We start from the raw sequence: 62,704 nt of genomic DNA, 5'->3' as shown, positions 1-62,704 counted from the left end.
CAAACATTAATGTTAATTAACACTGACAATCCAGACTGATTTAGAGCCCCATTATAATCCCAATTTCCAGACTAAGGTACAGGAGAGCATGGAGCTTCAGCTTCATAAAGCCTCATCTTTCTCATCCCGGGAGTAAGGGTGCCCCTACAGACTTTCTAAAATCTTCTAGTGTGAGAGCTGCCAACCAGTGCTGGGAAAACCTGGAAGAAACACAGTCTCATCAATAACATACAGTAATAAAGGACTGTGGGTTAATCATAAGAGAATTCTTGTTGGTTTGATGTAAAAGAGCTTCTCCTTTGGCTGCAGGGTAAGGTTCTGACTCATTTGAAATACACGTTGTAACATTTCTCTCTGGTTCATGAAGCTAATATACAGCTACTGTAAAGCACAAGGAAGATATCTGAAAGCCTCTCAGTTCGTCTTTAAAACACAAAGGGGAAAACCACTATCCTGGGACCTAGCCGAATGACCATAAATGAAGCATTTAGAGTTGCCGTTTAAGGGGCGAGTGTATAGATGTCAGTCATTTCTACTTGACTAGGTTAGACGACTTGGCAATCTGACATTTATCCACATGGAATAAATGCTTAACTGAAGTTCTCCTGGAAAAAAATTACATACACCTTTGCCAGTAAAAGGAAATTAGCTTCAGCAGCAGCTGCTTTCCAGAGTAAACCCAGGGAGAAGATAACTTAACCAGGAAGCTCTAGTTTGTCAAAGGAAATGTGGGTGACTGGACATTACTACAAATCGTTCAGCTCCTTCCCACTGGATTAGCCTATTTACCTAAATACAATTTAATTCAATTTTAATATATATCTACATGCATAGTGTGCATTCACCTTTTTGTTATTTAATTATGATGAGCGCTAAGGATGTTTATAGTTGTTTTTAGACTCACGTAAGTGAATTTAATACTCATGAAAGAGAAATGTCCCTAGCTTAAGGCAGGCACAGAATAGGAGGCTCTGTTCATGTTTTCTCATATGATTTTACCAGTGCATTTCATGCCTTTCCTGTAATACACTTGCTATTCCAGGCATAAACCATTCATGGTGAATTGTGTCAAATTTATGCTGGCTTTGTCTGACTTTTGTGAAGGTAAACAACATGAGAGCACCAAACTAAGGTTCATTTCTAAAACAGGATTTGAACACTGGGATTCAGAAATCAATGGGTAATGGGTTAACTCACTGAGTCACCAGGCCCCTGAAATGCTTGCACTCCTTATAAAAACACTTTTCATTTTGTCAAATGGAACTACAGAACAACCTAAAGGATATTTTTTTTTCATATGGACAGAAAAGCAAAATAATTCCATTTGTGCAATGACGCTAACTGTTCATATTTAAAAATTAACTACAGGTGATAACGTTTAACACACACATTTTTAAAATCTGATTTACAGGTGTGAGGAATCTCACAAGGAAGCTTTACCTTGGAAGCACATTTTTAGGAGAAACCTAAAATTACTAGAATTGAAAGAGATTTTAAAAATAAAAAGACCAGAGAGTATTGTTTACTTTGTGTATTTGACAGCATTTTGTGTGCAATTCCACTATTTCTCTTGTATAGGTAGTCAGTCAGTCAGCATCTCTGTCATTAGACACAGTGATTGGGGGAGAGAAAATCCATTTTTAAAGAAGAAGAAAATATATTGGTAAAAAAATAGCTAGCAGGGACTCAGAGACAGGTATACACTGGAAGGTATTCTTAATTAATTTTTTTAAATTGCCTAGACTAAGTTGGTCCATGTCTTTCTAAGGCTCCAAGTCTTTTTCTAACCCAGTGCTGTAATGCCCAGATACTATTGCATAAAGAATATATAAATAAATTAAATCATGGGGCATTTGCAATTCCATCTGAGGACCTCAGAGTATTGTGAAAACTAATTAATGCTTCTGAAACACTTTCTGAGTTGGGTAGCATCCCTGTTTTACAGATGGGGAAACTGAGGCACAATTCTTTAAATGACACACTCAGGTCAAACAACAAGTCCGTGACAGGGCAAAGAAGAGAACCCAGATTCTGTTTGTATTCTCAGCACCAGATTTCTCTGCCCCCTAAAACAATGCTGATCCCAGAGTCAAAATCAGAGCAAAATGATGAGTGAAAATGTGAATGAAAAATGTCAGTAACGGGATTAAAAAACAACATGCTTACATGCTAAAAGCTTGTGTCAGGGTTCAACTTGGAGAAAATGGCAAATGCGTACATATTTACCCATGGCATTAATGAAAGTTGGCATCATTTAGAGTGCAGGTAAAAGGATTATCACATTAAACCCATAATAATCTTATTACAGAAACTCAAAGTATACAATATAAATTCATTCTCTCTGCTAATTCAGATAATTCAGATATAGTCTGCAATGACAGATGACGAATGTTACCAAAACCAACCACAGGCCATAATGAATTAGACATGAGGGAACCAAACCTTTATACTTTGGTCCCAGTTCTGCTCCTCTGCTAAACCCTATTGACTTCTGTGGAAATAGGATTGGGCTGTCTCTGTACAGCAGAGAAGGCACTCAACTAGCTTGTAAACGACTGCTCACATTTTCATGGTCCTTAAGAGAGACATTCTGTTGATTAGGAGCAAGCAAACAGCTGTACAATTTCTATCCATTCGTTGCCGATTTTTAATACCAAAAGTTCTGTTTTAAACACCTTAAGAAAAGGGTATTCTTTCAGAGCAGCTGGGATCACCCAGTTTATTGGGCTGCAAAATGAAGGGTATTTATACCTGCTAAGGCCTTGGCACACAATAAAATCAGTGTATCTATTCATAGACATATGGTATGAGCACAAGCACTGTACAGAATTTCCAGTGTGGTTCCCTAATGATCCAACCCTGACCTAATGGGAATAGCCTCTAAGAGGTTCACAGGTATTTCAGTCCTCACAGGTTATTTTTGAGCTAATGCACTTCTGGAACAGGAAACCTGTTGCTTCCCTCATCTCAAACTGCCCAGAGTGGTTTTGGGGTTAACAGCTTCTTGGCTTGAATGGACTCATCTTCAGCTGCCCCAAGAGTCAGCCCTTGAGTTTAGACTCTTATTCTTTTTCTTATAGGAACCACTACTGGAATGGCTCCAAACTGCTGCGGATGCTGATGCTTGAAGTGCCTCCTGGACAAAGGTGGAGCGTACAGGCTGAGGGACTGCAAGGTTGCCTTCGCATCAGTCTGTTTGGCAAAAAGGGCCATGCCATCAAAAGGGAGGTCCTGGATTGACTGCTGGACTTCTGAAGGAAGGCTCAAGGACTGCAACCACGACGCCCTTCTCATCGACACCACTGATGCCATTGTTCTGGCTGCAGGGTCCGCTGCATCAGAGGCTGCTTGCAGGGATGCCCTAGCTACTGTCCTCCCTTCCTCCAAGATAGCTCCAAATTCCTGCTTGGAGGGGTGCGACAACGAGTCCAGGAACTTCTCTAGCGACTGCCAGATATTGAAGTGATACCTGCCTAGCAACGCCTGTTGGTTCGCTACCCATAGTTGTAGGCTAGCAGTGGAATACATTTTCCATCCAAACAAGTCCAGCCTCTTCGCTTCCTTATTTTTAGGCGTAGAGCTCGCTTTTCCCTGCCTGTCTCTTTCGTTGGCTGCTGTGACCACCAACAATCACAGGGTGATGGCAGGGCAGGGTGGGTGTAAAAGTACTCAAACACCTTTGCCAGAACAAATTTCCTTTCTGCCTTCTTTGACGTGGGGGGGAAGGAGGTTGGGGTCTGCCATAGAGCTTTGGCCAATTTAACTACACTTTCATGGACAAGAAGGGCCACTCTACTAGGTTGACCTTTTTAAAAGGTCCTGATGGCACCTGAAGTTATCCAGTGATGCTTCTGATGAGGAGCCTGCTGCTGCTTCATCTGGAGATGAAGAGGAAGAAGCTTGCAGCTGGGGTGGAGGAGGATCCATCGCTCTGGTTGGGGTAATGTCCCCCGGACTCAAGGTGGGTGACTGTCCCTGATCCGGTGCTGAGCTGTGAGGAACAGAGGACATCAACACCGAGGCCCCTTTCCCGGAACCAGTCTATGGAAAACCAGGGGGAAAACCCCACCAGTAAGGCCATGGTCCCATCCACTGTCCTCACAGCCACGTCCCCATCGGTGGCAAAGTCGAGAAGCCCAGTGCTGGGGCAGGGGTCTGCCTCATTTGGACCACTTCACTGGCTCTCCAGGAAGAGAAGCCGCTATCTGACGGCCAAGCCGGTGCCAACTCTGAATATCTCACGGCGCTGTATGGGGAGTCATGGCACTCCGTTGCCAGTGAATGGCACAGTGATCCCAAGCGCTGGGTATGACGGGACCCACTCTTGTCCTTAGGCTTTTTGTAAAGACTGGTAGAGCAGGGAAGAGATCCGGGGAAATGCGCTGGGATTCTGGTGACCTGCGCCATTCTGAGGTCGGGTACTGATGCTCTGACGCTCAGTGCCGGTCTTCTGGGGATCGGCGGCGCGAGGACAGTCTATCACTGCCTTGCACTGAAGAGCGTGGTCTCCTATCTAGGGACCAGCTGTGCGCTGGTGAACAGCACGTGGGAGATGGGGACTGTCAGGTGGATCTGTCAGTCGGTTTGCCCCTTGACATGTTACCCGCCAGCGACGGTGCCGAGTCTTGGTGTGGTCCGCCATCTCTTGGCATTGGTGGCACCATCATTGCCAGGAGGTCTTTCGTTGATTGAAAGGCCTCTGGGGTCAATGGCACCACCAAGTGAAGAGGGCCTTTGCAAGTATCTGAAGTTGGCAGGGGGTCCAGTGCTGGAGTTGAAACTCACTGTGGCGAGGGACCTTTTGGAGGTGGAGGGAGTTGGCGGCCCGGCGTGGGTCTTACCTGGTCTCCTAAAGCCTTCTTTGCTTTGTCCACCAGCAAGCGCCCTCGCTCGGTGTGCAGCTTCTTAGACCTCTTCGTTGGCACTGGAGATGGTGACCAGTGCCAAGAGGCTGAAGAAGGTGCCGGGGGTGCACTCCATGCTGAGTCTACCGTACTCGGTGCCAAGTCTAGTCTACCTGGCTTCGACAAGGGCCTGAGTGCCTACTCCATAAGAATGGCCTTAAGTCAAATGTCCCGGTCTTTCTTTGTCTGTGGGTGAAAACCTTTGCAGATCTTGCACCGCTCACGGATATGCGCTTCCCTTAGGCACTTCAGGCAACTTTGATGTGGGTCGCTCCTGGGCATACGCTTCTTACAAACGCAGGGCTTAAAACCTGGGGAACGGGGCATGCCCCAACCCTGGGACTCTAACTACTACAAACTATCAAACTATAATTAACTAACTACAACAGTAACTATATACATGAGAGTAAAACCACTGGGCTCAAGAAAGACTTGTAAAGCAAGAGACATTCCAGCACCACCACTAGTGGTAAGAAGGAACTGAGAGGCAGGGAGGGCTGGCAGCACCTATATGCAGGTGCATATGTGCACTGCTGCAGGGGGCACTACAGCTGGCTTCTATGGGTACCACTGAGGGAAAAAAAGTTTCCGGCACTGGTGCAGGTGACGTGAACACACACCTAAATTGGGAATGGCCATGAGCAAGCACTCGAACAAGAACAAAAGTGCTATACCCACATGTACTACTTGGAAGTAGGGCTTGGAACATCTGCATGGCTGGACTGTGTCCAGCCACTGCGGGGTACAGAGAGGAGTAGACTTAGCACACTGCTTCCAACCCCATGTGGGTTTGTGGGCATATGCGTACTGTCTGGCCCATCCTATGTTCCAACATATATGCCTCATTCACCCCTCCCCACCATCTGCTTCTCTGTAGTAGAGCCCCACCACAGAGATCTTAGTGTTGCTTGGCGGTGTTGATGTGGAGTTCCCTATTCGGACTGGCCTAAGCACAGGAAAATCAGATCATCAGTGTCATGTCTATAATTTAACACTGTTAAGATCTGATTTCAATTGCTGGACAATTTACCAGTGATTTTCACCAGAGACTTTCAGAAAATTGCATTAAGCAAACTGAGTGTTGCTTTATTGCGTCAGAAATGAGGATATGGGCAGGCTGCCATGCACCTAGATGCAGAAATGAAGTACTCACTGTAGTGATGCAACAACAAAACAACACTGGGGGCACCTATTACATCACAAATACACCTTGTACTCAGCTAACAGTTCATCAAAGACTCAACAAGTAACAGCAAAAAAAAATGTAAGTACATCAGAAGCAGGATGCCTGCTAAACAGCCAATGGTTGATCAAGATGCTAAAGGAGCACTCAAGGAAGATAAGGCTATTGCGGAGAAACTAAATGAATTCTTTGCATTGGTCCTCATGGCTGAGGACATGAGGAAGATACCCACACCTGAACCATTCTTTTTAGGTGACAAATCGAGGAACTGTCTCAGACTGAGGTGTCATTAGAGGAGGTTTTGGAACAAATTGGTAAATTAAACAGTATTAAGTCACCAGGACCAGATGGTATCCACCCAAGAGTTCTGAAGGAATGCAAATGTGAAATTGCAGCACTACTAACTGTCATATGTAACCTATCATTTAAATCAGCTGCTGTGCCAGATGACTGGAGGATAGTTAATGTGACACCAATTTTTAAAGAAGGCCTCAGGATCCTGGCAATTACAGGCAAGTAAGCGTAACTTCAATACCAGGCAAACTGGTTGAAACTATAGTAAAGAACAGAATTATCAGACATATAGATGAATACGATTTGTTGGGGAAGAGTCAACATGGTTTTTGTAAAGGAAAATCATGCCTCACCAGTCTACTAGAATTCTTCGAGGGGGTCAACAAGCGTGTGGACAAGGGTGATCCAGTGGATATAGTGTACTTAGATTTTCAGAAAGCCTTTGCAAGGTCCCTCACCAAAATCTCTTAAGCAAAGTAAGTAGTCACGGGCTAAGAGGAAAAATCCTCTCCTTGACCAGTATCTGGTTAAAAGATAGGAAACAAAGGGTAGGAATAAATGGTCAGTTTTCAGCATGGAGAGAGATAAATAGTGGTATCCCTCTGGGGTCTATATCGGGACCAGTTCTGTTCGACATATTCATAAGTGATCTGGAAAACGGGTAAACAGTGAGATGGCAAAATCTGCAAATGAAACAAAAGTACTCAAGATAGTTAAGTTCAAAGTAGACTGCGAAGAGTTACAAAACTGAGTGACTGGGCAACAAAATGGCAGATTAAATTCAATGTTGATAAATGCAAAGTAATGCACATTGGAAAATATATTCCCAACTATCCATATAAACAATGGGGTCTAAATTTGCTGTTAGTTCTCAAGAAAGAGAACTTGGAGTCATTGTGGATAGTTCTCTGAAAACATCCAATGTGCAGCGGCAGTCAAAAAAGCTAACAGAACATTGGGAATCATTAGGAAAGGGATAGATAATGACAGAAAATATATTGCCTCTTTATAAATCCATGGTACGCCCACATCTTGAGTACTGCATGCAGATCTGGTCGCCCCATTTCAAAAAAGATATATTGGAAAAAAGATATATTGGAATTGGAAAAGGTACAGAAAAGGGCAACTAAAATGATTAGGGGTATGGAAAATTACTCCCATATGAGGAGAGATTAATAAAGACTGGGACCTTTCAACTTGGAAAAGAGCCCACTAAGGGGGGATATGATAGAGGTCTATAAAATTATGACTGGTGTGTAGAAAGGAAGTGTTATTTACTCCTTCTCATAACACAAAAACTAGGGATCACCAAATGAAATTAATAGGCAGCATGTTTAAAATAAACAAAAGGAAGTATCTCTTCACACAACGCAGTAAATCTGTGGAATTCCTTGCCAGAGTATGTTGTGAAGGTCAAGACTATAACAGGGTTCAAAAAAGAACTAGGTAAGTTCATGGAGGATAGGTTGATCAATGGGTATTAGCCAGGATAGGCAGGGATTGCTGTTTGCCAGAGGCTGGGAACGGCCGATGGGATGGAACACTTGATGATTACCTGTTCTTTTCCTTCCCTCTGAAGCACCTGGTATTGGCCATTGTTGGAAGAGAGGATTCTGGGCTAGATGGACCATTGGTCTGACCTAGTATGGCCATTCTTATGTTCTTATCACTTGAAGTAAACTGCCATTACTCTCTTCCCAGCATAAAAGTAGGTCAGTGTATGTATGCACATCTAGTGGTCGACCAGGTAGAAGAAAAGACTAGGTATCTCAGTGAATTAGTGCACTGAGCTTCTCTCATGTAGGGCACATCTACTTGGAGCCATGTTAGCAATGTCACCTTGCCTTCCCTTCTTATAATTAAGGAACTGGAAATGGGCACAGAAGAAACCTATGGAAATGAATGGCAATGTGAGTTCGCTGGAAAAAGAAAAAAAAATTCCTTTTGGTGAGCTGTAACCCCCAAACCTATGAAACTCTAAACATGCAATTTGTTGGAATGAGAAGGCGACAAGAACAATACCACAATCATTTCCTTCATTCCTCTCACCAAGTTTGAACCATTTTAATTTTTTCACTGCTACTTTCATATGTAAAATCAGAGCAAATATGGATTCATGTGTACCTTAATATCTCAGGGAGGTTAAAGTAGCTCAGAGTGTCACTGAGAATAGGTACCAAATTCTCAGTGAAATCCTGGCCCCATTGAAGTTAATGGGAGTTTTTGCTACTGAGTTCAAAGGGGCCAGAAATTGCACCCGCTGGCTTACAACTCAAACACCCCTATTGACTTCTAAGAGTGGAACCAACCAGGAGAATGGAAGATACCAGAGGCATGAGTGTGATCCCAGTTAAGGGTACATCTACCTGGCAGCTGGGAGGTGTAGTTCTCAGCTTGGGTAGACATACATGTGCTAGCTCTGCTCCAGATAGCACACTAAAAGTAGCAGTGTAGCCGCAGTGACATGGGCAACTGCTCGGGCTAGCCTCCACGTACAATCCCACCCAATCCACTGGGCATGTACTCAGGTGGCTATACTATGTCCAGTGAGGTCAGATAACAATAGCAGTGAAGCTGAAGTAGCCTGGGCTGTACACCCCACCTGGAATCCTGGGTAGGTGCTCCAGTGACTATCCTGTGAAGTCATCCCTTCTGCTGCAGGTTCACCTGCTATTGTAACTAGAGCTTGCTATATCAAAGCTAGCTCAGGTATGTCTACACATGCTGCAGGCAATCTCTGAGTGCAGTGCACACATAGTCTAGGACTCTTGGAGTCCCAATAAACATCATGGGCAATGGTCACTTTATCTTTTTTCCAAACAGCATCATTTTTGTTGAAATGCAAAAAGAGGTAACATTGAATAACATCTGGAACAGTGGGAACTACATTTACAAACACATTTCAGACTATTAGTCTCTTTTCTGTATATTATCGAAGTCTTTTCTTCTTAGATATTATTTTAGGACATGAGGTCATGCTCTTCATGCCTTTAATTTTAACATCTTAAGCTATATTTAAAAAAAACAAAAAACAAAAACAAACCCCGAAGGGATGAGAGTTAGTCCGTACTTGGCTGAGCACCCAGGATTCCTAGGTCTGACCATCAGTCTCAGTACAAAACTAAGAACCAAATTCTACTCTCAGGTATGCACACATTACTCCCATTGAGTTGCGCTCCCTTTGACTCCATTTCAACTCAAAGTTTTAACGTCATATATTCCTTTAGGTCCAGATCCTGCACTTGCATCTGCAGAGCCTCCATCACCTAGAGGACTCCTGTGACGTTCATGTCAACGCAGGCTGTAGCGGCAAGATTAGGGCCTTAGAGTGGAGAGAAAAATGTAAAGCTTACATGTACAGAAATCAAAGGAAGCAATTCAAGAGAATGGCACTTGCAGACATATATCAGCTGGGTTTCCAGTGTTGTGGGAAATGAGACAAATCTTTGCTTATTTATTACTGAATAATGATTAAAAGTAGTGAAAAAAGTAACAATAAACATTGACCATCACAAAAAGTCTAGGTGGAACCAGGAAGACGGTAACTGCAGTTGTGGACTTATAGAGTTTGTCTACAGAGCAATTAGATACCCAGGGCTGACTCGTGCCAGTCAGCTCAGACTTGTGGGACTCAGTCTGTGGGGGCTGTTTCATTGCTGTGTAGACTTCCGGGCTCAGGCTGCAGCCTGAGCTCTGGGATCCTCCCACTCTGCAGGGTCCTAGAACCCGAGAAGGGCCAGCTGCGGGTGTTTAGTTGCTGTGTAGACCTACACACAGAGACCCTGCTGGGGGCTCTCTGTGGTATTTCATGCTGATGCCACAAAGATTAGAAAGATCCCCACGCCCTATGTCAGTGACTCACACTGACCCAAGCTGTGTTAAAAAAATCATTGCCCTTATACAGCCCTCTTTTCCAACTATCACAAACACCTGGGCTGACTCTAACAGATCCCACTGGTAAATTTTAGGATAGTGGCAGCACAGTTGTGTATGTGTGGGAAGAGGGAGAGGAGTAATGATTGGAAGATTTGTCTGATGGAGAAAGGAGCTGAGGGTAAACGAGACATTGCATAATGTCTGAAAAATGTGCAGAACATTTTCTGTATGTCCAAGTGATAACTTAAGCCATATAGAAAGTTTGCTTGGTTTGGGAAACTGGCTTCTGTGTGAACAATTCACAACAGTTTTAAGTAGAGCCGAGAAAACAACAGCCATGTTGAGACTTGAAGACAGATCTGAAATCTATAAGGATATATGGACTGTTTTACAGATTTTTCTGAAGGTATCAGATCCGATCTATGCAGTGAATGGAATGACTTAATTCATTTTCCCTTCGTGATGACTCCCCCATTTGGTATAAGGGTCTAGCTGAATGGCATCTCCCTTTTTTCCCTTTGGTCTCTTTGATTAGGGGGCTGGTTCTAATTTAAACTAAGGCCACTTTTGTACCGCTCACTTTAAAGGGGCCTGAAAATGGGCACATGTTGCATTTATACCCACTTTACACCATTCTAGCAATGAAAAGTGGTCCTAAAGCAGCCTTAGGGCTTGTCTACATGGCACAGTGAAGAGCACTAACATGCTATGCTCTAAGTGCTCCGTGCTGGTGGACTCTACAAGGTACCTAGTTCATGTAAACATAGCCCTGTGTGGCACAGGGACTACATCAACACGAACTTGGTACTTTTTAGAGTATGTCACTCCGGTCTACACAGGGCAGTTAGAGTGCAATACATGACAGCGCTCTACAAATCACATCCCTCCAGTACATTTTGCCAGCACCATGTAGACAAACCCTACGAGATGAGAATCAACACCTCAAGTCTACATGTGATTTTTTAATCTCCTTTGTTCATGCTCTCTTTTAATCACTAGTCCCATTTTGATGATTGTCTGCTCACCTGCTAAATTAATTGACTATTTTACCAATTGAGGTATACTTAAATATAAACACATACATGCTGTCTCCAGCTTTTACTGATTTCTTGATAGGAGTCACATAGCGCACTCTGTGACAGCTCTGGAAACACAAACTCTGCCCACTGGATTTCTATATTACTCTCTATGTCTGATCCCATTTCAATAAACAGATGGCCAGATTGTGTCTAGTACTTAAATGGGTTTGCAGGGAGCACAATGCATAAAGGCCAAGCAAAATTGAAATTCTTCCCTGTTCTCCTGAGGTGCAAAACCCCCATAGAGGGAGTGAAGGGAAAAGAGGACTAAGACCCTGTATCCATTCTAACTAGATATGGTTGAAGCTCAGAATTTCTGCTTCACAGGAAATTTTGTCGACATAAATAAGATTTCATAAAAAATGTAGGTTTTGTCAAAACTGCATTTCTCGTGGAAAACTGGCTTGACAAAATTTTTCTGACTAGAGCAAAATGAAGCAGAGTTGCAATGTGTGTTCTACATATGTATGCCATGCCACTTGGGGGCATTCTTCTTTTCTGCAGCAGAATGATGCCTTGAGCTCTGCCAGATGCAATGCTGTCGTGCCTTTTTTCACCAAGTAATGTATCTAGATCGCATAACTGAACCCCAAGTAGCTGAAGAGTCAACAGTTAATGATCAGTAATATTACATGAGAGTTAATAATTAATCAACAGTATATTGGAAAATAAAAACAACCTCAACAACTATTTCTGCCCCTCTTTTAAATTTGCTCAGTGTAAAATGCAGAAATAAGCAAATTTTCATTGACCAGACAATCGCATGCTATTTTTAAGCACTTTTATTTCTCTATCATGTTACCAGACGCTCAGACATCCTGTTATTGGACAAATATATAATCCAACCTACGTAGAGAGCAATATGCATAGTTGTGAAGAACAGTGTTGGGTGACAATCTATTTTGCTGCTCTCCAAGAGACTTCAATACGGTTATTGTACATGAGTAATGTGAGCAGAACTTGGCTCACTATGAGAAACTGAAATTAAAAGATAAATGTTATACATTTTCTGGATTTTATAACATGTTATTATGCACTTGAGGCTATTCTTCTGAGATATTCACCTGTGTATTTTTAGTTTCATGGCCAGATACATTTAAAGAAAAAAACATCACTATCAAGGACGCAAGTGGTGAAATTCAGAGAGCGCCATCCATCAATATTAGATGTTGTGAATGAAGAGCTAATGAACATCACACCATTCTTTAAATTATTGGGGTAAATATTCTAGTAAACAAAGAAAAAAAATCTATGTATCAGAGACAATTATGATTTATTTATTTAGCAAAATGTACAGGAAGAAATGCTTTTATTTTCCTTAAAAACACAGTGATATACACCAGTTCTATAGTCTCTCCATTCTGAAAATCTCCCAAACACCTACGATTTTTAAAAAATCAGTTTAATAAATGCAATAAGGGTGTCAAACTCATTATCAGAAGCCACTTTATTCCCTATATCAATGATTGCCAAATTAATGATCCGTGTGCCTCCAATGATCTGCAGAACACTAGCTTGTGGTTTGTGGAGAACTGGCTGATCGTGTGGTCCTGGCTCTTCTTTGTTTTCCATCTACATAATCGCTCTGAGAGCTAAAAAAAAATAATACCTCAAATACTTTCTTAATACAGCTTTTCCACAAAAGCAATTGCTGGTGTCGCCACAGGGTGGTGACGATGGCTTTTTTTTTGCAACTGCAAATAGAAGGAAAGGTGATCTCAGAGTCAGTTTCCCCATTGAGATGTGCTGCACATATGAAAATGTTTGAGAAACCTTATCTGTAAAATCAAAAGCAGATTATATCAGGCAGGGGTTATCCTCCACTTTTCATCTGATTTGGCAACTGGGAAGGGGATTTTTCATAATGATATTCCCCTATGCTTAAAATCTGCTCCTTACTTGCCTCTGACCCTTACTTGTTAATCCACAAAACTGCTTTTCTCTCAGTCAGTCCTAACATTGACTACTGCTTCCCACAGCACTAGTTTCTCAAGACAGAGAAGAGATGACGTGATATAAGGATTCTGAAATAATGTTATCAGACTGCTTCAATACTAAACTATTCCCAGGGTTGGCAGAGATGAATGAAGTGCGCTGTTTAGGTCTTTCCTGTGCACTTTAACTTTGAATATCCCTATTTTAAGATTATGTCTATAGGCATTACAGCTGGTTGGAAATTTTTAACACCGTTTTTTCCACTTAAAAATGCTGATTCATCAAACCATAAATTGTTTGTGAAACATGGTTGGTTTCTACAAATCTCCCTCAAAAGTTCAACAAATCTCAACTAGAAAAAAAATTGGAAAAAAAACACTTTGAAATTGTCAAAATATCCTGTTTTCACATTTTAAAATTTTAGGGGCAGGGATTTCTGGTTCATGGACATTTTCAAGGAACCTTTTGTACCAGTTCAGGACAGGAAATGTTTTTGGTATCTCAAACTTTTTCATGGGGCAGGAAAACCATTTCCTGCCCAGCTCTAGTTGACATCTTTAACAGCCTGAAAATAATACTATGCAAACCCACTTCTGTATAAAACCAAGGATCTTAGGAAACAAATAACCCCTTAAAAAGAGGGTTCTTTTTTTTTCTGGTAGAAATTAATTAGAGCTTCACATACTGTGCTCTGATGAACGAAGCATATCCTTCAGATGTCAAATGCAACCAAAGCACAGATGAAGAGTACTTAGGTCTCTCAAAAATGCATTACCTTCCCCTCTCCCCTCCTTGTGTGAAATCAGTCTTTCCGCAGCTGTTTCCTGGAATGTTTCAGAAAAGGAAGAAACAAACTATGGCCCTATTAGGGTAAATGCTTTTTGCATAGACACATCTGACCATTAACTGGTCGAACTGTACATGATCTTTTGCTAACATTGTGACTGGGAACAAGAAGAATACAGCCACAATAAGATAAAGCTGTCAATTAAAAGTATTGCATAAAGGCATCTTTGGCTATGTAGGCTCTTGGTCTTTTGGAAACAGGTCAGCTGCATTGCCAGCATGACAAAGAAAATTGCAATGTTTAAAATTAGGAAGAGGCGGATATAAGAAGCCGATATTGATGGGTCACTGCTTCGAACAGTGCTCACCATTTGTTGCAGGCCAGACTGGCCTTTGATTGACGCACCATTTTTGTGCTTCACATAAGTAATATCTGCAAAATCTAAAAGGTCTTTCATTTCCTCGTCTTCATCTACAGGTAACTCCTTTTGTGCCAGAGTCTGGGCCTTTTGTCGAACTTTTCTCTCATTTACTTCAATTTGTGCAAAAATGTCAGGAACGGCATCGACAAACTTGTAGCCTTTGGCTACCTTTCTGTTTTTCTTTGCCCTGCCTTGCTGCTGCTGCTGCTGCTGGGAGATAGCAAATAACCGATCAATGGCTTCTTCTGTTTGTCTCTTATCTGAAAATCTCAGCAGGCGTTCAGCAGTCTTTCTAAAGCTATCTGTGTTCCGCACCCGGGACAAGATCTGTTTCTCAAGCTGCTGGAAGACAGGTTTGAAATGCTGAAGATTCTGCTCCACAACCTCAACATAATCCTTCACCTCTGACACAGCAGAGTTCCTTATGGTGGAGGCTTGATCAAATAGAATTTTTTGGCGGTCTGCAATAACCTGTGCAAAGAGAGAATGGCCTCCATCCTCCCCAGTCCATAGGTAGACGGCATAGGCATGCACACTGGTTGCTATGTAGACATCCAGTTGCTGAGAATCACCATGGACATTGAAGCTCTGGACATCTATGGAAGGTCCTATGAAGAGGTAAACTGCTCTGGTAATTGGTTTCCGCAGGTGGGTTGTAACATTCACGTAGTTTGTTCCATTGTATGGGTAGCCCCGGGGATACATTTTTGAGGCAACAGTAGCCTTCTCACTGTAGCCAGAGTCATCCATCCAGTACGTCTTATACATCCCATCATGATGCCTAATAAAAGCCCCGTGCACATCATCAGTAACAGTCTCTTCAAAAGGCACATCCACATTGTGAAAGAAGCTGGTGGCTGCCTTCAGGGGACTGTCATCTTCAAGATGAATTAGGTCCACAAGCAACAGAAGCTGGGGATGCAGAAGTAAAAGGTTTCTTTGGAAGTTTTTCAACTTCAGTTTCGGGTTGTAAGCACCCACTCCTTCTCCCCGGATAAAAACCACCCCGCTTCTCTCCATAGCGGCGACTACTCTCCCCTGGCAATCTGCAGCCAGATCATGTTTGTATTTCAACCACTTTGATGAACAGTCCTCTGTAACCTGCCCTTCCCATGGGGAGAAGCAGCTCTTTGACACAGCTGGGGAAAACATCAACACATTATTAAAGAAGGTATACTTTGGCCCATACAGTGCTTCTGTGATGAAAGGTACACCATTGGGAGCAAAGGTAAAGGAGTTTTGATCTGGGTGCTCGTGGCCAGCATTAAAGTTCCTCCACCCTTTGATCCACTCTTTGTACTTATTCTTATGAACAATATCATATATTGCACGTCCTCCCAGTTTTCCCGATTTAAAGGAGAGGAAGGGCCTGTTGATTTCAGCTGGCAATGCACTTCCATACGTGACAACTCCCCAGTCCTCAAAATAATGCAGCTTTGGAATGCCATAGTCTGGCGGAGGTACAGCGTGCAAGCTTGCATCATACCTGCCAAAAGACAAAGAACATGGTTTTGCACTTAGACATTACAATTAGAATTGATTATTTTATTTATTTTGATTTTTCAGCACCTGTCCAAAACTCAAGGTATTTTGCAATATTTAAAAGAAAGAATTGTCCAACAATATAAAATCCTCAGTACACTTGCTAAGGGAACTAATCATACAAGGATAAAGATACTCATCATGGTAATCCCACACACATAGATATCCAATTAGCAGGTAATTTGGCAATGTATATCAAATTAGCAGTTGTATGGTTGTTACAAGATAGCAGACGAAAGAACCTCCTCCAAATTATAAAGTGAAAGCTAGACTCTGTAAGGTCTGCTATTAAGGCCAGCTGTAATTTCTGTGCTATAACAGACTTTGCTTATGTCATACAGCTAAATAGCTGTTAGGGGAATCTGGATCCTTCCCACACAGTCAGATGTCACCTTAAGGCACGAACATGGTTCTTGTTCTGACTATCATTCTGGCTGTCAGATTGGCAACCTTGCTGTGTTTCTATAATGTAACATTTTTACAAGGATAGGTTGTTGGCCTATCACTCAACCCCTCAGCCTGGAGGACAAGTGGACTGCTTTTCATCTGGTCCCTACCCTTTGATCAGTCTGGCCCTATCATTACCCTAAGGTAACAGGTGAAGATGATGGGACAGAGTGGGAAGCAGCCCATGGAATAGCGGCAGCAACTATTAAAGGAAGCAGCACGTGGCTGCTATCTGTCGGGTTCCTGAGTTGGGACCCAGAGTAGTGGACGGACCTGGGTCTCCCCACTGGCCACTGGAAAAATGGCCAAAGTGCCGAGAAGGGGCAAGCTTAGTTTTGGAGCCCAAGCAAAGGACTGGAATTTAAAGAGGCCCAGAGACAGGGCTGAAGACCCTGAAGAGGGTCAACCATTTGTCGAACTTTGTTATCCTGGGAAGGGGATTGGACTTCAAGGAGTGACTTGGCTGGAGAGCTGAGGCGATAAGAGCCATTAAAGGTGAAGAGTCTCCAGGGAGAAAGCCTTGAGAGCACTGCTCTATACCAGGGCAGACACAGATTTAAAGCTAGCCCAGAAGCAGCTGAGAACTGAGCCCAGAGGCAGGGCTGCAGAAATTGACAATGGCACAGTGACAGGCCCTGTTGGAACTTTTTCACCTTGGAAGGAGTTCATCTGTTTTAGACTATGCGTGACTTAGCTGAAGGGCTGAGCCACTGAAGACCTGCCTGACGAGGGCAATGGCGAAAAGGCGGAAATGCAAAAAGAGAGACAGAGAGTGCAGGTTTGCACCCAAAGGCCAGAAGGTGCTCATCAGAGGTCAGTGTCCCCCTTCATATATTGTCTACTCAGTTAAAAGAAACTCAATTCCTATTTTGCACAAGATGTAGTTTGCAGACTCCCCAGGTACTAGAGGATATGGGGAGTCTGAACTCTCCAAAAGGATTAGAAATAAATTTAAAATGAATTATAATCCCACAGTTTTTTAAAAATGATACTTTTATCCTCTGCCTAGGCTCAAGACAAACTTGTAAAGACAGTAGGTATATAAATGGAAGTAATATATTTACATTTAAAGAGAAATCTTCATACCTAAATAAGGTTAATTTATTAATAATTTAATTTCCTTATATTTAATATGAGCACCCATATACTATTTCAGACTTTATTTAAAGAAATAAAACAAATAAAACCAGCATCAAGCTCCCATTAAGAACTCCACCCCTAACATAACCAGATGAAAAGGTCTTTCCCCACCAGAATACTTCTCTCTAATTAATGGCCATCCCCATTAGGTCCTGACACAAAGACAGGCCTTGGAATATATCTGGTAGGTCAACAACTCTGAGTGATTTTGACCAAGGATGGAAGCTTGTTCCACAGCAAATGGCCTCTCATGGAGAATGCTCTACAACCACCCCCTTTCGCTATTAAATCCAGGAGACTTCAACGCAAGCTGCAATGGGAGCTCTATGGCGCAGGAAGAGAGGAGGTCTGTCAAGTAGACAAGTTACAGAACATTTAGGGCTTATTTCTGTGACTCAAATCCACTAAAGCATCTCACACCTGAATGTTAAGATATCTTCCCAGGGAACTCTTTTAACTACAGACTTGCCAGGAGTCCTTGAGGGCATGAAAAAGAGAAAGAGAGTGTACAGGTGCTGTAGAACAAAGATCTATATATTAAATATATAACCAGCACAGCACTCAGAAGGATATTTGGGGGGTCAACAAGCCATGAATTTTCTCAATGTACATACCGTAAATACAAAAACATATGCAAATAAACATGTTGAGTCCCTGGGGGGAAAAAATTGATGCCAAATTAAATCTTGGATATGTACAAATACTATTGACCAGCAGGAATCGGCTGTGAATATTAAAGGCCCTAAAAGATTTTCATTTCTCACCTGCAATGGAATGATCTAGTCTTACAAATTATGGCTGAGATGTAAGTTATGTGTAAAACCTGACTCAAGTCCTGTTCCAGAATTTTTTCCCTCTGTTTTAACATTGCTTACATGTTAGAATATAAATAATTTTTTAAGACTCTATGTTTCTTTCTTTCTTTAAGCATTTAAATTTACTGCATTTAAAAGAAGAAAGTGGGTTTTAAATGAGTTTGTAATTAACTATCAAAGTATACAACAAGCCATACATGAATGACTTTTTTGTTAAAGAACACATGTGGGAACTTTGATATAAGAATTTCACTCCCTTTGAAAATTATTGTCTACTACAATGCAATCTAAAGCATTGCCAATAAATGGATGGAGAACACGTGAAAACTAGTTCTGTACAAAACCTCTGTTGCACGTGTCTCTCTATTATATGGCTTGAAGAAGTTCTAAGTCCCTTTTAGGCTAGACAGTTCAGGTTGCACAAGACCAGCATAACATCCATTTGTACAGTTCATTCCAAATTGGAAGTTAATGGCTTATCATTAATGCCAGGCAGCTGCCATGTTTCTTTGAAGCCCACTCATTCTGTTTCATACCAGAGAAATTCAGTGTGAAGAGTGCACCACCGCTGCCCTTTGGATGGAGTCCCGGGGCCTTCCACCACTCGATTCCTTCTGATCTGCTCTGCCAGCCAATTCCCGCTGCCGTTGCGCATGACAAATTTGTCTAGAAACACCAACTGGCTCTCTGGCCCATAGAACCAGTTATAGTTGGAGTCTGCAATTGCCACAGTTCTCTGAAATCCTTGGGGAAAAGTTAAAAGGAACACAAGAACAAGCAAATAAATGTACAAAGACATGTATTGTGAAGTAAGGCTAATGAAGCCAACCATTACAAATAGGCTTACCGTTTAAAGTATTTATAGACATACTCTTAAATGACCCATAGTCAGGTTATACGGAAGCTATTTCCCATTGCTGTAGCATACTTTAATACTCATCTTTCTTCTTAAACTAATGACAGCCTAAGTGCTACAGGAATGTCAAGAAGAAAGGCCCTAGGCACCTGCCTTTCTCACTTTAATCTCTCACAAAGGATAGTTCAAAGATAGTTCAGATTAAAGATTTTGTTTTTCTTATGTCAGTCCATGCCCTTTAAAGGAAAAACGGCACACAGAAGCTCCTCAAGGTAAAATGAAACCATTTCTGCTATACCGTGAAACAACTAAAACAAGTGGGCTTTGTTGTTTAAGTATCTTTTTGAAGCAGATGCCTCAGGTATCATGTGGAGTCCGTGTGACTCATTATTCTAATATGAGTGTGTTCTGGCATGTCAAAGGTATTCTTGCCTCCCAGATGGTGTTTAGAATATAGGGCCATATCTTCAACTGGTTTAAACCAGCATAGCTATGCCCATTTATGCCTGCAGAGACCAGGCCCATAAAATCCATCCAAGTTAGGATTTTGTATTTTCACCCATAGTTTGAGGTTAAACTTGTATTCTACGGCAGAGTGAACTGATTGGGACACAGAAAGAACCCAATGCAAGTATTCATTAGAAACTTAAGTCCAACTGGAACAAAAATAGTTTCTGAAGGTTGACAACGTTTGGTTGCATTTTTTACAATTAATTTTCATATTTATATCTCTGCACTTTGATTCCAGCTGGGAGTTCAAAACAAAAGTGCTGAAATATAGTGAGAAAATCTTCTATGGGATTTCCAGCCTGATCAAAGGAGGAAGTACTAGAAAGTTTGCAACTGTGATGCCTCTTATAAGATTTCCAGACTAATTTTACTAACTTGAGAAGTTACAATAACTCAGAATATGTTCAGAGCAGGAACAGAATTTTTGACTATTTATCCAGTCTCAGCCAAACCTCGAACTTGTCAGGTTCTCCCCACATTACTATATTTCCCATTTTCCCCTTTTAAATCTTCTCTCAGTTCACACTCCTGTGGCTGCTTTGCAAAATATTTCACGAGTACTTCCATTTTATGTCTCCACACATTCAAGCTGTTTACATGTCATGACTCTTATATCTCCACAACATCTAATATAGCTGACCCCTCCTTTCCATCCAGGTAGCTAAAATGCATGTCCATTCCTCAGTCCTGTCCCAATTTCATTACCGTAATTTTATTCTCATTTAATCCTTCTGTTGGCTTCCACTCGCCTTCCACATTAAACAGCATCTCACTCTCTCTGTGCAACTTTACACTTACCTATGTTTGTGCTCTCACTTAGTCCACTCTCATTTTACTCTGCCCCAGATTCTCACTTCACCACTGCCTTTGTATCCTTCTTCCATTCTTGCCTTCATGCTTTTTTCCCCCCATGCTGCACCTTATTTCTAGAACATCTTCTTTTTGCAGTCCACAAGGATCCAACTCTCCCTATTTAAATCCCTTAAAATTCCCTGAAGTCCCAAATGTTATTGCATTTATATGAATGATGCTGTCATATACCTATCAAAATACAACAACTCTTCATTGCTATGCTCTAGTCTCCCTCTGGGTCATCAAGAGTATCTCTATTTAGATTCGAAACTCCTTGGGGGCAGGGACCCTTCCTCCTCTGTTTGATACAGTGGTAAACATAGAACGTAACAGTGACTAAAACAGGAGGTAGTATGGCCTAGTGCACAGAGCACAAAGTGGATTGGGACTCAAGAGACCTTGTTTCTACTCCCAGGTCTGCCACTACCCTGTGGGGTGACCTTGGGCATGTCACTTTGCATCTCTGTTCCTCAGTTTCCCCATCTCTAAAATGGAGATAATGATATTGACCTCCCTTTGCAAAGCTCTTTGGTAGCTACTAAATTAAAAGCTATAATTATTAGTTATTATTTACTGAACATAGTCATTGCCCACTGTGCTGTATGAAACAAAAGAAGACATGATCCACCCAAAAGTGTATCATAGGTCCCATATTTTGGATGTTAAAAATGGTAATACAATTTACCACTAGAATACATGGAATACATCAAAGATAGAAACTCATGGTCATACTATGTATACCAGTATACTAATCTACAATGAATAGAAAACAAAGAACTTGACAGAACGTAGAAAGCAAATGATGTATGACTTAATAGGGGTCCAAAAGACAGTTACTGTTTTGTCCATCAGTCCTAGTGATTTTCTTTTCCTGTACCTTTCCACAGAAAAATAAACTTCTCTTTCATGTGTCTGAGGGACCTCTCTCCCATTTAACGTCCCCAAAATTTCAGCCAGCAGGGGTAGCTCTCCTTTCTTCTATCTAACTCAGATAGTAGTTTTATGCCACAATGACACAAATAGGTATTTTTCTGTCTAATCTTAGGTACTCACATTGGAAAAATTTAGCCCATGTCTCCTTGGACTGCACTGAGAACCTCACCAATAGAGCTAGTTAATATTTTTCACATGAAAAATATTTTAATCAAAATAGCTTTTTCTTTAAATGAAACTTCTTGGGAAAAAATGGATGTTATCAAAGCTTTTTCAATTTTTGTGAAAATGTCTATAACATTTTTATCAATATTTTTATGCAAACTATCAATTTTTTCCATTCCCAAAAACCTCAGTTTTCAGTGTAATGAGTTTTGGTATGAGAAAAATTTCAGTAACAATTTTGAAAATGATTCTGATAAAATGTCAAGAAACAACATCAAGACAAAATTCACAAAAAAACAGAAAATGGGTCCAATTCAAACCCTGAAAAATAGAAGTAACTTTGAATTGTCATACTTTTTCCTAAAATAATTTTCTTATTTTTTGACTAATTCTAAGGGCCAGCACTTAATAAACAACAACAATAGTGTCATATTCATGCTATACAAAATTCAGCTATACAAAATTCTACTTTAACTGTGAAACTCATAACTGATTTAGAAATTAGCAGATGTCCCTTCATCGCTCCAAGCTACCTACCTGGCAGAACAGTTCTATACATAAATGCAAAGTGCTGTTTAAGCCAGGGGTGGTTGAAGTGGTTGATATCAAAGTGCCTTTGGACGAGAAACATGTACTGAAAGAGAGATCTGGTGGTGTAGCTGCCATAAGCCACTCCTTCGTAGAGGGATCCATCTGTAACTTCTCTCAGCAGGACTATAGACTTTTCCATGATTGACAGCACTTGCTTAGTCCACAAATACGCTTCCTGAAGATAGCCTGAAAGAGAAAGAGGTGGATAAAGTTGACACAACTTCATAACATACTATGCCTCCGGAAGATGATTTTTTAAAACAGTGGTGCTCCAAAGTGTGACTTATGCAGTCCTAAAATATGACCTAAGTCTGCCATCTCCTTGCAGTTGTACAGTGAGAATAAAACTGATTGCATGTAGATTTTTATTTCTGATGAACAAAGTAGTTCAAGCTTAACTTAGTGAAGAAAATCTGCCAGCACCTATTTGTTATTAACCAGGGACAAATAAATAAAGCACACCTTGTACTTTAAAAGAAAGATGTCCCTAGTATGCTCAACACACTCACATAGTGAGAATCCTCACTTGCCACATGGGATTGTGCATTTGAAATTAAAACAGAATGCAAACAAATGTATTATCTCCACCAGAGGGCTCCAATAAGGGAATTATCTGAGTCATTCATTTTTTAGCAATATGATTGCCACAAGTGAAACATTCACAAAGCACACACACTGAGGGGTGGGTGCCTTATAGATGCAAACGACAATTAACAGTAAGAACATTTAATCAAAAAGTTTAAACTTAACATGCAATTAAATGATATTACATAGTCAAAGATGTTCCACACTATGTCCGTTTTTAGAATACTGTACTATCTAAACATGTACAGATTTCTGCTCAAGAAAAGATTATCAGAGGTCTTAACATTCTGGTCCCTTTGGGCTTGCTCTGTATAGATCAACAAATAGGGAGAAGTTGCAAGAAGCCCCCACCCAGTGCCCTCTGCCCATGAGTTAGCCAAAATGTGCACCCAGGTACAAATAACGAGAGACTAGTAGTGCCAGCAGTAGACTCTCCAAAGAGAGCAAGGTATGTGGACATAGGCCCGCCACTCATTTCTGTGTCATCTAGCAGAGATCTGCTGATGCAGGCAGCTGGCACATGCTAAAAAAAGGGGCATTCGTGATTGCTGCTGTGAGAGCTCCCCTCAATGACCTTATAGAAACTGTGCCATCCTAACACACATTATAGCGATGCCCAATACTCTTACTACAGGCTGGGACATAAAAGCCACAATAAACATTTTTGGTTCTTAATACTTCTTTAGCATTTCCAACTTGTATCCTTACTTTTGAGCTAAAATGTCACACAAGAGAGAATTATCTGTCTCATGGTTCAGTAGCGGCGGTGCATTTATCACCCTGAAACATACAGTAAGTGGCTATTACGTGGTTTACAGCTATCCCACACCATCAATCTATTACACATCAGTGTATAACAAGGAACAAGTAGGATATCTAAGATCATCTTTAGCTGAATGAGAAGAGGGAATTAATTAGTGCTTTCCTTTAGAGCACATTACATACCAGCCTATTGGTTATGCAAATATTTTTAAAAAATATCCGAGTCTTTATTTTAACTCAGAAGATCATAATTTATCAAATACTTAAGTCTGCCTCTGGAATTGGGTTCAGTTCTCAGCTCTGCCACAATCATCATGTGTAACCTTGGGCAAGCCACTTAATCTCTCTGTGTACCAGTCCCTCCCATCTGTACAATGAGATAATAATGCTTCCTTTGTCTATTGGGACTGTAAGCTGTTTGGAGCAGGGCTCAACACAGCATGTTGGTACGACTAGCACAATGAGATCATGATCTTCACTGGGATCTCTAGATACAACTGTAATACTCTTAACATATGGCATGTTATTCATATTGTGATAAAGCTATAATATTAAAATAATTAGTTTTGTAAAATTATATGTCCTACCTCACCTATTTGTTTGCTCTATCATATGCTAAAAGAGAAATATATTTTATATAGCATTATATTGCTAGAAAGACAATCTAAAACTATGCTACAATACATTTTTTTTTAACTGTTGGAAACTTCCAGATATAATTTATAGAAATCAAAATTCTCCCTGAATGCTGATTTCATTCACTCTCAAGAACAGATTTATTCTGCTCATTTTAACTCAAAATTAATATCTGTTTCATGTTACCAATCCCTAAGGGAATTGGAAGATACTAAAGGTAGATAAAGGTAGCCATAGCCACACATCAAATGTTCAACCTAAACTGCAAATTCTGATGGATTCATGATGCCAGCCTTGATGGATGCAAACCACAGTTACTGGTCTTTATTCTCAGAGAAAGTGGAGACCACTCTCAGCTGCCAGCTTTGTGCCACATTGAGGGAGAAAGAGGAAGGATGAAATTATGAGGAATGGGTGAACATTTAGGGATTCCACTTAAATAAACCCAAATTCTGGACTCTATATGGCAGGGAGAAAAAAATCTTTCGGTATATTATTATTGCTACTATTTGTAGGGAGGGCAAGATACCCCAATCAGTGATCACTTGTAGGCACTGTACAAACACTTAACAAAAAGATGGCTCCCAACCCAAGAAGTTTCTAATCTACGCACTTGGCCTTAATTAGAAAGACTTGAAGAGCCTACACTTGAATGCTTGGGATGGTCACATTATGTACAATTTGTTTAATACCTAGAAGTGGTGCCGTGGCAATTACTGATCTTCACCTTTATAACAATCTGTACAATTTATATCTTGTATAACTGATATACATACACACACACACACACACACTACATATATATATATAATGACACACTGTATATATACATATATATATATATATACATATAAAATGACAACCTCCTGACAACAAGAGGAGTTATATGTTATATGCAACCAAAAAAAAAAAAAAGAAAAGATGAATATAGCTATGCTTTAGTTGATAAATACATCTGCACAACTTTACACATGGCTGCATTAGCGGTTGAGTGCTAACATGTACAACACAGGATCCATACTTGTATCAATTCCTGAAACTTTATTCATACCTTACAAACATGACTGACACTCTAAAAAGAGTGTACTTATTGATTATTAGCACATACCTTGATTCATCAGAACCAGACTTCCTGTGAGTAGGGCCATGCAGTTGGTAGGCTGATGGTTATGTAGGTACTGGAAACCCCATCCACGCCTGTATGATGTTTCATACATATATTCTGAGGCATTGGCAATCACCTCAAGAAATCTTTCCTGTTCCATCTTGCTAAGGTAATTGTACAAGAAGTCATAAGCCGTGGCAAAAGCAACCAAAGAGTGAGCAAGAGGGACCTCATCCCATGGAGCATCCTTCACTAACCTGTCAAAGAAGAAAGAGGTCAATTAATTGATTGGGCTCCACAGATTTTCACCATGTTTTGATGTGCAAGTGACTCAATATCTTTGAAATTAGGTATCTAATGCAAAGAGTTTAACAGCCTTCCAACAGGAAATAACCTAACTAGTTTTAAGATGAAGCTTGGTACATTTATGAACAGGATTATAGGACAGGGTTGTCTGAAATAGCAGGGGATGGGACTCAACAACACATGACGTATGTTCCTAACACATAGCATGTTCTATCTATTAACTTTCTCTGGACCATTTCACTTGCTTCTAAATAGACAGAGTAGTCATGCTTAAAAGCTCATCATAGATAAATGAATTCCTTTTCTTTAGATAAATGGATATCTTTACCTCAGTATCTGCAATATTCTAGGTTTTGCCTACAGGAGTAGGTGTGTGGAAAATTAGGTCATATTACACATTTTGAGGTGATATCCATTTATCTGAAGTAAAACTGGTAAGTTTCAAGGATGACCTTTAACCTGAAAGTGATATCATAAACTTAATATTCTTCTCAATGTTTGTTACAACCTTTTATTTTTAAATGAATTTAATGCTGGTGAAAAGTATCTGAGTGGTGGCCACGGAGTCTGGAGTCTTCTGTGGTAGCCCAGTATATCTTCCCACAACAAATATTACATGGGCAGCAACAGTGCAAATTCCTCTACACTGACCTGCTGTGATGGGGAATACAATCTCCACACTGGAGAGAAAGGGGTTAAGGAGCTGCTCTGGCCCTTGGTGGTCTCGTCTCTCTCCACCTGCAAAGCCTGCAAAGGCTGGAGTCGGAGATTTAAAAGGTAAGCAGAGTAGCTCACTAGCAGGCAGCCAGTGGAGGTAAACTGACTTGCACTCTCAGCTCCTGGGAAGCAACTCCACAGGAGTTCTTGCGGCCTGAGGCCTGGTTATGGTGGCCTAACTATGCCTGCAAAGAAGAGATCACTGACTCTCTGAGGGTCAGGAACTTTATCTTTATGTTCAACCCTTTACTTTACCCTGTAGGAAGAGAGGGGACTGGTGGGCCGTGATCCATGGAAGGAGCTGCACTGCACCCCAGGGTGCTGGATATAGCTGCCTACCATTGGGCTCTGATTTGGAGCCTGGTGGATGGGGTGGGCCTGGGCTTCCCTAGCACCACCTAAATAGGAATAACTACAGGAATCTATCCCTCATCAGGGAGCTTGGTTGGGGGAAGACCCTGAAGATAGAAAGGTCCAGACCATGAGACCCTGACAAGGGGGAAGCTCTGAATCCCTTATTTGGCCCGGAAGACCTCCTTGGTACTGGACTCTTTTATATATACCCCAAAAAGGGTGGACTTGAAAACGTGACCTGGCCGGAGTCACTGAAAGGACAGACCACTGCAGAGTGGAGCAATAGTGGAAAAGGGGAATGCTGGGGAGGAAGTCAACCTGCCACACACCTGCCCGACCACTGGGCAGCACTGGCAGTGAATGTTCCCCTTCATACCTGCCAATATTCCTCATCCCTGACCCGGCAGGTCTAGAAGTCTCCATGCTCAGTCAGTTCTTGGACTCTGTTAAGACTGCCAAGAAGGGTGCCAACAGTGAATGAGGTTTTTGCAATATGGACACCTTGTCCACTACTCAGTAGACTCAGACCACTATCTTATTTCATGCAGGTCATCAAACAGCCATGGAATTGCGCTATGCCAGACTAAGGAAGGCAGAATGTGGCTTACAGATATGAAAGCAGATTTACACATTCAGAATAATCAAAAATACAAAATTAAAAAAAATACAAGAAGTAGCTGGAAGACAGTGCTCTTATTCAAAAATCTGATCGACAATATCTGCTTGTGTCACCAATAATAATTGTGCTACGTCTAACAAAGGAGTAAATTGAAACAGGGAAAAACTGGCAGGGCAAAGGATTCTCTAGCAATAGGATCATGTACATTTCAGACTTGTTTTGCAGATCACAGGGTCTGAAGGAGCATATCCTGAATATCAACATTGGGATGAGAAATAAGCAACTGCTTGCAGAGCTTTCAATGCTCTTTCACCTTTACTCATTTACCATACAACGTAGTTTTTATTTATAAAAATACATTTTATACACAAGGGAGTGAAACCTGGCCTCACTAAAGCTAATGGGAGTTTTACCATTGACTTCAGTAGGGCTGGGATTTCAACCTGAAATAGCAGAGTAAACAGATATGCTAGAGAGCATAAAGAAGACCATACATGCATTCATTTATTAACACTGTGGAGTCATTAAGAGCTGACATACTGAGTCAGACCATGGTCCATCTTGCCCACTATCTGTCTCCAACAGTGGCATAGGGGGAATTGTACAGAACAGGGCAATAATGGAGTGATCCATCTCTGTCTTCCACTCCTGGCTTCTGGTAGTCAGAGGTTTAGGGTTGACATGAGCATGGGTTGCATCACTGACCATCTTAGCTAACAGCCATTGACGAACCTATCCTCCATGAACTTATCCAATCCTTTTTTGAACCAAATTATACTTTTGGCCATCAAAACATTCCATGACAATTGGTTCTATAGATTATTTGTGCATTGTGTGAAAAAAGTACTTCCTCTTGTTTGTATCGAATTTGCTGCCTATTAATTTCATTGGGTGACTCTGATTCATTGGGTGACTCACTACTCTATTCACTTTTTCCAAACACATGATTTTATAGACCTCTATCTATCATTTCCCCCCTTAGTCATCTCTTTTCTAAACTGACAACACTAATCTTTTTAGTCTCACCTTGTATGGAAGCCACTCCAAACCCTTGACATCTTTGTTGCCCTTCTCTGAAACTTTTCCTGTTCCATTATATCTGTTTTGAGATGGGGTGACCAGAACTGGACACAGTACTCAAGGTGAGAGCACATCATGGATTTATATAATGGCATTATATTTTCTGTCTTATTTTCTATCCCTTTCCAAAAATATAAAGATAGACAACTAAAGGTGTGATGGAGCTCACTATCTTTTTAAGACATTGGGGAAAAACTTGTCTATAGCGTAGGGTACCTTTACTGTTATCCTTTCTCAAATCCTTATGTTTACATTCTGTTCTTCAACACCTCTGTCATTTTCTGCCAAATCAAACTCTAAATCCAGTAGTCAGAGCTCGTTGCCAGGTACAACAAAGTTTCTTATTGGAGTTTTTAGTTGCTCATTGTGGAAGAGCTATAGCCCTGACAGCCAAAGGTTTTACACATTTTCCCTAGAAACGCATTATTTCCATTTGACAACAGCAAACATTTCCAGATAAATGAAATGAGAAGCTAACTGACTTAGGTGAACAAGTCTGCACACATCCAGGGTGTTTTTTTTACTGTCTCCTTAAAGCCACGAACTTGGAAACTTTGGTTAATACATTATATGTCAAGTCTAGCTCAGTCCCCACATTCCTTACTATTTCTGCTTTTACATCTTTCATTTGCATTAAAAAGACTCTGATCCGTGTGCTCTTATTAATTAAGATGTTGATTTCTTTGTGGTTCAAATGTTACATTCTGCCTGACTTACAACTCCTTGAAATACCACTGACTTTGATGGAAGTGCATGACATCCAATTCAGGATAGAATTTAGACCCATTAATTCATTTCAACTGCAGAATGCTTTTAAGAAAAAATAAATTTACATCAACAAATCCTGGGAGCTCAGAATGGAGAGTTCACCCCTTAATTCTCCTCTGTCAAACAGAAGGTTTGGGCTTTTAGACACTGTCTACACTAGAAAATGTTATACCAATTTTCCAGCAATAGTGCCCAACTGTATACAGAATCCCAGAGTTTTCACCTCTGTGTCATGAACCCCTGATCAATGAACAGATCCTTGAACATGGATCTGGAGACCCCTGATTTTTAAATCATGTTCCCCTTGGTTCTCATTAGACCTTTCCACATTCAAAGCTCAGGTGATGTTCAGGAGGCAGAGGTGCCACTGTAAGTGCTTTATCCTGGAACAGCTTAAATGTGGCAAGGGCCAACTGGTGCTCTACAGTAAACTAACTGCAATGGAACCATTTTACAGTTAAGTGCAAAGCACAACTTCACTGTCAGTGGAAGCGTCTTTATAAACTGTCACAGCTTGCATTCTGGAATGGATTGAAACAATTTGGAAATCTTTCACCTTACTTCCTCATAAATGGAATAGTACTGTTAGAGTTCACTGTAAATGGATTTCTACTATGGTAATTTTAGGTTTGAATCAGATGCAAAAACTCTACTAAGTCAAATATTAAAACATTTTGAGTAAATGTGAGTTAACTGCAGATATGGTATTTAATAAAAAAAGGGATTTCATCTACTCAGGAGGGGGTTAATTTGCTCCCTTTTCAGTGAATTTAACTTGACCTTTTGATATATAAAAGTCCATAGCTTTCTTTCTGTGTCAGAAACCTCCTCTAGATTCTGCAACTGAAGTAGACAACATTGACATAAGTGGTCCAAGACAAACTTCACACCAGAATAGTACCTGCCCAATCTTAAACTAAATTATTCTGCAATACTAAATAGTAACCTGCCCGACAAAAAGATTGAATCACTAGCTTCTCTCCAACAGAAAATATCAAATCAAAGATGAAGACTCACAAAAGTTCAAACTCAACACACAGCTCTGCTTAACAGTCACAGAAAAGAGCCAATGTCTATACTTATGATGAAGCTTGTACTTCATGAGCCAGAGTTTTAACTGGGTAAATAAGCATAGCTCCATTAACTTAATTAACTTCAATGGAGCTATTCTAATTTGCACCACCTGAGGAACTGGCCCACAGACTCTAACTTAGAAAGCAAGGTAGAAAAGCAGCACAGGAAATTTAAACCTGCCCATATACTCGTGAAACCTCAACAAATATGTGACTCAAAGTTAGTCAAATTGAAACCTGAAAAATCTGTTTGCCAGGTGGTGCATTTCTTAAATTACAGCTGCAACTCCTCCAGCCCCAGTGTCCAACTCCTAAAGAAATGCACCACGAGAGTTGCTGCCGACATACTGTAAGAATGAATGCACAAATATATGTGGTGAATTATCTGGACAGCAGGGTTCATGATGTACTCATTTAAAAGTGAATTTGTGTCTGACTTTTTGGAGTGGGGGAGAAGAAGGGTTACTTTTAGCTAGAGATATTCAAAGAGGTCAGGATCCCACTCTAAGTAGTCAACCTTAAAAACAGAATAATGGAGGCAACGAAACTAGGATGATGATGTCCATTCCAGGGAACTGCATTGGACACAGTAGAAGGGTTGTATTGTAAAAGGCTAGCAAATTGCTCCCTGTCATCTCCCTTACTCTCTAATCACTTCATTGCTGTCTCTCGTACATGGCATGGCGACAGATGAACATTCACCCCTTTGATGTGTCGAGGTTTCAGTAGCATGTCAGAGAATGTCATCACATGTTATTGCCTGCGGGGAAAAAATAATCCAAAAGTGTTATTGGGATTCTTGTTGAATTCCCATTCTCATGAGTGGTGTGGTGTACATAGGCAGCTACAAGTGTAGACATAGCCTTGGTTACCTACATAAATGAAGTCAGTCCTTGATGGACAAACGTCTGCGTGATGATAACTGCAATCCTTGCTGCACGTCACAGCAGAGAAAAAGGTTAAACCTTACATGGTTCTGAACTTCCCTCTGACTCAGAGAGTGACTCTTCTAGGTCAGATCTGGAAAACACACTGGTGGTTAAGAATGAAGAAAGTTGTAACTGTTTGCCTGCGCTGCACCTGTTCAATGGATAAACAGATTTTAGTTTCTTAGGCTGACAATCTGCCACCTAGCACTAAAATATTAAAGAAGAAATGTTGGATGTATTTATATCTTCAGAGAGAGGTTAAAAATATCTCTGAGAGGTGCACTGGATAATGGACAACTCTTTCATCTGGTTAAGAATAAAAAGTAACAGCAAGCAGAATGAATCACTTAGTGACCATAATCTTAACAACTGAGTATTTGGCTGAACAGAGCCATTCACAGTTTTTGCTTGGGAGAAAGCGTAACAGAAAAACTCATAGAACAAAGAGGCATCTCTTAGAACTACTCTCACTGCTCCAGAATCTGCCATGCAATTAGGACTTACTTTACACTTCCTAAAGAAAGGAGAATAGACATTTTCTAGAGATGGTCACAGAAGGAAAACATGAAGGAGATCACTCAAACTCTAAAACTTGCTCTAAGGAATTACCACCATTATAGTAAATGCTTGGAAAACTTTGGATAAGGCAAGATATATGTATCCAAAATATACTAGACTCCACACAAGTAGGAAGGATTACTTGAATTTGTTGAACAGACACAGGCACAGTTTAAATTCATAGGCCCTGAATGCATCCCTATAAATAGAGGCAAATGAAAAAAATATACTTATGGTTTACATATGATAAATGATACTGTAGTACAAAAATTTATATAATTTAGAAGAGGCACCTACTGGTGGGAGCTTGTCAAACTTTACAGGAAGAAGGAATTTATAATATAGTTCAATTATCTAACATATTTTTAGTTTATAACAAATCTTTGTTGTATTATTTTAAATGATGAGTAGTTAACACAATCAACTTTGGGATTTAGCTCCTACCTGTAAAACTGCAGGGAAATACTGATCATCTTATATAAGTAGTGTTGCATTTTAGATGTTTTTCAAGATTCTGACCTGGTACAAGATGGTATCCATTTTGGATTTGACACCTTCTAGGAATCAATAAGCCTAAAGGTAAAAAGTTAGAGCCCATTCCTGCAGTCCCCTTGTGAGTACTGACGTAAACGGGACCATCGGTTATTTCCATAGAGCACAATTTAATTACCTGGGGTTCCATAGGAATAAATAGAGGTTGGCTCTTTAAGAGAAGAAGTGAAGATGAACACCATATCCACTTAAAACATTAGAGGAAGTTTTAGATAGGCATGACTTAATTAGAATATGGCTAGGACACTAGCATTAATATTCTTACTCTTGTGAAAAGTCTCATGAGATCTTAAGTGACCATGAATAGTCAAGATCGCTGCTTCATTCCTTGACAGCATTTCCAGTGCCCTATAACGTCATTATGGGGCATTAGTTCAATATTGACTCAAGGACAAAGTGTGCCAGCTAATGATTTAGCGACACTGCTTTTTCTTTATTATGCTACCAACTTTCTTTCATATTTAGTTGGCTTCTTTTCCAATAAGCCACAAATTCTCTTTTCAGAAACTGTTTTCTCTAGTCTCTGCATCACTTTCTCTAATCTGTAATGAGGTCTAAATTTAGCAGCACTAAGGAATATTAGCAGAGAAAAAGTAGATTAAAAATAATTCCTAACTTGAATTGCTGTGGAATTAATTTTATGCGAGTCAAGTATTTGATGCATTTGCTCTAATTTAGAATTACTCATTCTTTCACATTCACATATAGCTATCTCATTGATGTAACTAGGTAAGGCACTATCAGAGGAAACTTTTAGAAAAGATTTAAGAATAAGAAAAGAATAATCCTCATGCAGCACTCCTCTGTTTTTGTAATTCGGTCTTCACAAGATAGTCTCATAGTATCTTATTGTCAACATCATTCTTCTGAAAACGAAGACAAAACATCATGGGTATTATCAAGACATTGTGTTGTCTCCAGAAGTTCCCAAGGACTTGTGTGACTCTGGAAGTATCTGGGGAATGCTCTGACAGTACAAGAAGGGAAAGAGGAATAGGGATTGGAAATAAGGGTTGGAGCAATAAGAACAGAGATATAGATTCAGTAGCAAAGGTGCCTGGCCAGGTTTATTGTAGACAAAGCACAGTCCTGGTATTCCACAGACTCTACAGAACCACTAACACATATATGCTTGTTACAATGGACCAGCTCAAAGGACAGCAGGATTTTCCATCCCCCCTCAGGCCAGCCAAAGACACTCCCTTTGAAACCTTCTTTTATACACTGATACAAACAAGTTACATGGTGCCCCTCTGACCTGGTTAGTTGCCACCCTCTGACGTGGCTAATTACCACCCTTGTACATGTCAGTTCGATCAAAACATCTCTATCCATCCTATTGTCATTCTGACCTTATCTAAAAGAGGGGCCAGCATGTTCCTGTTACCTTTGGGGAAAGTGTTTGTACCATACCTAGTATCGGGGCGTTCTGTACCACCTTTCTGGAATGCGCTTGCATGCATATCTTGTGCCTACCTAGCAATTCTTTAGGAAGGTGTGTGTTTTTTCAATACCAGCACTGTTCTTGCCACTTTTCTGTGAACTTGCATGCAGGTTCACAGCCTGACTTCTGCTAATTTTGCTTTATAACAGCAGGGCTCAACTACTTTAACTTGGGCCTCAGGCTTCAGACCTGGCCTGTTATACTAGGCCTCAAGTCTCAGCCTCTCACTTTTTACTACACCTCTTTCATTACAAAATAAGCACTGACAATTTGGTTATAATGTCGCTCTCTGTGTGGGGCCTCCTCCAGGCCCCTCTCATTCTTCTTCCTAACAGAACTGTGCTCCTTCTTCTCTTGCCATTAAAACCACTTTCATGCCACTCAATCCTCCTCTTTTCCTTTCATATCTATACATGCAGGGAGTTTCCAGATTTTTGTCTTTTATTAGAAAAATGGTGGTACTAATTAGTATTAATCATGATCCTTCTGTGTTTATGTTATAAAGCTTGTTTTACTAGTGTTGAATGCCATAACAAAGTACGGTACCATGAAGAAACAGATATTATATATATTTTATTATTTTAACAGACTTTCTGGTATTTTGCAGCCAATGTTTATACCAGACATGCCACAAAACGAGCTGGACTGTAAACTCTCAATATCAATTTAACCATTCTTTCACAGTGAGTCAAACTGAGCTGTATGTTGCAAAGATATGAAGAAACTCATTGGCTTTATGATAAAATTTCCTTTTAAAAAATTCCAGATTCTGTACTGACCAGTAGCTGGGCATTGATGGAAAGAGTGTAGTGGGCTCCAGAACTTTGAACAAGGCATCCCGAAAGACTAATGGGTTGCTGGTTAACAAGGGATACCTAGAGGTTTGGAGATTTGCTATACCATAATTTCTTGTTAGTCATTGCTTCATTCGTTACTGTTTCATTGGAAAGTTCGCACTTGCTTGACTACAATTCTCTCACATATAAGGTCCATCAAGTAAGACTTATCTTCAGATTTTACTCTCTGCTAAGCAATACGATGACAAAATGTTTGCATTAACAAAATGGCCTGTGGACAGTGAAAAACATATTGTGAACTCTGCTACATAGATTTTGCCTTTGAGAATTGCCAATTTCACTGTAATAAGGTCAGAAAATTTGTGAATATACAATTTGGGAATTGGATTTCACAGTTTTAAAGCTGGCTGGGTTAAAAAGAAATGCTTTAAAAATTCTTTATCCAAAATATAAAACCTGATGAGACTTATGTCTATGTGATGTGGGCCTCTAATTACATCACTCATTTCTGGAACAGACTCAGCAAGCATATGGAAATAATCGCTGTTACAGATCCCATCAGCCAAAAATGCACTCTTGCTAGGGAAAATTCTCGAGGCTAATGACAGATAAAATGCCAGGGAGCTAATCTATAACCTCCACAATTATCCTTTTTTCTGTAAGAAGCTGCCCAAACAACATACTAGTCTATGGCTTAAATAAAAGGACAAACTTTCCCTGAGATTTCAGACAAATTTCTCATGTCAAATCCCAGGAAAACCAAACAAATGGGGTATCTTCATCTCCTTAAAGTCCCAGTGCAAGAATTTTTAAAATGTATCCTTTGATTAACTGTTGGAAGACTAGCTTTCTGTCGTGCTGTCTCTTTCTTCCTTACTAGATTCGAAAGGATCATCTTCTTCCATATTATTTCTTTAATGATTGATTATGCTTCTCCATTAATAGTTCTTTGATTACTTTTAAAATAATCTTCATCGAGGTAGCAGTCAGTAATATGCTACCAACATTTGATGATGTGACAAACAGCATACAGATACAGATAAACTTTATGTTTAGCCCTTATAAATGGGAACGGAATTAAGGTTTTTCTTTACTACATATTATAAATTAATTACTGTAATAAAAAGATATAAAATTAGACACTTAAGTTTTCTGTCATTCATATAACAGCATCATACTTTACCATAACTATACTATGAAAAAATTAAACTATATTCAGAAAGAGCCTCATTCACACAAGAATGAAATTTTAAAATGACAAGTGAAGTTTTACTCTCAGGGCACTCCATCATGCCCTGGAATAACTGCCTGTGGCACTTAGAATCACTTATTTTATTTAAATATGGCCAGTGTTACTAAAACTCCTGTTTTGGTTTTATGGTAGATCTTAAACACGTAAGTGAAGTGATCTTCACTTACATTTTTAAAAATTAAAGGTGTTAACTTTTAGAACCAATGTCATCTTAGCAGAAATCAAAGAGAAACACGGGTAAAACAGCAGAAGGAATCAAGCTGCTAACAACAAAACTTTGAGAAAGCCAGATTTGAAACATTCCAATCTATTGAGATTAATCCTGTCAATGAGAGAATGGCATTTTCAATGAAACAATGTATATACCCTCACAATTATTAAATTAGCGAGGTTGTTCTAATATCAACAAGAAAGATATTTGTCTTCCATTATTTCAGGCAAATTAGGTATATTCACTGTATACTAGCAGAGAGAGTGAAAGCTGGGACATCTTGAATAGCCCAAGAGCCAAGTTCTCTCCCTCGAATGCAAAGCCTGAGGAAAAGGGCTTTGTGCAGCAAATTGCTATAGAAGTCAGGGAATGGAATCTTTTCCCAAGGTTAAAAGTCAAAATGGGTGATTTTTAATTGTTGATCCATGAATTTGGGGACCTAATTATCCTGCCACTACCTTTATCCCAAAGTTTCCTTGGTGGTGTCTGGATAGAACCACTGTCCCATGGCACTGCTCCCACAATGCCCAGCCATTGCAGAATCTCTGCATCCTACTCCCCACTCACACCACTCCTAGACCATCATGATACGGTTTGTTTGTTTATTTAAGCACCTCACTTCATGGTGCAGTGGTACCACAGCAGTTCTGCTGCCTTTCAAGTCCTGGGATACCCAGGTGGGAGGACTGGGCTCACAGTCAAACTAAATCTCTCCTGAGACTACCTAAAATACTAACCAGAAGCAACAGAACTTTCCTTGAGTCTGTAAAGAGACCCAGAGGATATCTCCAATGTGACAGACTCTTAATGACTCCTTATAAATAATAAAAATGACTTGCTATACACACTGAAAGGGTTTAGGACAGGGTAGGCCAATGATATCTTTTGATAAAGAACAGTCACTGTTTTTTATTAAAAAGCAATCTATGAAGAATTTTTCCTGCATATGCAAATTCTAGCAAAATGAATTTATATATAATTTACCTCCTTTTCTATCCCACCTCTCCTATAGGTTTTATCTGGGCTTGGAAGGATTATATTTTTAATCAGTACAAATGACCTCTGCATCTGATGAAGTGAGCTGAGTCTCACGAAAGTTATGCCTACAAAAATTAAATTTGTTAGTCTTTAAAGTGCCACAGAACTCTCGTTGTTTTTGCTGTATACAGACTAACACGGCTACCCCTCTGGAAGTGATAAAGTGGAAACACTGACCACAAAACACATTGCTATTGAAGCACAAGGAGACAAATATTAACTCTGCGCAGTGCATGAAAACAAAATAGGGTTTAAGAACCAATGTAAATCCATTATATTTTCCCTCTAAAAGTTAAACCATGGTTTAAAGGGACATTTACTATTAAAATCCAGGAAAATCAACAACCGCTCTTCACTGAAGAGGTTGCATATTGAGTGCAGGATGGCTATCAGAGACCGAGAAGCAGGGTTGGCTTATAAAGAAAAAGGATTTTCCAGTTCAGACAGCTTAAAAAGAAAATAGAATGATTTAGTCCTCCCCTCTTTCCCCCTTGGGGAAAAAGAGCAAACACAAAGGTACACACAAAAAGTACCATAAACAACAGCATAACCGACTTAGCTCCCAATAACATGAGGTACATTAGCTCACTCAGCCCAAGACCAAGACCTTCCCTGGCAAGCTCTTTCTCCTGCAGTTTCTGGAGTTTTGTTTCTTTTAATCCTGTTTCCTGTGCCCCAGGTTCGCATTTGCTAACCTGCTGTACCTTTGCCTTCAGCATGGTTTGGCTAATTTGGCTCTCCCAGCCATTAGAAGCAACCGCCAACACTAGCTGTTACAAAGGGGTATGCATTTGCCTATTTGTTCTTTACCTAGCCTGGAATGAACAAATGCTGCGGATATTAATAAAAAGAAAACAAATAACAGAAGAATGCACTACCTTTCACATTACATTCATAACCCAGTTGCTCAGACATAAATATCACTCAAAATACAAAAACCTAGAACAGGAAAGAGAAATCAATTTCAAAGGGAAAATAAGACAAGGCAAACAAACAAACAAAAACCAAGCAGAAACACATGATCTTGTCATGATGCCTCATTAATTAAAAATCTGATATGTACAAGATAGGTTCAAGAACATTATATCAAATGGGTGCTACAAATCAGGACTGAAGTGCTTTGACAAATTAGACATTTCATGCAATATTTAATCAAGAAAGCAAATGCCACACTGTCAGTCACCATTAGAATTATTGATAATTGACAATGCCCAATGAAGATTTAAGAGTGGCTAGTTCACCCTTTCTAATAGAGGACACTTTAATTCTCAGTATTACTTGCTATCAAACTGAATATACAGACAACTGAATTATGATTTGGGATATTCAGAACAGGCAAGCATATCAAGTTAAATATAAAAGTTGGCACTTTCGTTCGAACGTACTCTCACACATTCACTCATTCAATTGCAATCAGAATTTATGCAATAAGAACAAAAAGACAAAAATCTACCAACTAGGCTGAGCCGCCATTCTTTCCATGTAATCCTTGGCCATGTTTAGGGCTTCGATACTCTCAGGGTAGAGCACACAGAACATTGCCAGGGCACCCAGATTGTTGCCATAAATTTCATTCCACCGAGCACTGAACTCCTTGGGATCCCAGGGAGGAAGGTATTCCAGGGGACTGGACAGCATGGTCTGAACTGCCTCTGTCAGACGAGCTGCAATGTGCTGATGCGTAGTGGCAGCCTTGATCCGCAAATCCTCCACCTCTCCTTTCGAAAAGAAAAGCATGGGGTAGCTGTCGTAGTTGGCATTGACAAAAGGAATCACAGCGCTTGGGTTCTCATCGGTGCTGGAAGCCAAAGCGAAGCAAATCACATGTATGAAAAACACACTGGGAGCGCCCCGTGTGTGAGTCCTCATTGTGGCATCAGATCTCCAAGTCTCAATGGCTGCCAAACCATCTTTGAAATAGCCTAGACGTGACAAACAAGAGTGAAAAGGGGCCATTAGAAACAATTCATTGGACAACAATTGCCATCACAACATATTGTATAAGAAATTTGACTCAGTCTGACATTATAAGAAAACGTGTGTGCTGTACAGCTGGCTTTTAAATCGTTTTTACATGGATACTTCAGACAAACCCTCTTCTGAGCAACTGACTTTAAAATCAGGGAAGCTGCATTTTTGGGAAGAAAGGCCCTTCACTCAGATTCCAGAACGAGGAGGATGGTATGATACACAGATGGATACAAAACTCTTGACTTCCAAAGACTCAGAATAGTTATGATTGTGCTTAATAAAAAACATAATTGATTGTGCTAGCTAATGGGGGGGAGGAAAAGAGAAGCAGAGATTAACAGCAGCCAAGAGTATGTGCTGGATTGGCTGATGTTACCAGCTGTGGAGTAAAGGTTTTGGAATGCTAGAGGTTTGTGCTGGGGTCATTTTGTACTGTGTACAAGGCCTCTGGTTCTGACACGTCTATGTTTAAAAAAGAAAAAAGCAAGCAACCAGCAGAGTCCTGGAAAAGTACATGAAATAATTGGCCGTAGGGTGTGTGGATTTTTCTCCTTATTATTTTAAAGGGCCTTGCATTTTGTACATGAAGATTTACTACCAGTCACTAAAGAAGTTGAAAGCTGAACAAAAGCACATTTTCCTAAATACATGATTGTCTTAAAATGTGTTTAAATGACAAATCTATACAGAGGTTAAATGTAAGTGTTTAAATATAGGTAGTTACTTTTTAAAAATTACTAACTCTCTAGCCCTGGGTCTCAGACAAAACAAGGTTAGGATCCCTTGAGGAAAGTCAGGGAATTCCTAGAATTCTTAAGAGGGGAAAGGTTATAGAAAGCAGACCCAGAAGAGACAGTTTTATGTAAATAATGAACAGTAGTTTTCAATTATTGAAAAGAGATGTAGGCAGAGGGAAACCAGCAACCAAAATCAAAGATAAAATGATTTTGCCAAGGAAAACATGGTTCATAGATTCAGAAAGGAAAATCTTAAGAGGTTAAAGTACACAGTTACCCCCTAAATCCCCACTCAACCCCACATACACAGAGAGGCCAAGATTTTCAGAACTGAAGTTAGGCTGTTATGTCCATATTTAAGCACCAAGGCCCTGATTCAACAAGTAGTCACAATGGGACTACTTCTGTGCTTAAAGTTACACGTGTACCTAAGTGCTTTGTTGGACAGGGGCCCTAAATAAGTGGGAGCTGTTGGGTACTGGGCATTTTTAAAAAATCAGGTTGTGATTCAGATGTCCAAATATGAACTTAGGAGCCTAACTTCAGGCACCCAGTTTTTAAGTTTTGGCCATGCTGTGTGTCTTCTTTCACATGTGCCACCAGGATAAAAATAATATAAGCATTCTAGTTCAGACACCAGTTCCCAGCACAATAATTTCTTAACACTGAGTGATGGGAGAAAAAAATGAATAGAGCATTTATTAGTACTTTGTTACATTGCATGAATAAGTTCTGTGTCTTTTAGACAAAATAATTATGATAGAACAATTGTGGAGATTGCTGGGGACAATTTTTATTATTTTTAGTATCTCTCTCACTGACACAGCTTTATCCAACTACACTTAAGACTAATCTTATCAACTAGTTGTAAACAATGAAATCCTGCAATAGAATATTCTGACAGGAAGGAGTTAAGAACCAATCAAACCAGTACATCATGTTTCGATATGTTTCAAACATTATGTGGGTTTCCCAATAGTTCTGAAGAATTGTTTCCATAACAAAAGCCATAGCTTTCCAAAAGTCCTTTTAATCCTTTAGATCTGGAAAAAAAGATTAAACAAAAGATAAACCAGAAAGGATTTCTGAAGAACAGCTACAATTCCTGATCCTCGAATAGAAGGAAAAATGATAAATGTTTTCTTCATGACCATACGTCACAAGAAATCTCCATGCCCACAGAAGAAGCAAGACGCAGTCGCTTCAATAGGCAAAATCTTCATTCCTTTTTCTGGTTCCAGTTCAGGAAAGTACTTTACACCACCAATGGAACGTAAGCATTTCCTGAATCAGAGCCTCTCTGAACAAACAACACAGAAAATACGGGAGCATTTCCAGGGGTCTATGCAAGGTAGATCACAACTTCCTAGTACACTACCATTCCATTGACATCAAATTACACCAGTGATGCATCAAATAAACAAGTCATATATGAAAAGAAATATCTTCTTTTCTGCCCTTCATAAATTCCTCAAATATGGACCTGAAATATAAATGCTGAATGAACCTTTTTTCTCTCTCATACATTTACAGTAACCATCATACAAGACTGACTGATCTGAAGATAGGCTGCTGTAGGAATAAACCTCACTTTTCATTATATTAAAAAATCAAGATCTTGAAGAAAGTCAGCTGATACTGGTTAAAACAGTATTTCAAAATCATTCCTGTTTGTATTTCATATATCCAGGAGCAAAATGATAAATGATCATAAGGATATTTTTAAGCTGCAGAGAAGCCATAAAAAAGGCCCAAAATCATGTCCCCTTTTCCATTAGTATCTATGGGTCCTGAACCAGCAGAAGTTATATATGGGAGAAGGCAGATCACAAGGTGTTCATATTGCCTTCCTCTAAAGCTATTCTCTATGGAAGCACCATCCACAGCAGTATAGAGAGAGTCAATAGGGTAGGACCCTGCCATGCCCACAGGACCAGTGTCTCTGCGGATCCACTGGTCAAACTATGCTGCATACAATACAGCCGGGAGGAACACAACTACTTTACTTGGGCTCTACAACATGGGTAGAGGGCTGGACTATTCCTCACCAACCACCACAGAGGATCCCTGCCTAAAACCCACTTATTTGGGTTTTGTGAAGAAAGGGAGGATTTTGGTCTAAGTGATTAAACAGTCAAAAGACAAGACAGAAACTTTGCATCTTAGCAGGGTTCCTCATTTGTGAATCCTTGGAAACCAATCAGATACCTTAAGGATCATGGATATAGCAGGTGACCAGCTTGGCTTAACAGAGAAATCTTCAGTGAGCTTAAACACAAAAAGGAAGCTTACAAGAAGTGGAAGCTAAGTCAGATGACTAGGGAGGATTATAAAAATACTGCTCGAGCATGCCGAGTGAGGTGCTGAGGGAGTTGACTGATGTGATTGTAGAGCCATTGGCCATTATCTTTGAAAACTCAAGGCAACTGGGGGAGGTCCCAGACAACTGGAAAAAGGCAAATATAGTGCCCATAAAAAGGGAAGGAGGAGGACTGGGGAACTACAGGCCAGTCAGCCTCACCTCAATCCCTGGTAAAATCATGGAGAAGGTCCTCAATGAATCCATTTTGAGGCATTTGGAAGAGAGGAAGGTGATCAGGAACAGTCAGCATGGATTCATCCAGGGCAAGTCATGCCTGACCAACCTGATTGCTTTCTGTGATGAGATGACTGGCTCTGTGGATATAGGGAAAACAGTGGACGTGACATATCTTGACTTTAGCAAAGCGTTTGATATGGTCTCCCACAGTATTCTTGCCAGCAAGTTAAAGAAGTATGGGTTAGATGTACAATAAGGTGGATAGAAAGCTGGCCAGATCATCAGGCTCAATGGGTAGTGATCAATGACTCGATGTCTAGTTGGCAGTGAGTAACAAGCAGAGTGCCCCAAGGCTCAGTCCTGGGACCAGTTTTGTTCAACATCTTCATTAATGATCTGGAGGATAGCATGGATTGTACCCTCAGCAAGTTTGCAGATGATACTAAGCTGAGGAGAGAGGTAGATATGCTGGAGGGTAGGAATAGGATACAGAGTGACCTAGACAAATTGAAGGATTGTGCCAAAAGAAATCTGATGAGGTTCAACAAGGACAAGTGCAGAGTCCTGCACTTAGTATGGAAGAATCCCGTGCACAGCTATAGACTGGAGACCGACGAGCTAGGCAGCAGTTCTGCAGAAAAGGACCTGGGGGTTACGGTGGACAAGAAGCTGGATATGAGTCAGCAGTGTGCCCTGGTTGCCAAGAAGGCTAATAGCATATTAGTTAGTAGGAGCGTTGCCAGCATATCGAGGGAATTGATTATTCCCCCCTCTTCAGCACTGGTATGGTCTCATTTGGAGTATTGTGTCCAGTTTTGGGCCCCCCACTACAGGAAGGATGTGGACAAATGGGAGAGAGTCCAGTGGAGGGCAACAAAAATGATTAGGAGCTGGAGCACATGACTTATGAGGAGAGGCTGAGGGAACAGGGCTTATTTAGTCTGCAGAAGAGAAGAGTAGGGGGTGGGGATTTGATAGCGGCCTTCAACTACCTGGTGGGGGTTCCAAAGAGGATGGAGGTAGGCTGTTCTTATTGGTGGCAGATGACAGAACCAGGAGCAATGGTCTCAAGTTGCAGTGAGGGAGGGAGGTCTAAGTTGGATATTAGGAAAAAACTTTTTCACTAGGAGGATGGTGAAGCACTGGAATGGGTTACCTAAGGAGGTGGTGGAATCGCCATCTGTTAGGGCGCGCAAGACTTTGTAACGCGAAATCAGTATAGTTTGACAAGAGCAAGGCCCTAAAAGCAATGCTAAGCCAGAAAAGCTAAAGTTAAGACCTCTCAGGAGCAGAGCCCAGACGCTGCCCTCTGCCCGACCTTAGGCCAAAGGAGGAAGTGCCTTGGGGTCTGGAGCATCCTGAGACGACCACAGACATTTGCTAATGCCTGATAAGCTAAAAGGTTCCTATTTTAGTAATAATAAAGGAGAAGTAAAACTATGGCTGAGTTCTTTTTGAAGTAAACAACTAACGTCACCTTATTCCAGAAGGTCCCTAGCTAACTACAAATAGACTAATAGCAACTAAGTGTTAAGGCCCAATCCCTACTGGGATTGAGATATACGTCATGTATTACTGGGTAAGGCTTGCTGCAAGGTGAGGGGGAAAAGGGTATATCAATCCCCCGAGAGCCTTCCCAAGCTGAGACTCTCCGTGGATCCGTGGAGGCGCTAGCGGATGCCTCGGGCAGGCGGTTCCCGTACGTCACCCGCTTATCAGAACGAAGTATGGGTCTCCCTCGTTCTTGGTGATAAGCGTCCTTGCACACGCTTAAATAAGGCTAGCTTTCTTACATCAATGGGCCCCCAGGAGTATATTGCTGTAGGTATCCTCTTGGCAGGTCTCTTCCTTGCTTAAGGTTCATTTCTCTGTTCACTAACTGCAGCTGCTGCTGCGGTTGCTCAGCTTATGATAGTAATAAGTCCTGTGCCTATAAGTTGCTACTTTATATCCTTGTGGTTAATTGTACTTTCATTGTACTTTCCACCCTAAGACTTGTGCCGGAGCTGCAGTTCCTGTATGGTACAGGACTCCCGCTCCTGTCTGTCTTTCTTATGCTATCTCATCTGTAATAAATAAGCATTTTGACATCCTTTTGCCAGTGTGCTCCATTCCACCACCGAGATAAAAATACCGAACACTACACCATCCTTAGAGGTTTTTAACGCCCGGCTTGACAAAGCCCTGGCTGGGAAGATTTAGTTGAGGTTGGTGCTGCTTTGAGCAGTGGGTTGGACTAGATGACTCCTGAGATCCCTTCCAACCCTAATCTTCTATGATTCTATGATCATGAAATGTGAAAAGCTGCAATAATAAACTCATAAATAAATCTATATATCTATAAATAATGATGAGAAGCTTCAGATGATGCAGCCCTATACATATGGGGCAGCCGTGACAGATTGTGGCTCACGCTCAGAAGGAAGGTCAGAGAGCAGCACAATCACTGTCCTCTCTCAGAGGTTCTGTCAGAGGGAGCAGCTTTCATTTAAGGCTTCGGCAGAGGCTCTCCGAGAGATACTCTCCAGCCGTTGGATAAGATTAGCACACTGGATGTGGCTCACCTTTTAAGATATGCACACTGTCAATCTCTTATCTCCAGTTTAGGGTTGAGATTCCCAAAGCAGGAACACAAGGTTAGGCCAAAATTGGGGCCTGCTTCACTTCCCCTTTCACTTTGGAAGGAGGTATGTGGCTGCAGCGCCATAAAACCACTAATTATTTCCCATTTTTTTAAGTATGAATTTTTCTCATCCAGGTGCAATATAGGCACTCCTCTGAGAAGAAGTTATAATAATGAAAGATGGCATTGGGAACATAGAACAAGACAGGCAGTCGTGAGCTCTAAGTTTTATTCCTGTGTCGGCCACAGACCTTCTTTCATCATCAGACCTTTGGCAAATCACCTAACCACTCTGGCCATGATTCAGCAAAGCACTTAAGCCCATGCTGAACCAAATCCATCCTTGTTCAGCAAAGCACTAAAATGCATGGTTAAGTCGCAGTGAAATCAATGGGATGTAAGCAAGCACATGATCAGTTCATGCTTTGCCGAATAGGGATGGACTCAACCACTTGCTTTGAGTGCTTTGCTAAATTGGGGCTTCTGTGCTTAGGAACACAGTTAAAATGCACTTCAGATCCATTCTAGCTGAAAGAGTCAAGAAATTTTAGAATTTTCTCTATCTGTCTAATGGGAATAATTTTGCCCCACCTCACATGGTTGTTTAGAGGCTGTTATCAGATGCAAGGTTATGTAAGGCAAAGAATAGAACATGGCCCCAAATAGTAACAATTACACTAATAAATGCATAATATTTTAGATTCACTACAACTGGATTAATTTATTATTTACAGTAAAATTCAATTACTGTAGTAGAATTCATTTATTTTGAAAATTAACTTCTATAATGCTGAATGACCCTTAACAGGACAGTCAACTGATTTCAATTCTTTGTATATTACTCTCTAATGTATCTGTGTTTCTAATATACTGAGAATTACAGAAATAAATCAAATTCTTTTGCAAACAAGTAAGAAATCGGATTATTTGGACTGCTGGGATAATTCCAAATTTGTTCAGATAATTGGCAGCTCATACACTCAGTTATCAATGGTAACAGAATCAATACGTTGACATGCTGCCAGCTTGTTAGAAAGGTTAGGATACAGGGGAGCTAGATAATTGGAATCCTATCATACACTATTATTTAAATTAAGATTTCCCTTAATCTTGTCTCAAAATGTGAAACCACACAGCCGCCAGATGCAACTTGGAAGCTAAGCTTTAGGAAGCAACTCAACATTTTTGGGAAAGAATTTTCTTTGGCCGATTAATTGGAAACTTGGCTGATATAGCCAAGTATAAAAAGAGGGGAAGTGTGCTACAAGCCTTTCTGGGCAACAAAAAGGTTAATACCATTTTCTCAGTAGTTTGAAAGGACAATTTTAATTGGATCACCTCCAGAACACTTAACATTGGTGTTTTTAAATCCACTTACACTTAGTCTATTCAAAGCTTCATCAATAAACAAACACAAATTCAAGTTAGGAGACGTCTTTATCTTGGAAAAATAGCATAACAATCATATCAATGATGGGTGAAAAAAAGTTTTCGAGATCTCATCCTGCCAGTAAAGGGAAACCTAAACTTTCCTGTGAATCAAAATCAGTGGATGGATGTTCAGCTGTAGCCAAAATGTGTCATAAAATTTGCTGGCCCTTATCGAGCTGAATATTGCTGTGTGCAAATTGTGAGTCCTCCAAAAAAAGTTAGCTTGATACACTATGTAAAGTAAAACAAGAGATACATTTTACTCCGGGTAGAAGTGCATGCAAAGAAAATTCCAGCACTGAGTTCCACAAGATGGGGGCGGGGAGGGGGAAGGGAGAAGCGGGCATGGAAACGTATAAGGCTCCCTGCCTATACGTCACCTCAATTATGGTAAAAACCCTTTAAATCAGGGGTTCTCAACCGGTGGTACGCGTACCACCAGTGGTACGCGGAAGACGGCTCAGTGGTACGCGAGGGAAAGCACGCTGCCGATTCCGCCACCGAATCCCCCCCTTGCCGCCGCCGAAAAACCCTGCTGCCGCCGAACCCCCCCCCCACTTCCGCCGCCGAGAAACCGTGCCGCCGCCGAATCTCTTCCCCCGTTGCCGCACAAAAAACTCACTGCCGCCGAATTAAACTCCCCCCTGCAGCGAAACCCATTTTCCGCCGCAGAGAAGCCGTGCCGCCACCGAAAGTCCCATCCTGTCTGCCGCCGAAAACTGGGAAACGGCGGCAGGGTTTCGGCGGAGGGCATCGATCTCTCCACACAACCTCGCAATCTTACCGAGTCCTACTCGGGCCAGGTACAGTCAGGTGAAGCGGTACTTGACCCGACTGTACCTGACCCGAGTGGTACTCTGTAAAAAAAGGTTGAGAACCGCTGCTTTAAATAATATGGCCTTCTAGATCTCTCAGTGAGTCTTTACAAAATAGAAAATATTTGGAGCATCATGGATCTTACTTTGGGGACACTTCACTAAACTTCAGTGGAAGTTTGGCTGGCACAACAACTGCAGAATAAAGCTCTACGTGTCCAAAAACAGAAGCTGCTGATTACCCTGCTAGCACCTTCAACTCCAGTGAGGCTCGTTTCTTATATGAACAGATGTGCATGATGGATACCAAAAACTCAGAAGAGGGATACAATTGAAACAGTTCCAATTCCTGTCTTCTGCTGAGAGAAATAAAGGGAAGCCCAAAAAGTCCCATTTTGATGTACCTGAAAGCTACAAATTAATCTTTAAGGATATGGATCTATCTAGCGTAATATTATAGCCCCACCACCATAGTATCTGAAAGCCTCACAATCTTTTAATGTATCATTACCCCTTTTTTTGACCCAAGTGGCTACTCAAAGTTCAGGGCTTTAGGGATGTTTCAGATGGAAGCAGAAATTGATGATGGAGTCTGGTATTTTCTTTGAAGCAATCTTGTTTATTTACAAGGAATGATAAAGTCCTGCTTCTCTAAATGCAGGAGGAATCAAACATGGGATGGCTTCATTGTGTACAGCTCCAAACCTCTTTAGCCAGCACCAGATCCAAAAGCTTGTTCTCTAACGTCTAGCTTACAGGCTTCTGTGTGGATTTCTTCAGGATGTCTCTGTTGCTCGCTGGTTTTGTGTTCTGCCTTACCTCTCTCTCCTACACCCCTTACTCAAAATAATACTCAGCAAAATCCCTCCATCCACACAGTCCCAAACTCCTGGGCAGGTTCACATAACCTTTTTGTCTTAGCTGGGAGCTTGCGATTAACTTATCCTCACAGTTACATTAATTGGGTGTGTGTACACACCCATCAGTCTCAACAAGGTTTTAACTTACCCCCTCACTAACTTTAACCCAGCTCATAATTAATCTTTATTAATGATCTGGAGGATGGGGTAGATTGCATCCTCAGCAAGTTTGCGGACGACACTAAGCTGGGGGGAGTGCTAGATACCCCGGAGGGTAGGGATAGGATACAGAGTGACCTAAACAAACTGGAGGATTGGGCCAAAAGAAATCTAATGAGGTTCAACAAGGACAAGTGCAGAGTCCTCCACTTAGGAAGGAAGAATCCCATGCACAGCTATAGACTGGGGACCGACGAGCTGGGCAGCAGCTCTGCAGAAAAGGACCTGGGGGTAACGGTGGATAAAAAGCTGGATATGAGTCAGCAGTGTGCCCTGGTTGTCAAGAAGGCTAATGGAATATTGGGCTGCATTAGGAGGGGCATTGCCAGCAGGTCACGGGAAGTGATTATTCCCCTCTATTCGGCATTGGTGAGGCCGCATTTAGAATACTGTGTCCAGTTTTGGGCCCCCCACTACAAAAAAGATGTGGACAATTTGGAGAGAGTGCAGCGGAGGGCAACCAAAATGATTAGGGGGCTGGAGCACAGGACTTATGAGGAGAGGCTGAGGGAACTGGGCTTGTTTAGTCTGCAAAAGAGAAGAGTGAGGGGGGATTTGATAGCAGCTTTTAACTACTGAGGTCCCTTCCAACTCTATGATTCTATGATTCTATGATAACAGTATTTATCCTCACAACATTCTGTCAGTTAGGGAAGTGCTATCATTTTACAGATGGGGATGTGAAACACAGAGGTTAAGTCACTTGCCAAAGGTCACAAAGGAAACCTGTGGTAGATCAGGGCATGAACTGAGGTCTCCCAAGTCCCATATATTTTCCAAGTTTTTTCTCCTACACCAAACAGCTTCTATATTCCAAGAAAGACCATGTCCATAGAAGATCTCTGATCAAGACTGGTAAACATTTTAAATGAAGCTCTCTTCATCATAATGAAAAAAAGGCAAGTTCTGCAAGAAAACTTGTCTTCTAAAATGCGGCTCTTGAGTTTCAGGTATTTTATTTTTGTCATTCTGTTCTTTAATTGTAATAAAAACATAATTTCTTGATACATTATTCATAGTGAAAGCTTCTACTACTCAAGTTAATATATCCCGTTAGTCTGCCTCCAGTCCTGTCTTGAATTATACTGTGATGATACTTCCCATGAAATAACTAAAGCTGCAACTCATTAAAGAAACAATGTCAAAATACAAATTTTGAAAACACACGCTTACAGAAAACCAGATAAAAAGAGTTGTGCAAATTTTAGTGGGAAATTACCTAATACAAATAACAGCTGCTTTCTTATGTTGGGCTGAACTGCACAGTGTATCTTGTTCCACTAAACAGGGATGCATAAACATCCTTTTGCACCAGTGCCAATAAGGTAGTTACTTCTCAGAAGAGGTGCTAGGCTAGGTCACAGATAGTAAAAAGGAAATTTCCTGTAGGAATTTTCTTTTTTGGCAGTTGGCCCACACACTTCAAAAAATGATGCACATTTTTCTGTACATATATGTTGTGATTTAGTCTCATTGATGACAATGGAAATAACACTCTATATATTGACTGGAGAATTGACTCCCTGCCTAGGAAGACCTCTCACTATCGTCCCTTTAAAAGAAGTGATTTAATACAGGTTTAAATATTTCAGCAATACAGATTTAAACATGGAAGAACAACCAATCCACTTGATCTGACATCAGTGAAGTTTAAGAACTAAATAATACAGTTAAAGAGAACTCTGGGGGCCTAATTCCTGGATATGGATGTGCAGTTTTCACAAGTGTGCATGTATCCCATGGCAAAATTAAGCAGGACACAGAGATAGCCTAGGAAAAGTACCACCTGATTCTATACAAATTATAACCTAACTATCCAGATTCCCAATAGTTATACATTTTAAACAGCAAGGTATTTTCTGTTCCTTTCAGAACTTCAAGATGGAACAGTGGCGCAGGAAATGCAGATGTTCCAGTACAGAATTTTTTTCTTTCATTCTCTCCCCTACTCCCATTTCAACCTTGCAAAACCAGTGACGAAACTTCAGTCCAATGCCCAATATGAGGATAAAATACTGGGAAGAGTGCAAAAATACCACTTCCTAATTCACAATGTATCTAACATGGTCCACTATGAGCCATTATGTCACTTATTTTATCACTGAGTCCACTGGGTAGAAAAAATGCTAAACAGCAATTGTATAAATGTTAACAACATTTCAAAGCTATTAAAAATAGTGGGAAAGGTCCAGTCTGGGTATACATTGCTAATATTGCACTACGTTTGTGAATTTGCTAGGCAAAAGAAAAAACCCTCTCAAACAAATTCTGATGGAAAATTTTTACTGTGTGAGGTAAATGAATGCAGCAGGTTCACTACAAATGTTATTTATTTATTATTCTGTAAGCAAATGAATTACAGCTTGAGAAAATAATTTGTACTGAAACACACAATATGCAAACCCACAGCGTTAAAACTGGCAAGCCAAATACAGACCCAGCATGTTTCCTGGGCACTAAAATTCCAAAATTAGCAATCTATCATCATGTCATCCTAGAGTTTTCAGATATGCACAAGCATTTTGAACTTTGCTTTTAATTCATCTCCATAAATCTCATCTATGGCTAATATGTTTGCAATGGCATCTTACTTTTAAAAAAAAAAGTTGGCTTTTTCATTTTTTATATCCCATTAAGAGTTGTACAAAGAAATAAAAGACAACCAGAGACAATATTTTTCATACTAAAGAAACAATACTTGATATATGTAATACTGAACAATTTCACTGGCTAATTAAGATTAGATTTATATATGACTTTAAGCTATGCACTGAATTCTGCATGTATTCAGAGCAGTATGCAGCCCTGCAAGAAGTATTACCCTGTAAGAACTAAGGGTTGCAAAAATTTTGCCACATCCTACTGGTAATACAGCTACCACAAAGTACCTTAATCTGTTTATTTTAGGCATTTTTATCTGCCTATCTTCACTGTATGTAGGCTGCTTGCAGTTATTTTTTCACTTCTTATAATTTGTCACTTTTATAATCATTTATATAAAGCAAAGTGTGCTATATTAAAAAAAATGACTGCAAAGTTTTGTCAATTTCAAAACAAGATATAAATTTTTGGCACACCCAAACAGAATCTCTACTGATTCTTTTTGCTAATTTAATATTTACTTAGCGTTGAAATTCTCCTTCAGTAATCTCCTACTTGTGCTAACATTATTACCCCTTAGCTCCTTTTAGGCCCTTTTATCCCATGCTCCAGATCCATGCACTGCATAAGAAAGTCATTTTGGAATACTCTTAAAGGCTCTCATTCCCTACTAGTGCAGACTTGTTTGTTTAAACATTTGCATTCATTGAATGAAACATCAGTCAGTGTCACCGTCAAAAGTGTAAAACTACATACACCTAGAGAAAGATGTCCTGAAGTACACAGCCTTAGTACTTTTCACTTCAGATTCAACTGAAGTCACTTATTAAGGGACAGGTATGTAGTTCAGGATAGAAGAACTTATTTGTATTTTCAGAGAACTTATGATTAATATCAAAAGAAAATTCTAGAACTTGTTTAGTCTTTCAGGTAGGATGGATCCAAAGTGTGTTTTAACTGTTCAAGGCCCTAATCCTGCAAACACATACACATGTTATTTATTAACTAGGTGCATTAGGACCCTGTCATGGTAGGTACTGTACAAACACATAGCAAAAATATAATCTGAGCTCTAAAGAGCCTATCATGTAAATTAAGCACCAGCTTAACTTTACAGGTGAGCAATCTCACTGACCTTAATGGGACTACTCAGATACATAAAGCAAAGTACATGCATAACTGCCCAACCAGAGCCCAAGGTTTCAATTCTGTGGGAAGTAGTGTACATTCTAAAAATTAAATATTCTTGTGCAAGTACCAGGAAGCAAACAAAGGAGGAAATTATTTGAACTTACGAAGCAACTACAGATCTGGAGAAGCACTAGGAAGAGTACCATAAGTGTAGGAAGCAAAGTTGCAAAACATTCAAAGCATGTGTGTGAGGCACAAGGGACACAACAATGAGACAGAAGAAGTTAGTCAATCATATACATATAAGAGATGAAAAAAGACCAATGAGATTAACTAGTCCACCTCCATCAAAACAAAATTATTCCTAGTGCTTGGTTCTGTCTAATTAAGTGTTCCAGGTGATGGGCTTCCAGCACTGCCTTTGGGAGACCATCCCATAGCATGAAAGATCTCAGTATCGGGAAGCTTTTCTGAACTCCCTCCAGTGTGCCAATATCTTCCCGTAAATGAGTTGCCCAGAACCAAACGCAATGTTGCAGAGGTGGTCACAATATACACACAAAAATGGACTATTATCCCGCTTGCCCCATGATATATTGCCCCTGTGTACAGAGCCCAAGATTACACTGGTCTTGCTTGCTGTCATATCACATTGCTAATTCATTTGCTGTTCACTATTACCCCAAAGCACCTCTCACCATCTCTGCTCTATGTTTCTCCCTCCTATCCACATTTGTATGAGGTAGATTTTTTCCATTCTACATCTTATTTTCTGTCCAAGTTCCTAGTCTTTTGTGATTCTTTTGTATTTCTCTGTCCTCCCTGCTGTTCAAAACTTCTCTTTATATGCAGAAAATCCTTCTTGCATTTTCACTGAAAGAAGCCTAATTTTTACACACAAGGTGAAAGTGTCATTTTCAAAACAAAAAAAAATTTCTCTCACACAGGTATTTAGTACAGCCACTTATGACCTCCTAGCCCTCAATGTATGCAATTGAATTACCATTTATTATAAAATTGCTGAATTTTAATGTCTTAGGCCTTAATCCTGGCTTGTGGTCACATGGTTCTCAAAGCAGGACTGGGGCCCTACATTTCAGGATCTCCCAAATCACGTGATTTTAGCTAAAATGCAATTCGCCATAATTATAAAAGTCAGATTCTGCAGCTTTAAAATGACATAACGTCTAAGATGAAGTTATAAGCAGATGCAGAAATATTCTACTTTAGCAGCTGTAACTAGATATTTGATTAGAAATCTTTTAACTGGTATAACATTTTAAATCAATATACAAAATATTTACTAGTCTCAGATCCATATTAAAAACTAAGCAGCAGCTAAGGCTGTTCAACTTAAATATTTTAATGGCCTTTCTATATCTGGCACTGAAATAACAATTGTACCTAGTGGAGACAAAAGACAAAGATTTTTATGCTCATTGTCTACTGTGTATAAAGCTAATACTGATTTCTATTACACATTTTTCTGAGTCCTGGAAGGAAAGAAAGACCAGCTAAAGGTAATTCCATTCCACTGGTAACATATATAATGGCCTAGTTGTTCTGGAGAGTTAATACTCAACTATGTGACCTAAAACAATAGCAGATGGACATACGACATCAGCCTCTGTAAGCAGAGACCAGCTTCTGAATGCTTAGAAACATTATGAAATTCCAATTCCGTATTGGAGGCCAGACTACATGTTCTTAGACCTGGTGTACATTAGGAGTACGTTGCCAGTATAAGCAATGCTGGTATGCTATACAGGCAAGCTCCTAGCATGGACTCAGCTTGTACCAGCAAAACAGAGCTTTGCCAGCATATCTTATCACACCTCATAACATCCCTGCCAACAAAAATAGGCCAGCAAAAATTTGTAGTGTAGACCTGCCCTTAGAAAGTTTGCATTAACTGGAGGGAATGAGCCGTAGTTGTTAGACTACAAAAATAAGAATAAAAAATCTTGGGCAGAAATCTTGGACCCGTTAATGTCAATGAGAAGGAGAGGAGTTATTTAAGTTAAGCAACAACATTGACATAAGCACAAATGGATATAAGGTGGCCATCAACAAGTTTAGGCTTGAGATTAGATGAAGGTTTCTAACCAGCACAGGAGTGAAATTCTGGAACAGCCTTCCAAGGAGAGCAGTGGAGGCAAAACACCTAGCTGGTTTCAAGACTGAGCTTGATAAGTTTATGGAGGGGATGGTATGATGAGACTGCCTACAACATGTAGCCAATCTGCGACTGCTAGCAGCAAATATCCCAGCCACTGGAGAGGAGACTGTAGATGGGGAGGGCTCTGATTTAGTACAGGGAATTCTTTCCCAGGTGTCTGGCTGGTGGATTTTGCCAAGATGCTCAGCCTCTAACTGACTGCCATATTTGGGGTCGGGAAGGAATTTTCCCGTGGGTCAGATTGTCAGAGACCCTGGGGGTTTTCCACCTTCTTCTGAAGCATGGGACACTTGCAGGCTTAAACTAAAGTAAATGGTAGATTCTCTGTACCCTGAAGTTTTTAAATCATGATTTGAAGACTTCAGTAACTCAGACAGAGATTATGGATCTATTACAGGAGTGGATGGGTGAGGTTCTGTGGTCTGCAATGTGGAGGAGATCAACTAGGTGATTACAATCATTCCTCCTGGCCTTAAAGTCTATGGGACTTCAGTGGAGCTACTATTTCACCCCTGTGTTATAGTCCTAGCTCTGCTATTGATTAATGCTTAGAAAAACATCTGAAACAAAAATCAAACCCATCCCAAATTAGGCTGGGTTACTTTTTTAAGGAGTAGTTAAAAAGAAATAACTTAGGTCAGTGGTTCCCAACCTTTTTGGCTCAAGGGCCACAAATATCATTTTCACAACCCTGAAGGGCACCAGTCTATCAGCTCATAAAAATGTATTGTCCTATACACCATTAAGGACTGCAAATCACTACATATTTCAAGGAAACATTCTAATGCCACTGTGCTCATGTTTACATTCACTGTTTTACACCTACACATTACTCACAGTATGTCACACGCTGACAGACAAAGCAGGAGTGCAGATGAGTGACTGTCACTGCACACTGAAGCACATGGCCTGGCAGCTAAGTCACGGTGGGTGGGCTGCTAAGTGCAGGCCAAACCGGAAGGCACTGATTTTTAGAGTCCTGCCCCTCCTCAAGCATGGTGGGTCCTGGCTGCTCCACCAGCAGCACCCCTCTCCCAACCCCCGCACCAATGCAGCCAGAGAGAAGGAGTTCAGCGAGCCCCGTGCTGATCTCCCCTCCCTCTGGCTGCAGCAGGGAAACTGAATGTGCCCTGTAGTCCTGTCCGTCCAACTAGGTCCCTAGGCACTGGCTGCCTTCTGCAGCCAGGGGGATGGGAGATCAGTGCTCCCCTCCCCTAGGGACTCAGGCAGAGCGCTTTGCTCTCTGCTGGAGCCAGGGGAGGGGAGCGTTGATCTCCCATCCCCTTGACTGTAAGCAAGGAGCCTGCACCGGTCTGTAGCCCCGTGGCAACATGCTCCACTTGAGTCCTTAGGCAGTGGCTCCCTTCTGCAGCCAGCAAGAGGGGAGCCGCGGGCCACTTTGAAAGACCCCGTGGGCCACTTTTGGCCCCAGGCCATAGGTTGGGAACCACTGATTTAGACTAAGCCTGGCTACAAAATGCAGTTCAGTTCCAGAATACAGATTGGTACCAAGTTTGCAACACAATGCTGCTGTAACTTGGTTCTTGATATGGCTGTTTATAATGTAGACAGGCTGGGACAAACTTGTGGGTGGGATGTTACTTAAAGGGATAAGAAAAGGTCTCCAGAATAGATCAGTCTTTTCTCAGTAGACTTTTTTGTATTACCTAAACCAACCAACCAACCAAAGTGGTTTGGGAAAGGTGTTTGTTCTTTTCAGATCTTTTAAAAATGGTTTTATTGCAAGTAAAAGATGCCAGGCTGACAACAATGGGAACGAAAATCTTCTTTCTACTCAGTGCATGGATATATTGAGGATACCAACCGTGCAAACTTCCATATGCAATACCAGAAATGTCTCAACCTTGACCTAGAGGGATCACTTTTGTAATGGGAGAGAACAGTTCTGTTAATAATCCTATTCAATACTTGTTCTCACTGCAGAGGTTGCTAATTAGGCCTTGTCTACACTAGAATGGATTTGCCTGCATAGCTAGATTGGCGTACCTAATCCACCTAGTAGAGATGCAGTTTATAGCAGCAAGAGTGATTTCGCCAGTACAGCTTATACCAATTTTCTGAACGATGTACGATATACTAGTAAAATCACTTTTTTTGCCAGAATAACTGCTTCCACATTTGATTTTTGGTGGCATAGGTATGTCGGTTAGGCTGTGAGTCATCAGTCGTCGTCCCCCCTCGCCCCGCCCCGCTTACATTCCTGGCTGGCATAGCAATGCTGGCAAAACTTTTAAGTGTAGACCAGGACTTAGTAATAAATAAGAACATTTGTCCACTAGAAACTGAAACCACCATACTCAAGTCATCTAACAGCCATCCCACTGTGAGAATGGCCTAAGCTGGATTTGTACTTTACATACTGATGAAAGGCTTTCTATCCCATTATATTTCTCTTGAGTGCACAGAATACTTCAACAGGTTTAGAGATCTGGATAAGCTTTTTAAAAAGCACCAGGACTTTAGGATTAATAAATCTAAACTATACAGCCAGATAAGTAAGGAAGCTCTTATCTCACCTTTAATAGCAAGAATAATACACAAGACCACTAGGAATTAAAATTGTTGTTTTATTTAGTTCTAACAACTTTGCATCAATAAAAACTATTCCTTTAACATACCTTTGTTTTGTTGTCTATGGCAATTTATGGATGGAGTGTCAGCGTTAATTTGAGATTTCCTTACCTTTACTGTTTTGTGCTAGAATCTTTATATTACTTAGCTCACAGAAAATGCATGTAAGCAATGACACACTTGTAAGTGAATTCAAAGTTGAAATGAGATTTTGCACATCACTGTCCATCCAAGGATCTCCAAGCAATTATCAAACATTACAGTAACTAAACCTCACAACAACCCTGGGAGGTGGGAAGTACATATATATCCCTGTTTTTTGGTGGAGAAAACAGAGGCCTGGAGAGGTGAAATGACTTGCCCAAGGTCACCCAATAAGATTATTTTAGAATCAAAATCTAAATATTGACTCCACATCCTGTGTTTTATCTATTAGATTATGTTCCTTTAAAATATTTTGTTGTGTTGCAATATATATTGGCAACATAGTATGCTAAAAGACAGACAATGAGCCACTTCTAACCTGGAATTTCTTTGTTTTTGCTGGATTGTGTCAAAAAACTTTAATATTACTGAAACAGAGACTGGCCTTCCTGAGGCAACCAAAAGACATGCTGTTATTGCATATATCTGAAGAACAGCTTATCAGATAGCTTCTACCTCAGCTTGACTATGCACTGAAATAATAATATTGTACCTTTATGAACTCACATTGTTTTGCCATGAAAACATCTGTAGTGCTAGAAAAGTCAGGATTACAGCTACTTTGTTGCAGCATCATTTTGGAGCACCACATACTGATGCCTGTATTCAAGGCTAGTATCAATTTAGTACAGTAACCAATAGCTCTCCCGTTAAGGAAATATATCCTACCATCATTTTGGGAATGGGAGGATGAAACTGATGATCTAATAACTGTGGTCCTATAGCACTTAAACATTTTTGATAACAAACAAAAATGGCAAGTTGGTAACCTCAGGCAAATCATTCTTTTTCTCCGTGCCTCAGTTTCCCTAGCTTCAAAACGAGGATGCTTACCTTTCACACAGGCATCTTATGAGGCTTAACTCGTTAGTGTTTGTAAAGGGCTTGGAGGCTCTCGGTGCTACGGAAGAGCAAAAAACTAACATAGGTGGATCCAGAGTTTTAAATTTTTTGTAGTACTTTCAGTCATTTTGTCCCCACATAGCCACCCACATTTCTCTAGCACACTCCAGTTCTGTGAGGTGCTGAATGCAGTGCTTAATTTGTAATGAAGGAGATTCCGGGGTTCAAGCAATTAGGTGCCGGGGCTCAAACAATTGTTTTTTACTTTCATAACTTATGCGGCAAGCCCAGAGGTGCCGGGGCTATGAACTGCCAAGCCTAGAGGTGCTGGGCTCAGTCCTGCTAAGCCGTGGCACAAAATAAGCCCTGGCTGAATGCTTCTAGTAGTATTGAGCTCCCATTGACTAGACCAATGGTTTTCAACCTGTGGTCCACGGACCCCTGGGGGACCACAGACTATGTCTTAAGATTCCCAAGGGCATCCGCACCTCAGTTGGAAATTTTTTAGGGGTCTGCAAAGGAGAAAAAGGTTGAAAACCACTGGACTGGACCCCTGAGAGGATGCGCTGATCCTCAGGATCATTTCCTCCGTGGTTTGCTGTACGCTGATTTAGAGGGGCCAACAAAATGACTTTTCTACTTCAATTCTGCTGGCTTGATTCCCCAAGGCGATGATGAGCCCCCATCAGAGGCGGTGGGAGCTTTGGTGGCCGCAACGCCTCCCTGAATCAGAAAAAGGCCCTCTCTCTCTGGCTGCTGTGTCAACTGCCCTTACGTTTCCTTGCCCGGCGCCATCCATCGCTGAGTGGGAGCTCTCTAGCAAGAAGAAAAAGTCCCAGGGGGCCCCTAACCGCACAGAACCATCCTGAAAAGCAAATCCTGCCTCCACGGGGCAGGCTCAGCTCCGTCTCCGTGAAACCCAGGAGGGTTGGGGGGGCCAGGCCGCCCCCCACCTGCCTCTGCCCTGGATAACACGTACTGCAGGAGCACGCACGGCTCCAGGCCAGTCCAGCAGCGCTTGGCGGAGCGGCGCTGCCGCCTCCGAAGGGCGATCGCGGCGACGCACAACGTCCACACAAGCTCTCCTGGCCCGCCTGCCCCGCTCGAGGCTCGGGAGCACGGCTCCGGGGTGCCTGCGCTTCTCCCGGGACAACGGAGCCGAATCTGCACCCACGGCCCCCGCCCCGATGGAGCCCGGACCCGCGCGGAGAACGAGCAAGCCCGGACCCGACCCCCGCCCCTCACTAGCCCAGGGCGCATCCTGTGTCCCCCCCCCGCAGCTGCAACGCGCATCATCCCGATGCTCCGCGGGGCAGAGGGGAAGAGACGGGGAGACAAGCCCGCCCCCCAGCCCCGGCTCGGCCCGCAGCCAGCGGAGCCGGACGCCTGGCTCCCAGAAAGTTTCCACTTCCAAGTTCCTGAGTTGGGGGGAGCGATCCCGCTCTCCCCGGCTTACCTCGCCCCTGAGTCTCCTCCTCAGCCCCTCTCCGGCCCCGGCGCGGCGGCAGGACCCGGCAGCCGGAGGGGGAGCCGCTCCGGACGCCCCCTGCTCATTGCATCCCCCTGCGGCGCCCCACCGGCCGGGAGGAGGCGCCTGGGGCCGGGCCGGGAACAGCGCACGGAGCAGAGAGGGGCGCGCCGCTGTGCAGGCTCCGGGACGGCCGAGCTCCGCTAGAGGGAGGAAACCGCAACGTCACCAAATGGAGCGGGGAGGGAGGACGAGGAAGCGCCTGGGGAGCCCCCCGAGCCCAGCCCCCCGCGTGAGCCCGGACATCCCTCCCTCCCGGCTGGAGAGCAGAGCGCGATCCCGCCCCTGCAGGGCACTTCCCTTCTTCCCCGAGGTGCCCGACACAAGCAAGGCACATGCCGCACTCAGCGCCGGCTTGGGCTACAACCCTTCAGTTCCTTTGGAACACCCGTCACAGCTGCTTTTTGTACCAATCCCCCCACCCCGCCCTCCACACGGAGAACAAAGCTCTCTGCTCCGACTGCACCCCCCCCTCCCCATTCAGATCCCCCCCTCAGGCATCCGGGAGCCTAAGCCTTGCAAAATCCCAGGTGCAGCTGCCCAGCGGTCTTTCTTGATTCAGCCAAATTTTGGCCCTAAGCCGCCTCCAAGTTCTAATGCCCAAATAGAGGACATAAATCTAGTCACTACTACTGCACCAAAAAATTCTGGACCCTGGTGAAAAGTTCCAAAGGGATAGCCCTGTTAGTCTGTATACAGCAAAAACACCAAAAGTTCTGTAGCACCCTAAAGACTAACCAATTTCTTCAGGCATAAGCTTTCCTGGGCTGCAACCCACTTCGTCAGATGAGATGCATCTGACAAAGTGGGTTGCAGCCCACGAATGCATATGCCTGAAGAAATTGGTTAGTCTTTAAGGTGCTACAGGACTCGTGTTATTTTTGGACCCTGGTGCATTCACTGCACATAAATGCCACAAAAGCCCAGATCCAGCACATTGCTACTACTGGATCAAACCTATTTTTGATACTCCCAAATTCCATGGCACCAAAAGCAAACAAGCATGGCCACTCCTACCACACCATGGGGTTCCAGATCTTGCTCTGTCCTGGAACAAATGGAGTGCCACAAAAATCTAGATTCAGCTCCAGGATCATAACACTTTGGGTTATTGCTGCCAAAACGTGAGATGTCAACACTGTTGTGCTAATACTGAATTTCTTATCATCTGAATTTGATCAATGACACCTAACAACATAAATGTTAAACTGCAAAGTTCAATCCATTCATATTCAGTATCCATCTCTAGCGATGTCACCAATACTGCATGAGTGCAGTAGAACTTCTCATCCAAAACCAAGAATGATCTCTTCAAGAAAGCAAAGAAAGAAACCAAGAGCCCACTCAAACTGGGCATTAAAAAAACCCCTCAAACTCATTCTTTGCATGACAAGTTATACAAGTGTTCCCCAATATCATAGAATCTCAGAGTTGAGATCACCAGAGTTACGAACTGACCGGTCAACCACACACCTCATTTGGAACCAGAAGTATACCATCAGGTAGCCACAGAGAGAAAAGACAAAAAGCAAATACAGTAGAGTGTTAAGCGTAAACTACTAAAAAAATAAAGGAAAAGCAGCATTTGTCTTCTGCATAGTAGTGCTTCAAAGCAGTATTAAGTTATTGTTCAGCTGTAAACTTTTGAAAGAACAACCATAACGTTTCGTTCAGAGTTATGAACTTTTCAGAGTTACGAACAACTTCCATTCTCAAGGTGTTCATAACTCTGAGGTTCTACGGTATATGACTGAAAATGGTGAAACTGCCATTTTAGTTGAACCAGGTCTTCCTGCCACCATGTGTGTTATGTACTGCGCATACATAATACAACTGAGGATAAAATAAGAAATACTTTGGAACTGTTGTGTTTGCTTCTTTAGTCTGTGTTTGGTTGCAAATTCTCCAATGTTTCCTGGTCCTACAGTGCTGAACAAAGATCAAATAATTTACTCTACCTGTGAAAAGACTGTGTCCTGGCCACATTCTGGTAGGGTAACTGAATAAATACATTCTGTTTACGTACATTTTCCCAGAGGATATTCTTCTATAGAAGTCTTTTCTGTGATGTTGCTTGAGGTAGAGTGATTACTGAACTCTACCAGAGGTGGCTGCATTTTAATGGTGGGAAAATGACAGTGATCACTGCATACAGTCTGTAAAGTATTCCTTAGGATCCTTGCTATAGAAATGTAAAAATTGTAGTTTCTGAGCCTGATTTTGATCAGGTTGTTCATGGTGGGCAGTCTGATTTGCTGCTGAATTGAAAAGATTAGTTAATTTCTGGAAACAAACATTTTTATTAGGTCTTGCAGGTCTGTTGGATTTCACAACACTATTAGCATAATGAAAAGAGCAGCCACAGTCGAGGGCTGCAGGCTCATGGGACAATGCCACAGACTGGAATAAATCCATGTCTACTTCCAGTGATTACAAGCCTAAAAGAACGCCTGTTACATTCACTACATGCAAACACTAGACTTATTGTTACAGATGACACACCTATTTGGAGGATGTTGTGTCACAGTGCCGTGACATGACTACATGCTGCAAAATTTTAATCTCATCACATACCATAAACATGGGTGAGAAGGACGGTCCAATAGTTAGTCCTGTTCCACCCAGCCCTTTGACTTTGGGGGAGTGATCGTGACCTGAGAATTTGGTCAGCCATGTTGGTGGGATCTTCCTAAGAATTTTACCTTGAACCAAGTCTAGCTAGTTAAGGTTAGCTACTAGAAAGCATTTTATTTTTATTTCTCTTGTAACCATTTCTGACTTTAATATTTGATATCTAACTTCATTTAAAATCCTATCTTCTTTTGTCAATTAACTTGTTTTATTTTTAATCTAAACAAATCCAGTGTTTGTGTTTAAACTGAACTGTTTGGGTGACTCTAATTAAAGTAGCAAACTGTTGAATATTGACCCTTTATAGGGGCAGCGGACCTCTAGTATCTGAGCTGCCAGGAAAGGGCAGAACAGTGCAGAACACACATTTTGGAGGGAAATTCAGGACTGGGAGTACATTGGGGTCACCCTGGAAATAGTAACCAAAACTGACGGAAGCTAGACTGGGTGTGTTACTGCCAGGCTCCTGGGGTCAGAACTGCTAGACCAGGGCTGTAGCTATTCCCAGACACTCAGGGTGTGACCGGCATGCTGGTAGGCTGTTTGTGGGGAGCCCAGGTTGGAAGCTACAACAACAAAGCATTGTGAGGCACCCAAGGTTGCAAGGCAGGTGATGCCACAATCCCTCACTGGTCTGGATTGCAGTATGGAATGTGACAGAGGGGCAGTTGGGTGAAGGAGTAG

The 62,704-nt window shown here is 41.3% G+C and overlaps 1 protein-coding gene across 1 annotated transcript; it reads right to left on the bottom strand.

Moving 5' to 3' along the window:
• Positions 1-12,592: 12,592 nt before the first annotated feature.
• On the bottom strand, positions 12,593-39,036 carry DSE (dermatan sulfate epimerase). Its single transcript, XM_067546626.1, has 5 exons — positions 38,570-39,036; positions 25,422-25,675; positions 22,277-22,516; positions 18,960-19,167; positions 12,593-15,965 (listed from the first exon to the last, which is right to left on the bottom strand). The coding sequence occupies exons 1-5, from the start codon at positions 38,983-38,985 to the stop codon at positions 14,204-14,206; spliced, it is 2,880 nt and encodes a 959-aa protein (XP_067402727.1). The 5' UTR covers positions 38,986-39,036; the 3' UTR covers positions 12,593-14,203.
• Between the last annotated feature and the right edge of the window lie 23,668 nt (positions 39,037-62,704).

The sequence above is a fragment of the Emydura macquarii genome, unplaced genomic scaffold, assembly GCF_026122565.2.
Source record: "Emydura macquarii macquarii isolate MOO-44397 ecotype Brisbane River unplaced genomic scaffold, CSIRO-AGI_Emac_v2 contig_1146, whole genome shotgun sequence".
Classification (NCBI taxonomy): domain Eukaryota; kingdom Metazoa; phylum Chordata; order Testudines; family Chelidae; genus Emydura; species Emydura macquarii.
The sequence above is the reverse complement of the archived record's forward strand: the minus strand, read 5'-3'. Positions and strand labels throughout refer to the sequence as shown.

Excerpts from the sequence above, each read along its gene's own strand:
- DSE (XM_067546626.1), bottom strand. The coding sequence starts at position 38,985 with ATGAGGACTCACACACGGGGCGCTCCCAGTGTGTTTTTCATACATGTG. Across the intron at positions 25,676-38,569 it reads ATGGCGGCTCAGCCTAGTTG|GTTAGTGAAGGATGCTCCAT; the intron begins GTAGATTTTTGT and ends CTTCTTTGACAG. Across the intron at positions 19,168-22,276 it reads GTATAGAACTGTTCTGCCAG|GATTTCAGAGAACTGTGGCA; the intron begins GTAGGTAGCTTG and ends CTTTTCCCCAAG.